Source organism: Hakea prostrata, chromosome 5 (assembly GCF_041222555.1).
Source record: "Hakea prostrata isolate BN-2017 chromosome 5, UWA_Hpros_2, whole genome shotgun sequence".
Taxonomy (NCBI): Eukaryota; Viridiplantae; Streptophyta; class Magnoliopsida; order Proteales; family Proteaceae; genus Hakea; species Hakea prostrata.
The window spans coordinates 16,812,440-16,864,553 of NC_142604.1; the positions used below are offsets into that span (position 1 = coordinate 16,812,440).

Here is a 52,114-nt window from a genome sequence, read left to right on the forward strand (position 1 = left end):
TGGTTTGGATCCCCTGTTGCTTTTAGTCTTCCTCAAAGAAATTCAGTATTTCTCTATGATTAATTAAGGGCCTGTTTGGTTACGTGAATCCAGAGATTTGAAATCTCTAGATTCACAAATGGAAGATTTTTACCTGTTTGGTTATGTGAATCTCTAGATTCATGAAATCTAGAGATTCACCTTTTTACACTAAAAATGTGAATCTGTAGATTTATGGGTATGAGGTGAAATCCAGAGATTTCACCCCCTACTATCAAAACGTTAAACATTTGAACTATACTTCAATAAATATTTTTTAAAGATAAATCTACAAATTTCATTCAAAAAATTCAAGCTAACCAAACAGCTAATTTTAAGAACCATGACTCTAGAGATTTGAAGTCTATAGATTTGAAATCTTTAAATTTTTGAAATCTACGGACTCAAGTAACCAAACAGACCCTAAAGGGTTGGGATCAAGGAACTATATATCACCATTCCGTGATATCGGGAGGGGGCGAAACGAAACCCTCTCCCTAAACGAGATATGCAAGATATCGCCGAGAAAAGACATGCAAGATATCGCCGAGAAAAGATATGCAAGATATCACCGAGAGATCGGCGATATCTCACGATATCTCGAAAAATCGATATTATATTATTATTATTTTGCGATTTTTATGTTATTTCTTGCATATTTTTAGACGATTTCTCTCACAATTCTATCCCAATCTTACCAATTCTATCCCGATGTTTCAAGACTCAAAAGTTAATGTACTAAATATAATTAGGAAGAGAATCTACATAGAATAATTTATAGATAGGAAGATATTTTATAGCAAAATCTTTAAGATTAATGAATAATCTTACCAATTATATTCTAGCAATTTAGTCCTCAAAAGTCAACATGCCAAATGTGGTTAGGGAAGAGTATATACATGAAATAATTTATGGAAACAATTTAAATTGTGAATGAATTTTGTAATGGAATAGTCCGTTAATCATTCAAATTATGTTTGAATGATTTAGGTCTTAGAAGGTAACATGTTAAATGTGGCTAAGCAGGAAATTTAAATAAAAATATTTATAGGAAATAATTTAAATTTATCACATTTTTACATCAAATTAGGATATAACATTAAATTTATCAAAATTATTAACCAAAATAGTCTCAAAATAGGGGCGAAATCAGTTTGTTGTAATTTGTTTGGTATTGATTGACTCCTTTGTTAAAAAAAGCAAAAAAAAGAGAAAAAAGAAAGAGTATCTCTTTTCATAAGTAAGAGTTTATATTCCTTTAATCAATTACTCCTAATGTTTTACTTTATTATCAGTCTTGATCTTCCCCCTTCCCCACAGAAGGGCATCCATAAATTGAACTATGATGGGTTGGGTCCGGTTCATTAAGCCCATGTGGGGCCCAGCACCCAGCATGTTGTAAGGGATGCAATAGGGGTTTTCTTTTGAAAAATCTATTGTTGCCTCACTATTGTCGTCCCACAACTGAAGCGGGAGAAGAAGAGGAAGGAGAGAGGAAAATGGGTATTTTTTGTTTCTCTAGCAAATCCGAAGGTGATACATTGTCGTAATGAAGTGAGATTTGAAAGGAATGGCACCTAGCTCTTCATATCCAACGGTCAGAATATCATTTTATCACAGTTCTCGGAAAGCCTCTCTAGTGACTTTTCTCTCCATTCTTACTAATTTCTATTTATTTGATGATGTGCTTGTGACTTTGAGTTCCTTTAGTTTTATTTAGAGATGAAATTTTGATTGTATACCCATTGTTATTATCATTTAATGATAGTGGAAGTTTTGGGTGGACTCCGGTCCGGTGATTTTTTTTCCTTGCGAGTTTTTCCACGTTAAAAATTCATGTATGTCTATTGTGGTTTGTGTGTTGAATGTTTGATCCATTACAGCTGTGTTTGTTTCTTTAATTTACACTAACATATTGTTTAGCCATCATGATTATGCATGGTGATTGATTCTCAAAAAGGAAGTATTAGCTCTATTACTCGAGATGAGGTTGGTAGATTAATTTTAGCCTTTTCTTGTGGAATTTCATGTGACTCGAATTTGATTGTTGAAACTGCTGCATTTATATCTGGTTTGATTCAATTCAAAGCTTGCAAAACCAATATTCTCTCAATCGTTGTGGAGTCAGACTGCTTAAATTTAATTAACCATCTGAATTCAAAGTCTAATCCTTGTATTGGGTCATTCTCACCTATTAAAGTATTTTAATCTAAAACAATCTTTTGATTTTTGTTGTTTCTTTTATTCCAACGACTACAAATTGTCTTATTCCCACCGGTAGATGTTATGCTTGTATGAACTCTTATTTTTAATGATCTTTTCTCTTATAAAAAATATAAAGGTAAAAAAAAAAAAAAAAAAAAAATCAAGAAAGAGAGTGGATCAGATTAAGAGTCACCACTCACCACCCAGCTAGATCATCCATTGGAGGGATTAACCCACCGGCCGCAACGACACATTAAACACATTTTCCAGCTTTTCATAAATTTATTTTTCTAAATTGGAATAAAGCTGGGATTAAAAAATTCAAACGTACATGAGGGATTCCATTAAATGATGCCTTTTGTGTATTAATTTAGCGATAAACCTTACCAAAAACTCCACGTTTTTTTCTTCTGTATCACTCACTGATTAAGTAATCATAAACGTCGCTTTACGAAAGATTCAACGTGTCTACATCATTCGTTTCGTGGGTTTTGCAGAATGGCAGGTGGTTTTACCAAAACATGGGGCGTTGATAATGACCGACCGACATATTGAAAATGCTTCTGTGGGCGCCATTGGAATCAGAACTGAACTCGATGCATTTATATATGAACTATGGCACAACTCACAAGCCCCATAAACAAACAAGATCACTCATAATCGTATCTTCGACATTCAGAATCTATCTTACTTACCATTTTCGCAAAGCCATTCACTCACCATTACATCTTGAATCAAAGAAAAGAAACAGAGGAGGGGATCGAAGATGAACAGCAATCCACAGGCCTGCAAATTTGAGGTGGCGCTTAAAACTCTGCAAGGGAGCAAGCTGGCGGAGCACAGCAAGTCCGGCAACCAAGTTGGGCGGTTTTCCAGTGGCTTTGATCAAGTGAAGTGGGAAATTAGCGAGGAGAAACGGAAGATTGAAGAAGAACAGAAAGCCGATACTATTATGCACTTAATCTTCTGGGGAATTAGATAAACGAAGCCTCTGCTCTCTGCTAATCTTTCATGGTTTCATTGAGAAACCATTTTATGTACTCTAAACAGTAATCTCATTCAGGTTCATTGAAACCCATCAAATATTCAATCACTATATCTTTTTCAATTCATGTTTTATGATCATATGGCGTAAAAATTTCTAAAATTGAAACCATATCAAGTGCTAGTTGCTTCAGACTCCTCTGCAACGAAAAAAAAAGACTAGAATCTAAGTGGAGAACCGTGTAGAGAATTTCGAATTCTAAAGGAGAGCACTGCCTTCAGTGATCTGTGATCCTGATTTGCACAATCTCAGCCACAAAGTGAGTAGGGAGACTGGCTGTTAAAATATTAATATCCCAAGACTTATTCGCGATTGCTTGGGAGACCACTTAATGTGATCTCTACTCTCTGGATTTTGCTTAGGAGCAGTGTCTACGTGGCACGACTCCCAGCAGCTCACGCTCAACATTGAAAGTTGAACGCTACATGGCCTGGATCAACCAATCATATGCCAAAAATAAAAAGACAAGAACAAGGCAAGAATGAAAAGGTGGTGAATTTTAGAAAATAAATTAGAAATGGAAAATAAGTTTGGGTCAAGATAAAAATTATTAAAAAGATAGTAAACAAGTGAGAAAAGAAGGAAAAGTATGGTTGTTATAAAAGAATGGATGACTATTTTACCCTCATCTTACTTATAGAACTTTAAGTAAACTACACAAATGAAGATAATGAATCATCATAATCCATAATGGACAAAAAGTTCATTATGGATTTTGGAGGTTTTTCTATTATTTTAAATAAAAATAAAATTCAGGATAGATGCCAAACAATTTAAAATAATGAAAATTTCTCATAATTGACAATGATAATTGATACCAAAAAGAGCCTAAATAACAACCATAGATTTAAGCCACATGCAGAAAATCAAATTTTAAGTGGGAGCAATGCCGGATTTTTTAGCTTTAACTCGAATCGCAACGGTTCGCTTGGAACCATGCGAACCAACTTGCTCTACCCTCTTCTTTGGAAATCCGTGTAATTTAGTATAACCGTTTCTATATTTCCATAAGAACACTGAAACGATAGGTTATTCCTGAGCATTTTTCCATGAAAAATGACCTATTTCCAATTCCAAGTAAAGAATCACCGAAAGCATTAGGCTTGATTTCAGCCGGTCGCGAGAAAAACCCTAGTTTCTAGTAAAGAAAATAACCTCAGAATACCAGAGAATTCATTAGGAAGATGATGAGATGTGTAATAAACCAATGTTAATCTATAAATATAATACCCGAATTCCCTTGTATGTTGGCTGTTGCCACATCCTCCCTCTTCACTTTTTTTTTTTTTTTTTTTTCCTTTTTTCCCTAATGTGCCAACAGATTCGTTTTTTCATTTTTCCCGTGAATCTCAACCTTGGTTGTCTCCTAAGAAAGAAAAGAATTTCTCTGCTAACTCCTTCCCCATTTCCAAATTTGCAGATTGCAGAAAGAAGGTAAAATGCGATAAAGAAAAACTAAAATGAGGACCAATGCTCCCTAACTCCTCTTGCCTTCTATCGATTTACCCTCCTCGTTTTCCGTCTATAACATACTGAGATTAACTCCAAAAAGCTGGTAACGTTTTGTCTGAAACTACGGGCGACTCTGTTTTTCTTTTTTTTTTTCTTCCTCTGTGTCAGTTTGAATTTAGAAATTCTTATACCAAGAGACCAAGAGTCACTCTCGTTATCGATTCAGTTATCCCTTTGTGCATTCGGTTCTTTATATCTTCATTCCGGCCGATCGAGTTTATCGATTCATGCCTAGTTGAAAAGCTACTGTGTGGGTAAAGGGGATTTTACTTGGGAGCGATCGGCGGCAGTCAGCGGCAATCAGCGGAGGAGGTTTCCAAAGAAGAGGGTAGAGCAGGTTGGTTCACATGGTTCCAAACAAATCGATTGCGATTCAAGTTAAAGCTAAAAAACCGGCATGCTCCCACTTAAAATTTGATTTTCTACATGTGGCTTAAACCTATGGTTGTTATTTAACATAGCATTCAACTTTCAATCCTGAGCGTGAGCTATCTCCCAAGCAAAATCCTTACTCTCTACCTTGGAAGAGATGTGAGGAGCCTGATTTCTCAAGAGAGGCCCAGGCCCACCCAAGGAAGTTCCTTGTTGGACATAAGGTATGATTTAGGGGTCAGATGGTGAGGTTTGAGGGAAATATTTCCCTTTTAGTACTCGAACCCATATTGACTCGGGTTCTGAGAGTAATCGCCAACATTGTTTGAATATTAACGCTTGGTTGTGGATGTTAGAGGGGCAAACTCCTAGGCCCCCTTCTTCTAAGGACTTGAAGAGTAGGATTTTTTGGGTTTGAGGGATTTCTTTGAGGGATGGGTATGGCCCAACAAAATCTATGCATAATGTCATCCAATGTATTGCAAATATTGGCAAGGAGTTTGAAGCAGCTCATAGTGAAGGTGGATAAGGAAGAAAGAACCGATTTAATTAAAACAAGTCTACCTACATAAGATAACATATTTGCTTTCCATCGGCTCAAGTGGGATGTCATTCTGTCAAGGAGAAAAGAGTAGTCTCTAGAGCGGGAGCGAGAATTGAGAAGATAGGTTCCCAAGTATTTGGATGATACATCCTTTGCTGGTATTCCAATTATCTGAGACAAAGACATACATGTGTCAGGAGAAATATTAGCACTGATGAACATTCCACTCTTTTTGTAATTAATGCTCTGTCCAAATAAAGATGAGAATGGATGTAGACCCCCTTTTAATAGAAAAGAAACACATCATCCGCAAAAAGGAGGTGGGTAATTTCAAGGGAATGTCTCCTTATTTGGATCCCTTTGACTAGTTAAGATCTCTATAGGAGGTGAGGATTCAAGTGAGAACTTCCATGACACAAATGAAGAGATATGGGCTCAATGGGCAACCTTAGCACAATCTTCTCGAGGGGGAAAATAAGTCAAATGGAGATCCATGAAGTTTAATGGAGAAGGAGGAAGTAGAGCAAGGGCTTGGATGAGGGAGGTGAAGTGAGTGCCTAATCCCAGGCATTTCAGAGTGTGGATTAAAAGTCCCCGTTCTACTCTATCGTAGGCCTTAGAGAGATCAAGTTGGATTGCTTAAAAGCCCATTTTCCCCCACTTTCTTTTGTTTCAGAAAATGGAAGACTTTGTGAGCTATGCTAATGTTGTCATAGATTTGTCTCCGTGGGACAAAGGCTCTTTAGAGTGGGGAGATGAACTTGGTGATAAGAAGGTAAGACGGTTTGCAAGAATTTTAGCAATAGTTTTGAAGCTTACATTGCACAAGTTAATAGGCCTAAATTGACTAATTGAACTCGCATTAGGTTCCTTGGGAATTAGGGCCAAGAGAGTATGGTTTAGACTATAAGGCAAGGTACCATGGGTGAAGAAATGAGTAATCATTTGTGTTGGAAAATGCTATGTCAGCATTTGCAACATCAACCTCCATTGGTTTTGATGATAACAAACATGAATTACTAATGACTATATTGAGTTGTGTTGTTTTAGTTCAATACTAGAACAAGTGGACCAACTCCAATTCAAAGCAATATGCTCAAGCCCAAGCCAAGATGAACATAAAGTCTAAGTCAATATGACCATGCCAAGATGGACATGAAGATGACCATCTGGCAAATGGAAATCCGTCTGGTTTCAACTAAGCCTCCAATGGGTAGTTTTTTAACAGATACCTCAAACGGACGACCGTCTAGTCAGACGGACGTCTGTCTAGACTAAAAATTGGACAAAAATTATGTCCGATTTCTATCCGTTGGGGATTGGGTTTAGACACTCAAATGTGCTCTATATAAGCCCAATTCACCCCATTTGAGAGGGTTGAACTCCACACTTAATCAACTACTCCCCAAGTGATCTCAAGCTCTCAAATCACAAGAAAGCATTTGTGCTTTGCCTCTCATCCTCACTCAACCTTGAAGAACAATACCAAGGTACTAAATAAGCTTGTGAAAGTCAAGCTTGAGGCGATTGAAGGCGTCGATGTTGCATGCATTTCATATATTAAGCATATAACTCTTATTGCATTACATTCACACAAGAGGTAAAGTGTCACACCTCTTGTTAAGGTAACATCCTTCTTTTGTAATTGTTCAATTCTAGTCTAAGTATATTAGAATTGGTTTTGGGTGCTCTTGCTCGTAAACAAAGATTGTAAATGGTACTCTTGCCCCGTAACAAAGATTGTAAGGTTTGATCTCTACCTATTGTATTGAAAGGAACGGAAAGAGAGAACCAACGGGAAACCCAAACGCGCAATAATCGGGCCACGACGACGGACGGGCCGGCCGAATGGGGCCCACAACGGAACGGGAAGGATGCCGACTTCACCCGCAACGACGCGAAGCAATCACCGAAGAGCGCCGGAGAATGGGACCAACGACAAGGGCAGATCCGAGGAGAAACATCAGCCCGCCTAATTACCAAATACATAAAGGTAACACCCACACTATAAAGCACGATCAACCCCCCGTAAGCAACCAAACACTGAGCAAATCTTGTGAGCTTGCACGAGACTTCATTCGGTTCATCATCTAATTAACTTGCCATCGGAGGCGGTCCGCACACGCGGCCCGAATCTAACCTTTCTTGGAGGACTCATCGTCCCGGATACGAGAGGAGGCTCAGTCGGATCCAGAAGCATAATTGATCCGCATCATAAAGAGAATCAATAGTGGAAATATTCTCTTGAGGCCAAAAGAAGAGTGGACGTAGACTTGCAAAGTCGAACCACTATAAATCATGTGTTGTGGTTGCTTGTTATTGTTCAAATTCAGTTGAAATTTCAATTTACCTTGCATTTCCCTACAAACCGCAAAAGTGGGATAATCCACTAGTTGCAACCGGTTCACCCCCTAGGTTGCACCAACAATTTGAATGACGTTTGATTGAATTAGTTCCCTATGCTTTATAAAAGCATACCTGGTATCCATTATCACCTAGTGCCTTCTTTTCTTTATAAAAAGAAAAGAAAGAAAAGAAGAAAGGTTTTGAATCTTCAGCAAATTAAGATGATAATTGAAAGATTACCTACGGATTTCCTCTAACGTCGAGGATAGGCTTAACATATTAGATTCCTCCTAAGAGACCCATGACATTGTGGACGCATTTACCACGAGACCCATCACTGCTCCTCCACCCGCCACAATAGAGGAAGACAACCACAAGAAGTTCCCTACGTATCTTCTTTGACACTCATGCCCCTCTTTGTGAATAACCCGTTGAGGTGGCCAACCTAAAGTATTGACTTCTTTGAGTTTACCTTCACCTCTAACTCAGATAAAGAGGATGAGCTGATAAGCATGCATTTATCATTATTTATTTGATTTAATTTCTCATACTTAGTTAATTAAAATAGAGTTAATTGAGTAATTTTGTGTCTTTTTTAGGAATAAGGTGATTTGGTTATTACGGATAATGTGGAGCAAAATCGGCAAATATATTAGAGGATTTTAATTAAAATAAAATCATAGGATTCAATCTTGCTACCCAAGAAATCATGAAAAGTGAGATCCAACTTAATTAATGCAAAGAGAACATGAATCTTAGCAAAATTGGAAACAGATGGAGGTCTAAGGAACAAAATTGGTAATAAGATCTAAAGATCGTATAAACAGACCCACCTTGAGTATTTTGGGCATATCTCTCTCGTATGAACTCGAATTGCGGTGATTCAAGATTCTATGGAAAGATAATGGAAATATCTACAACTCTATAGTTTTGAGTTTTTCCAGAATCTAAACGCATAAAGGTCGAATTGATGGGTAAAGAAGATGAATTCATTGTGTGTGGGATACATAAAAGAGAAGTCAGCCACAGAGAAGAGGAGAAGACGGCGAATGCGGATCTTGGCTCTAATATTTATCATTGCTCAAGAAAAAGACCTCATCTCTCTCTATCTCTCTCTAAATTTCATCTTTATTTGTTTGATGATATTTGTTATAATGAGTAGCTAATTCCTTTTCTTTGGGATGTAGATGAACCATTGCTTGTTTCATTAAGTTGATTGTTCTATGTCTTCTAGTTGATGTTTTTAATTGTGTTTGAGTCTGGCCAAAGATGTTCTATAGCTAAGCAAACTAAGCGTGTCAAGCTTTGGCGAAGGATGATAGTCTTGCAAAGATAGGGCATATCTAGGAAAGATCATCATTTGTTTTGAAGCGTAGAGTCATATTGGTTAGTGAAAAGCATTGGTGATTTGAAATCCCAAAGATCTTCAAGTATTCATAGTTTTTGCATTGATGAGTAGTTTTATTTCTTTGTGTTTTTTTAAGTAGAATAAAAACAATCTAGATTTACTTTAATTTAGGTTTTGTTGAATCCAATCTTAATAACTTAGCCTTTTAGTTCTCCGTAGTTCGACCCCGTACTTTCTACTAGCTAAATTAGTAAGGGATTTTATTTTTTATTGGTTAACGACACAATCATGACCCTTGATCATATCACCAATTCACGAGATACTAGCCTTCACTGAAGAAGATCTCCACACCCAATTTTCAAACAACCTACATGCTACTCTAGCTCCTCCTGCACTCTCGGAAATGGATATCCAATTCCAACCTGGGCACAGTCATGGTTATCAACCCATCAGTTCGACGCCTTACTCCAAGAGGTCACTCTGTCGGCCTTTACGAATGCTCTACCGCACCAACACCCATCTGAAGTTAACCCTAACCCCTCCGCACTTGCCTCCACCATTTATCAAAACATATCTATTGCAGAGGACTTTTGGGAACCCCTCTTACCCTCGCTTCGCCCCTCACTAGCGAATGCATCTTAGTTCAATGACCTATCAAATATGGGTGACACCTCCATGGCAACTCAGCCGCTCCCAATAGCCCTAGCAGGAGACGAAACTTCAGTGGCGATGAAAAAATGCAAAGTTGTATGCCCCTTTCCTCCCCCATCAGTTGGCTACCTGAACAACCTCTTTGGAGTTTATGTTCACTGCATGTTCTCTCAAACCGACAATCCCACTGCATTATACCAAGATATGGATTCTTGGCTCCTCTAGCAGAATGAAGATTCACTCATGTCTTCAGCTTTGACATCAGCATCTTGAACCAAGACCTCAAACCAAGCAGTGTCGTCGTCCAACGCCTCTGCCCAGGTACACCCTGACACTTGCTTGCTCCTTTTTCCCTGTCCTTTTAGTAATCATTTATCCCCTCCCCCATTTCATCTGTTGTTGCCTTGGTTGTTATTTTTCATTAACTAACTTGGTGAATTTGTGGCCATTGGATGTTTTATTTCTTTCCCTTCTTTCACTCTTATTGAATGTAATGCAACTCTATTCCACTTTGTACATATTTTTTTTAATTTTTTTTAATTTTTTTCTATGCAATGTCTCCTCTAAATATTTTATCGTAGAACATCAGAGGCATTGTTTCAAGAAAATCCCAACTTTGCCTCTGCAAGCATGTCTCTGAATTATCGATTGACCTTGTTTCTGTGTAATAACCCCCATATTTCAAACCCGGAGTTTGTATTGCAGGCCTGAGTACCTGAAGTTCCAACCGGAAGAAACTATGGGCTATCTGGATTGAAGCCCATGATCTAGACCCTAAGCACATGGGTTTGGATACTTCTGGTGAAGAACATATCTTACTGGGAACCCGAAGAAGATCCAGTGGAAACCAAAATGGACTGGGCAGATGAATTTTTAGCATGAGACAAGTCAGGTTTGAAGATGTTTGAGCTCAAGGTAAGAGCGCCCCACGTGTTGGTTTAAGTTAAATTGGTGTTGGGGATCAATCGGAAGAGCAAAGCACTCAAGTACTAAAGAGTACTAGGGGACGGTTGCTTCTTGCGGTTGATTGACGCAAGTGACCGGTCAGCCTGGTTGCGGGTTTTAAACTCTGTTTTGCTCAAGTCATCTATAAATAGTCATCCACAACCTAATTTTTCATTATTATATTCGTAAAGGCTGCTAGGGACTGAGAGTAGAGGGTGTACACGTGGTTGGTGGTGAAGAACCTTCGATTCGCAAAAAAAGCTTGGATCTTGCTTTGACTTTTAGATCTTTTAAAGGTTAGTTAAACATTCTCTTATTTTACTTGAATTATATATTGTTAGAAAGTAGTTGTTCTCTCTAAAATTATGTAGTGGTGAGTTGGAGTGATTAGAATCCTTCCCATCAATGACCTCTCGGATCAAGGGATAATTTTGTCGAATAAGATGAAGTGGATTTTAGATCTTTCCATTTGTGAATTGGTGTGTGGTGACCGCTCTAGAGTTCTATGAACAAAGTTCAAACTTGAATTAACTTAAAATCAGATCGAGGATGGGTGATCGAAAGTCTGAATTTCAGACTTAAAATTTTGGTCTAGAAGGGAGCGGTCGATTGACCCAAGCAACCGGCTGGGTCATAGTGACTATATCAATGTTGTTCTTGCCCCATTTGGATCTCAAACCTTAATGAAACGATCTATATGATCTCTGAGGTCTGTTGGAGTGGTTAATTGAGAGACTTAATGCATTTTTTCGTGATATTTCCGTTAAGACAGATAAGGTTACAATTGCATATATAATCGACATATGTTATAATAAATTGTCTATTACTTTGAACATATATGTAGTCTTATAACATGTTATAACAATAGCTAAATATGATACTTGATGATGACATGTTATGAATGATATTAGATGTATTTAATTTATTATTTGATATGAAATGATGTGTTTGGTGCAATTGTGCTTGAAGGTTATCATTGTTGGGTATTCCTAGCTTGGGATACATGGACTATGGTATGAGGCATTGTTCTCTAATGTCTCTGGCACTATCATGATTGTTAAATTATATATCTAGGAAGTTTAGATTGTATGGTTAGGTACCCTTAAATGCTACTATTCTTTCAACAGAGATATTGAAGTCGAATGACCCGTGATAATGGTGACATGACTTTGTTTCATTTTACAATGGTAATTAGTTCGTGCGGAGATTCATTGGTCCATTGTTGATCATGCAATAATAGGGTTGCATATGTTAGGGTTGGACTTATGAGCACCCAATAGGCCGCTTGGGAGTTGTGATGGGACATGAGAGCATAAGCCCCAATAATATGTGAATGACTATAAAGTTAGAAAATGAAATCAGCAGATGTAATTAGTCCATGACAAATTTCATTTTTAGGTAGAAAAAAATACTAAATTAAAGGTTGATGTCATAAAGGAGATATCTAGACCACATGTATATGTTACCGTAGAACCTAGCATCGAGTTCGAATCTCTTACAAGACATTAAACACATTTTTCAGCTTTTCATAAATTAATTTTTCCAATTTAGAATAAAGCTGGGATTAAAAAAATTCAAACGTACAGGACGGATTCCACTAAATGATCCATTTTCTGTATTAATTAACGATAAACCTTGACAAAAGTCCACGTTTTTGTAACACTCACTGATTAAGTAATGATAAACGTGGCTTTACCAAAAATTCCACGCGTCTTCAAGCTTTTTCGGGGTTTTGGCGTTTTGCAAATCGCAAGTGGTTTCACACTTTTACCAAAACATGGGGCCTTGATAATGACAGACATATCCGAAAGGCTTCTGTGGGCGCCATTGGAATCAGAACTCGATGCATTTATATATGAACTACGGCACAAGCCCCATAAATAAGATCACTCACAATCATATCTTCGACATTCAAAAATCTTTCTTACCATATTCGTAAAGCCATTCACTCACAGTCGCATCTTGAATCGAAGAAAAGAAACAGAGGAGGGGATCGAAGATGAATAGCAATCCACAGGCCTGCAAATTTGAGGTGGCGCTTAAAACTCTGCAAGCGAGCAAGCTGGCGGAGCACGGCATGTCCGGCAACCAAGTTGGGCGGTTTTCCAGTGGCTTTGGTCAAGTGAAGTGGGAAATTAGCGAGGAGAAACAGAGGATTGAAGAAGAACAGAAAGCCGATACTATTATGCACTTAATCTTCTGGGGACTTAGATAAACGAAGCTTCTGTTCTCTGCTACTCTTTCATGGTTTCAATGAGAAACCATTTTATGTACTTTAAACAGTAATCTCATTCAGGTTCATTGAAACCCATCAAATATTCATCACAATATCTTCATCAATTTATGTTTTATGATCATATGGCATGAAAATTTGTAGAATTGAAACCATTTCAAGTGCTAGTTTCTTCAGACTCCTCTGCAACGTAAAAACAGAGTAGAAACTATCGAAAGAAAATTAACATCAAGAATTGGCTTCAAGACCAAAATGCCCCCATCTTATTGCTCTATTTACAAAAAGAAATCCTCGTGTCGTCTCTACTTGGGAACCAAGCCGAGCTTACAAATCTCTGCCGCAGGGGGTACGTCCCAATTAACGGTCCGTCTCTTCATCTCTTCAAAATCATTGACGCATTCCGTTAAATTTAACGCCCATACTCGTTTTCTAGCTTCCGCTCGCTTCTCACCAGCAACCCGGTCGAAGATCTTCTGCCAACCGGTCTCCCAATCTCCCCGAGCGTCGCAAAGTTGAAGAGTCCCATTGGACCAGTTGGTCCAGCTCCAATCCTTATGAAGCTTTCCCGCTATATTGTCGACACACGGACCGGTACAAACCGGTGTGCACGGTCTGCATTTAGTCCCGCTGAGTGGACCGGGGCTTAGTAAAGAGGCGACCGGGACGCCGAACTGATCGGGTGGATAGGAATACTTTCTGTCGCTGAGGATACAGAAGGGATTCCGTCTCGTGAAGTGTCTCACTCGTCGATTAGAGAGCTGAGCTTTGAAGGCAGTTTCTGAATTGAGTTGGCGGTAACCGGCTGCGTCGAGTTTTGGAATAAGTGAGAGACGAGAGAGGGCAACGGTTGAGGTTTTGAAGTCTCCGATTCCGAGCCGGTCGTTGAGGCCACCGAAGCTTGAGCCAGGAGGAACCAGGTACCGACCGGGTTGGAAGTTTTCTGGCTCGAGTTGGTCGGACCAATAGGCGTCGACTCGGGTCCGTACGATCCAATCGTATGTAAAGTTGTTTTGAACCTGATATTTCTTGATCATTCTCAGGCATCCTTCTACTAGGTTGAAGTACTGTAACAATCCCTGTAAATCACGAGAAAAGTTCCATTAGAACCTGAAAGCTGTGTTGTTTGCAAAGGTGGGGTGAGAAAAAAAACATATAGGCCTCATGTGTAGTGGAATGAAAAAAAAAAAATAAAGAAAATCAAAATGTGAAAAAGTGTTAATTATGGTCCTACCTTTTTTTTCTTCTATGGAAGCAAATGATGGAACCCACAACCTCTCTACGATGGATTATTTCAAAATGTATTTCCATTACATAACAATGGTGGTGGAGTTTAAGCGACAGGGGAACAATTGTAAACCGTACAGCAATGGTGGGGCCCACTTAATGAATGCTAATAAAAGATATTTGGACATTCCATAGGTCACAAGTCAGCCATTGTAGGATCAAAGAAAAAGAAACACATGTTAACGGTTGGGATTAGACTATGTTAATAGTATATCTCTGTTTGATTAAATACCAATTCATGTAGGTGGACGGAGGGCGAATCTCTCCACCCATCTCCTTCGTTGACTCAAGCCAACTAAGTTTACTTGAATTTTGGCCCATTTTAAGTAACTTAGACCAAAAAAAGTTCTTAATAAAATAATTCTAAAGATTCTGAACTAATTCCCAACTCGCAAATGGAAAATTAAACAAAAAATAATCTCAAATGCAGATGAACAGAGATGCAGCATCACAATCTCATGGAGTTGGGAGAGATCGATCGTTACCTGAATGCCGTTTGGGGAGTTGAAGGCGGTGAGGACTCGGACTTCTTGCGGCGTCTCTGGAATGTGTTTGGGTTTAAAGATTCGAATCGAAGCTATCCGTGGAGCTACCTTCAATAGCGAAAGCTTGTATGAATTCTTATCCAAGGGACTATGCAAGAATAGATCTGAATTGTTGTACACCTTCAGAATCTTCTCCACTATCGACGGTCCAGTGAGTTCGAATCTCCTCGCTCCGCCCACCAGGCATACCGCGATTCTAGACCGATTCAACTCCTCCTTCTTCTCCGGCTCCGATGATTCTCTCGGAGCAGGTGATGGAGACGGAGAGAAAGACGATTGAGGAGCTTGAGCGATTGAAAGGGATATTGGAGGAATGGAAGAGAAGGAAGGCGATTGAGGAGCTTGAGCGATTGAAAGGGATATTGGAGAGATGGAAGAGGAGGAAGGCGATTGAGGAGCTTGAGCGATTGAAAGGGATATTGGAGAGATGGAAGAGGAGGAAGGCGATTGAGGAGCTTGAGCGATTGAAAGGGATATTGGAGAGATGGAAGGCGATTGAGGAGCTTGAGCGATTGAAAGGGATATTGGAGAGATGGAAGGCGATTGAGGAGCTTGAGCGATTGAAAGGGATATTGGAGAGATGGAAGAGGAGGAAGGCGATTGAGGAGCTTGAGAGATGAAAGAGGAGAAGAAGACGTAAGGATCAACAGCGAATGGGGAAAAAGAGAGCAAGACAAAGAGGGAAACAGGAATGAAGATGAGAAGGATGAGACGCCAAGTGAGATCTGAATACCATCTCTTGTGAAAAAAAACATACATTCTTTCTTTCAGAATCTCCAGTTTCATCTCTTCCTCCCTCCCTCCCTCCGTCTTGTTGAAGCTTTCTGTTTCTCACCTAAAGAACTCAGCCGAAAACGTTGACTAACCCCCCAAGAAAGACAAAGTTTTCGTTTTTCTGTTTCTTTCGCCCAAAATATCAAATGGGTCGAACTGGACGGGCAGAAACTGAACAGCAATTAACTGTTTTTTGTTTTTCTTTGGAGGTGGGAATGTGAGATCACCTGGAGCCTTTCCCTGAACTCCCAAACGGGTTAGAACATGTTTTTAATCCAAAATTAAAATAAAATACAGTTACAACATAAAAGTTAGAACATGTTAGCAACATCTCTGCCATGATGTCTGTTTTGGAAGACAATGTTTCTGGAAACTCCATTTGAATCTTACATTTTCATGATGGAGATTGGAAGAATCATATTCGTGAACATCATAGGATTTTTAGAGTAAAATAAAGGGGAGAACAAGACCTCCATCTTATTTATCTTTTTGGTAGTTGGACTTAGGGGACACGTGGACCTCTCAGGTTTGGCTTTTTTTTTTTTTAATTGCAAACACAACAACCTAATATGTACACATGTCCAAATGGATGTCCAAATGGATGGGCTACATCCAAGGATTCACATCCTTGTAATTCCTTTTTCTTACAATTCCTGTAATTCCCTTATAGGATTGTGCCATGTGGCATTTAAGCAATCCAATGGTTATCCAATTTAAACTAAATTTGAATACACCCATAATTTGATTTTTATTTAAACTCTACTTTGTTGAGTAACCTTTGGATTACTTAAATGCCATATGGCACAATCCTATAAGGGAATTGCAGGGAATTGTAGGAAAAGGAATTAGAGATGATGTGAATCTTACATCTAATCTACGGTGTGTGCAAGAATGAATGTATTTGACACAGATCGATAATCCTAGATAGTTTGATATTGATATATCCATACAAAGATCTGTGTAGTTTACAAACATAATCTGGATATTGAGAACGAACATAACCAATGGGCTTAACCATATAGATGTCTTCTGAAATAGTATAATGAAGAAATGCATTGGTTACATCAAGTTGATGAATAAGCCAATTATTGGAGACAACCAAAGAAAGCAACAACCGAATTGAGGTGGTCTTAACAACCGGGCTAAAAGTTTCAGAGTAATAAATCCCATACTCCTGAGCAAGACCTTTAGCTATAAGTCTCGCTTTATAATGCTCCACACTACCATCTGATTTCAGTGTAACCCGATATACTCATTTACATCCAATAGGATTACGCCCAGAAGGAAGAGGAGTTAAAGTCCATAATCCATTACCAAGAAAGGCATTAAATTCTAAGTCCATTGCAACACGCCACTCAGAATGTTTAACAGCTTGAGAATAACAATTCAATTCAATATCTAGAAAAGCTAACAAAGCCTTGGGCATAGGTTATTTAGTAGAAATCATGCTATAAGGCAAGCAAGAAATACAGAGAGCCATCCATTCTATGGATAACCATTGGATGAGTTATGAGAGGAAAAATATTTGTGGACGAAGAAATAGGTAAAGGCCCATCTAGAGAAGACAAAGGCCCAGTTGCAGAAGGGACATATGCTATAGGTTCACTAGTGGAAGGTGAAGAAGGATAGATCCATTGAAAGAAGGGATTATGGGCTCTTGAACATTCAGAGACCCATCTATGGGCGAAGATTCATTAGAAGGGGATGACCCAAAAAAAAGTAATATTCTCACAAAAAGATTGTTCATTGAAGTTCTGCTCAACAAAATTCTGTACATGAAAAGTCTGCTCAACCGAATCAAAAACACCAGAAACCAAAACATTCTCAAACAAAATACTAGATGTGTAAGAAGGAGAAAAATAGGGTACACAAGCTGGAAAAACAGGCCATATATCTGGAGTAGAAACAAAAGAAGGTTTGCTGAAAAAGAAATACTAAGAAATTGAAACTCATCAAATGTCACATGCCTAGAAATAAGAATATTCTTGGATGCAACATCATAAAATTGAAAACCCTTGTGATTAGGACTATAGCCAAGAAATAAGCATTTGGAAGAGCGAAAACTGAATTTATGAGAATTGAAAGAATGAAGTAGAGGATAACAAACACACCCAGAGATTTTGAACATCGAATAGTCAGACAAAACACCAAAAACACATACAAAGGGAGAAAGGCAATCTATTAATGATATTGAAGCACACTAGTGGGCAAGCTATTACTGATATAGATTGTTGTCATAAAAGCAACAACCAAGAATTTAAAAGGCAAGTTACTATGAGCTAACAAACTAAGACCCATATCAGTTATATGTCAATGTTTCCTCTCAACCGCTTCATTTTGAGCTGAGGTACGAGGTAATGTACAACTTTTCTTTGAAATTCGCCGAATTTCCGCCATTTCAATGAACACCGACCCGAAACAAGTGGCGATATGTGAGATTACAAAATATTGCTTAAATTTCGGCGATATTTGCGATATATCGCTGAATCAACCAATATATCAGCAAAATCTTGATTTTTTTTAGATATTTTGGCGATTTCTTTTGTGACTCTATAGTAGAATCTTCAAGGTCAATGAATAATCTTATCAATTTTGTGCCAATGATTCAATACTCAAAAAACAATGTGCCAAATGTGATTAAAGAGGAAAATCTACATAGAATAATTTCTACAAATAATTGAAATTAGGCAAACATTTTGTTGCAATGTCTTCAAGATTAATGAGCAATTTTATCAATTATACCATAGTGATGCAGGCATCTAAAGGCAACGTGCAAGTGTGGTTAGGGAAGAGTATACATGAAAAAAATTTGTAAACACAAGTTAAATTATGAATGGATTTTGTAAACCCAAGTTAATAGAATCTCTAAGGTCAACGAGTCATCTTTCAAATTATGTCCAAATGATTTAGGTCTCCGAAGGTAATATGTAACCTAAATACCCTTACCCCCATTTAATTCATTCAATGGGTAAAGGAATAATCCCTTCACTCATCATCTTCCTACTTTTTATTTATTGAAAGACACTTGACACAATTGGTTCCCTACCGGAAATCACCGTCTCTTTCTCTTTAAATTTAACTATGGGTTACTTGTAATTTTTCAAGTGAGTGCCATGTAATTTATAGGATAATAATAAGTAGTAAATAATTTCATCCCAACTCATTCTTTTATATTTTTTTCATGGGGATAAAAATTCATGGATGACAAAAAGACTGAGACTTGTATTGTATTAGTATTTATAAATTAACAAAATAAACAATTAGCCCGTCTAGCTCAGTTGGTAGAGCGCAAGGCTCTTAACCTTGTGGTCGTGGGTTCGAGCCCCACGGTGGGCGTCAATTTTTTTGTGAAAATTTAATTTTAGATTTGTTTTTTGAAAGTTAACGTCTAAATAAAATATTTAAATTTATTTTGATTAAGAAGTATATCTGGTCGATATGTCCGAGTGGTTAAGGAGACAGACTCGAAATCTGTTGGGCTTTGCCTGCGCAGGTTCGAATCCTGCTGTCGACGATTTTCCATTTTATTTTCCTAATAATTTTACTTTGTGTACTGCTAGGCTTTTGCATGGTTTTACCCACAAGTTTAGTTGAGTGATCTAGATCTAACGGCTCCTGCGATTCCACCTCAGTTTTTGAAGGAGAGTTCCCTTATACTCTTCTGATCGGTTCTGATTACAAATTTCCGGCCAAGCAAATATCGTCTCCAATTGGTAACAGCTTACGTGATTGCATCCTACACATAGGTGGATGAGCCTTGTAGGCGTGGAGACATTTTCTGGTTGAAGTAAGCAATGGGATGTCCTCCCTATGATAGAACCGCCCATATTCACCTTCCTTCAAATGGCATCGGCCGGCTCGCAACATCCTCCTATTAAAAAATGAAACCGCCCTCCACCCCTCAAATGGCACGCGGAGGCCAAAGGCCAATTTGCCTGTCGCAGGAGATCGGCCGGCTCGCAACATCCTCCTATTAAAAAAATGAAAAACCCATGTGAATGCTTGGTTTTTGCTGACAGTTTAGTCCAACGACAAACCAGCGGTACGTACATACACAATACATATTTACGAATTTTAAAAATCAAAACCGGACGGTTCATTTTCAATTTTCAAAATCTTTTGAAATACACAAAACCACAACTTTCACCGCGAGTCTCATTTTTTCGTTTGAACCTATTTGAGCTTTGAAAATCGAACGAGAGAAGAAGAAGAACAGCAAGCAGGAGGAGGTTGAGGGTTTTGACTGTTGATCGAAATCAGTTGCAGGTGATTAATCGGCTTTGCTACACGATCGAAGCCTCAAGCACTTGGAGAAGCTCGCATCTGATCTGTCTGGCTGAGGAAGAAGAAGAAGCAGAGGAGAAGAAGAAGAACCGAAACTTGCTTCCTCTTGAGAACGAACTCGACCTTTGATCCATAGAGAGATTAAATCTGGAGAAGAAGAAGAAAAGCAAGCTCGCATCTTGAGAACGAACTCGACATTTTTCCGATTGAAGGAGAGGAAGAATCTTGAAGCAGAAGAACCGAAGCCCTAGTTTGAGTTGTGTAAGGTTCCTGCGTTCTGGTTCTGCGCTTTGAAGAAGAAGAAACCTTCAAAATCCCTCAAATTCAAAACCTTCTTTGATAAACCCACAACAACACTTCGTTATTCTTCTCTGTCTCTCTTCTTCAGATAACTGACTTCAGTTAAGAGGTAACATTTCATCTGCATCACTTTAAAAGTTGCAGAGTGATTTGTTCCCAAAGTCTGTTGTACATGTTGGTTTTGTTGAACACAATAGCTTGACTCTGACTTTTTATTTTACTAAAATTAAATAAAAAGTGATTTATATAGGTTGGCTTTTTATCTTCAAAGACAAACTTCATTGTTACTTAAAACTAATTAGCCTTTTTCTTCCTTGTTCTAAAAAAAAAAAAAAAAAACCTACCTGTCGTATCTGAATTTCGTTTGTTTCTCAAATTCTATGGCATAGCCCATTTTGATTCATCTCTCAGACTTCTAGTCAGTAATCACCACCATTGTATGTTTATTAACATATTATACATCATTCGCCTGTTTCCATAACTTCCTAAAGCATCAATTTTATGCTAACCTAGTGCGAAACAAAACATAATCAACCTCAAACTGGCATGTATTTTATCACTGGTCCATATACTTGTTCAACATTTCAGGCTTTTGATTTATTATTTATTTTCCCATGATTAGTAGTTCTTTCAATGGTGATAGTAGTTGGTTGTAATTAGAAAGCATGATCTCTATTCTCAAAGTCATGGTTATATGCATAGTTTGTATAAACTTTGTGGAAGTAGTGGTGAAGAAACAATATGGTTGGTTCTGGGTTTGTCCTAATGGTGGTAAATAGTGTAATAACAGACATGCTCTTCCTCCTAGATATGTATTAAAATCTGAAATGAAAGCTTTGTTAGAGGAAGAGGCTAAGAAGATATTGATTGAGGGAGAGATAGAGAATCAAGTAGATGGAATTTTCTTTCTGCCACTAGTTGTAGTGTTCTATCCTAAAACTTGGATTTTAGTAAAGTAGTTCCAAACTAGTGTGATATTTTGGTAGCAGCGTTCAAAAGTATGCTTGACTAGTCCCTCTTGGAAACCTTACATATTTTTGGTGTCTTATTAAGCTCCAAGGGGTCCAGTTGAGAAACAATAGAAATATGTTGTTCAATACCTTTTGTTTTCTTCGATGCTATGAATCTTTAGGGCGGGACGAACAGAGATCAAACCGGACAGACGAGAAAACCCGTGGTGTAAAACGATCAGCGCACATAGGAAAGGGAATCAGATCAGGGAGGGGAACGAGTTCAAAAGCATACAATGACATCACAAATCAGCGATCAAAAAATTTTGAGATTCGATTTCATTCCACAACCAAACACTAATTTTATAAATTAAACCCAAGATTTGAAGTATAGATTGAATCTAGATATTTGAATCTCCGGACTCTGTACCACGGCCCTTAAAGTTGCAACTCCATACCAACCAAGGTTGAGTTGGATCCTGGCGGAGGTTCAATTTGATATTATAAAGGTTCAATACATTGAGTTTTGGCTCAAGTTTTGCCACCAATATTTATATGCCTTCAGTTCACTCTAACCATTTATGTATAAGCTAGTCATGTGAATGAAAAATTGAAATGCACTCTCAGATTCTAAGCTTGACATTGTACGTTGAAATTGGAAGTTGATTTCTACTTTGAAGTAAAATTTGTTGGAGAACAGGAGTATAATACTTGTGTTGCTGTGGCTATTTGCTCTATCATGAGTGCAGTATTATCTTACAGAAGCTTCACTCTTTTTACAATTGAAATATTTATCTGTTCTAATTTGTTGGTTTCCTATGACATGTTTTCTGCATTTAATATGGAGCTGTTTTAGCCTTGGCTTATTAAAACATTTCGTGTAACTTAATTTAGAAAACATCTCATTTTTATGGTATGTTGTAATTTTTCTTCAGCTGTCATTTTTATGGGTCTTAAAGGTGTTTGTTCCCCAGTTTTGCCTATTTGATTTCTTCCTTCTTTTTTTTCTATAATTTGTTTGCCGTAGTGGGTTGTTCTATTTTTGACCTTAGGAATATGACAATCCTTTCATGCTTAGAATGCTCGTCTTCTCTCTTTAATGTCGTCTCATCCTTAGAATTATAATTTGTTTTGTTATACTTTACTTTCATTGTCATAATATGTTGTTTATCTAATACGTTTTTTGATCTGTGTAGCAATTACAATTGTAGTGTTGAAATGGCTCCTAAGGCTGCAACAAAGGGAAGGGCTAACCTACTGCGAAACAAAACATAATCAACCTCAAATTGGCATGTATTTTATCACTGGTCCATATACTTGTTCAACATTTCAGGCTCTAATATGTTTTTTGATCGTGCCAGCAATTACAGTTTTAGTATTGAAATGGCTCCAAAGGCTACATCAAAACTATCTCTTATGGCGTTCCCAATTTTTACCTATACTTCGTGCCACAAAGATGTATGGATATCTCGACTGATCAATTGCCCGCCCAGCAGAGACGATTCCTCTTTCTTCTGATCCTGCTGTCTAAACTAGAAACCCAGCTTACGATTGGTGATCAGCTTCTTCTCAGCTGGATCAATGCAACATTGACGGAACCTATGCTGGCACAAGTAGTTGGCCTTCAGACCTCTGCTGCTGTTTGGAATGCCCTTGAGCAATTATTTTTGTCTCAGTCATGCGCTCGAATCATGCGCTATCAGTTACAAACACTCAGGAAATGATCTCTTTTTGTAACAGATTATTTCAGTCGTATAAAGAGCATCACAGACTCTCTTGTTGTTGCCTCCCATGCTGTTCCTGACAGCGACCTTGTTTTATATGTTCTTGGAGGACTTGGTGCTGGTTTTGAATCCTTCGTTACTGCCGTCATGACTCGAAACAGATCTTGTATCCTCAGATGAACTTCTCAATCTTCTCATCAGCCATGAGTTACATCAGGCCCAGTTTCATCCAATCTCTGAGCCCTCAACCATGGCTCTTCTTACCAACAAATCTGTCTCGCAGCATACTCAAGGTCAGCACTCTTATCATTCAAACAATCATACCAATGAAATGCGGGCTGCACCTTCATTCAATCGTGGTCGTAACCGTGGCAAGGGGCGCACACACCCCCAAGGAAGTAGACCACCTAATCAATCTAGTGGTCGAATTGCATGCCAAATATGCAACACTCCATGACATATTGCTATTGATTGTTACAATCGGTTGAACCTTGCATATCAAGGTTGTCAACCCTTTAAGCAACTTGCTGCCTACAATGTAGTAATGGTTGGTGATGGCACAAGTTTGAAAATTTTACACACTGATTCCCATCAGTTACCTAATTCTTTAAAGCTGCATAATATTTTGCATGTTCCAACCATTTCCAAAAATCTTTTATCTGTGTCTCAATTTAGTAAGGATAACAACTGTTTTTTTGAATTCTATCTTTCTTGTTTTCTTGTAAAGGATTTGCCCACAGAGAAGGTTCTATTTTAAGGGCCACCGCATAATGGTCTCTATAAAGTTCGCTTACCTAGTTCTCACTCAAAGCAACCATAGTCTATCTCCAAGCCCGTTGTCTGCCTTGGTGAACGAGTTTCCTCCAACATTTGGCATCATCGTCTAGGCCATCCTGCACCACCAATACTTCGTCATGTTCTCCGCCGTCACCGACTTCCTTGCATTTCGGCTTCACTTACTAAAATTTGTTCTTCTTGTCAATGTGGCAAGAGCAAGCAATTACCATTTTCTAGTTCGAATTTTGTTAGTCAAAAACCTTTTGATTTAATATTTATGGATGTTTGGGGTCCTACTCCGGTTATTTCTGCCTATGGTTATCATTATTATTTACTCATTGTTGATCATTTTTCTAAATATACATGGCTTTTTCCTTTATTTTCTAGGAATGAAGTTTCTTCAATTTTCTTCACTTTTGCGAAAATGGTTGAAACGCAATTTAATGCACGCATACAGAATATTCAAACTAATTGTGGAACTGAGTTTGTAAATATCACCCTGCGTCACTACCTTCAGTCTCATGGAATTTTATATCAAATTTCTTGTCCTCATACTCCTCAACAGGTGGGTCAAGTTGAGCGCAAACATCGGCATGCAGTCGAAACTGGATTGGCTTTACTCTCTTATGCAGGCGCTCCTAAAGAATTATGGGTCGATGCTTTTCAAACTGTTGTTTATCAATTCAATCGGCTCCCATCTCGCACTACAAAAATGTGTACTCCTTATGAAATTCTTTTGCAAGGTGGATGTTGAAAAGTTAGTTAGATGACAATGTTGGTGGTTCCCAAATTGCGTGTTTTCAGTGTTTGGTTTCCCGGACTCTGCAATTTGACTTGAAGATGTTCCATGACTGTTCCTTTGCATATCTATCACTGGAAGTGCACTATTCCCATGACATGGGTATGACTCTCTAGGGAAAGGATCTTCTAGAGCTGATTCAATAGTTCCACTGAAATATTCACAAATTCTGGCAAAATTTGAGAGTTTCGGCAAAAATTCATATCTTGATATTAGATACTAGGCGGAGCTAATGACTCTTAATTCAAAGCAAATTCAAACTTTGGTGTTCTACTTGGAGTGATACTCTTGTCCTTCACGTCTTAGTAGAGTCGTGGCTCATGAGGTTGGGACTTTTATATGTCCATATATGAATTTACTTTAAACATATTTTCGAAGTTGAATTTGGACGAGCTTAATGTTTTTAAGGATTAATTTATATTACCATTAAGTGTACTTTGATTATTAGTAATTGTTTTTATATTAGTCATCATATTTATTTTATTATTTTTTTGGTACTGATGCTTTTTTAATACTGGAAATGAAATGTCGCCGGATGGATGTGAACTCAAGACCTCCCCATGGGAATCGGGGCTTTTAACCGCTTTACTAACCCACCATTGACTGTCATCAGATTTATTTTATTCTAATGCAAAATTTCAACACCTTGCTAGATGTTGAAATTCTGGTGTGCATAACTGGATTCCTCTACATTGCTAGATCTCGAGGTTTTCCCGAAGAAAAAACGATTCAGAGAATTGATAGCTGGTAGATGACCATAAACTGTTATTTATAGAATTGATAGCTGGTAGATGACCATAAATTGTTATTTATTTATTATCTTTTCTCGAAAAAATTGATAGCCCCCATAAATTTTTTCAAATTTCGCGAATAAGATATTTTTTTGAATTTTGAATAAGATATTTTTTCGAATTTCGAATAAGATATTTTATCATTATTACATTTATTAAGCAGTATTCAAACGATGTTTAGATGCTTGATTTTGATTAATTTCTTCTTTTTCAATTAATTTTTCCTAGTTTTTAGGAGAAACTCTTCCTATTCCTTAGGCTTCTTGTTGTTAACGATTCACGTAAAATCGTAATTAATATAATATTATTAGAAGTATAAAATATGAATTTACAATTTTAGACGTAATTAATTATATCAATGTAGTTAGAGAAAAAGGCTATTTTGAGAAGTAAAAATGAACATGAGTTTGAGTTCGTGCTTTTATGAAAGAGTTGTCAACCGATCGAGAAAAAAGAGACCGAATCCGTCTTCCTATCTAAGCGCTTAGATCGGAACTCGGAAGTCTGTCGCCGCCATAGCATCGCTTCTGAAACTGTGTTTTTACTATTTATTTTTAATCTAAGGAGGCTTTCTTCTGTTGAGGTATTTGAGTCATACTCAACTTATGTTGAGATACTCAAATTATACCCAACTTATTGTTGAGGTATTTGAGTCATTCTTAATTTTGTAGGAGAGTCTAATTACCGATAGAATTCAATTTTTATCCTATAAATACTAACTGAAAACAGCCGTATATTCCAATCCATATACTCAGGTGTAATTCTCCTCGTGCTTAAACCCTAACATCTTCTTCCAGGATTGTGGATTTAGTGTTAGGTTTGGATTTCTGCTCCTACGGAAGACTAGAATAGTTTCATAGTCTTACCAGTCTAAAGCCCTGAAAACATGACGAAGCCTGACCGTAAAACTATTGATTTAGATCGAGGATGGGAGTTTTTGCAGAAGGGTATCACGAAGCTCAAGAACATTCTAGAGGGGCTACCTGAGCCACAGTTTAGCTCTGAGGATTACACGCTGCTCTACACAACCATCTACAACATGTGCACTCAGAAGCCCCCTCATGATTATTCTCAACAGCTTTATGACGAATACAAAGTGTCCTTTGAGCAGTACATTACTTCAACGGTGTTGCCTTCTTTAAGGGAGAAGCATGATGAATTTCTGTTGAGAGAGCTCGTGAAAAGATGGTCAAATCATAAGGTTATGCTTAAATGGCTTTCGCGTTTCTTCCATTACCTCGATCGATACTTTGTAGCTCGGAATTCGCTTCCTCCCCTTAATGAAGTTGGACTCACTTGCTTCAGAGATCTGATTTGCAAGGAGATAAACGGGAAAGTCAGAGATGCCGTGATCTCTTTGATTTATCAAGAGCGTGAAGGAGAACAGATTGACCGAGCGCTATTGAAGAATGTTCTAGATATCTTTATTGAAATTGGAATGGGAAAAATGGATTATTATGAGAATGACTTTGAAGTAACCATGCTTAAAGATACTGGTGCTTATTATTCTCGCAAGGCTTCAAATTGGATTCTGGACGATTCTTGTCCTGATTATATGCTCAAGGCTGAGTGCTGCTTAAAACAGGAGAAGGATCGGGTGTCTCATTACTTGCATTCTAGCAGTGAGCAGAAATTGATGGAGAAAGTGCAGCATGAGTTGTTGACCGTGTGTACAAACCAATTGCTTGAAAAAGAACACTCAGGATGCCATGCATTACTCACAGACGACAAGGTGGAGGATTTGTCAAGGATGTATAGACTCTTTTGCAGAATTCCTCATGGGTTGGAACCTGTTTCAAATATATTTAAAGAGCATGTTACTGCACAAGGTACAGCCTTGGTCAAACAAGCAGAGGATGCTGCAAGTAATAAGAGGGCAGAGAAGAGGGATGTGGTTGGTTTGCAAGAACATGTTTTTGTGAGGAAAGTAATTGATCTACACGACAAGTACTTGGCATATGTTAATGGCTGCTTTTTGAACCACTCTCTATTTCACAAGGCACTCAAAGAGGCCTTTGAGGTTTTCTGCAACAAGGGTGTTGCTGACAGCTCGAGTGCAGAACTACTGTCTACTTTCTGTGATAATATTCTAAAGAAGGGTGGGAGTCAGAAGCTAAGTGATGAAGCAGTTGAGGAGACACTTGAGAAGGTGGCAAAGCTGCTTGCATACATCAGTGATAAGGACCTCTTTGCAGAATTTTCTAGGAAAAAACTTGCTCGAAGGCTGCTTTTTGACAAGAGTTCAAATGATGATCATGAAAGGAGTATTCTGACTAAACTGAAGCAGCAATGCGGTGGACAATTTACTTCAAAGATGGAGGGAATGGTTACAGATTTAACGTTGGCAAGGGAAAATCAGGTAAACTTTGAGGAATATCTGAGTAGTAATTCAACTGCAAATCCAGGGATAGATTTGACAGTAACAGTCTTAACTACTGGATTCTGGCCCAGCTATAAATCTTTTGATCTCAATCTCCCGGCAGAGATGGTTAAGTGTGTTGAGGTATTTAAGGAATTCTATCAAACAAAAACTAGACATAGAAAACTTTCCTGGATATACTCATTGGGTAATTGTAACATCAATGGGAAATTTGAACAAAAAACCATAGAGCTAATTGTGACAACTTATCAAGCCTCTGCATTGCTGCTGTTTAATGCTTCGGATAGATTGAGTTATTCAGAAATCATGGCTCAGTTGAACTTAACAGATGATGATGTAATTCGACTTCTACATTCCTTGTCTTGTGCCAAGTACAAAATACTTAAGAAAGAGCCAAGCACTAGAATAATCACCTCAACTGACATTTTTGAGTTCAACGGCAAGTTCACTGACAAAATGAGGAGGATAAAGATTCCACTCCCTCCTGTGGATGAGAAGAAGAAAGTGATTCAGGATGTTGACAAGGATAGGCGATATGCAATTGATGCTTCTATTGTCCGCATCATGAAGAGTAGGAAGGTTTTGGGTCATCAGCAGTTGGTGATGGAGTGTGTGGAGCAGCTTGGGCATATGTTCAAGCCCGACATCAAAGCAATCAAGAAGAGGATCGAAGACCTAATCACCCGTGATTATCTGGAAAGAGACAAGGACAATCCCAACACATTCAGATATTTGGCCTAAATCAGTGTGGTGATATTACCTCTCAGGCTTCTGGCAATGCAATGGCAGATGCTGAGTACTGGGTCTCTAATGCTGAGTACTGGGTCTCTAAGTCCAACCTTATTCAGTCTTTTTGGGTTAGGCTGACTCAAATCTCTCTTGATCAGTACTATTTCATCCAATTAATTACCTTGTAACTAGTCTCCAATAGAGTTAATTTTTTTTTTTTTTTGGTTGAGTTAAAACTCTTTCTCTCTGTATAGGTTGTGTTTATAACTTGAAAGTATTCAAGTGAATAACTTCAATAATAGAAGTCTTTTAATTTTTTTCTTTATTTTTAATTATTGTTTTATCATTCATAAAAGTTTAACAAAACCAGCCCGGTCCAGCCGGGTGTACTCACCGTCCGACTTACGTTTCAATGAGCACTGCGCATCGTAGTAAATCAGTAAATTTAGATCGAAGGCGTGAGACTTCGACACAAAAAGAGAGCTGGATCCCCGGACTGTTAACGGTTCACTGCTGACAGCAATGCAAGGAGGATCAACTGGCGTCGGCTATGGTCTCAAGTACCAGGTTCCCCAAATTCAAGAACATTGATTGTTGCACTGCAAATCAATTGCATTCTGATCCCCCTAACCTCACAATTCTTCTCGTTTCTGTTCATTTGCAGGCTCGATGCATTGCAGATGTCAAGGCAGATACAGACAACACCAGCTTCATCGCTGGTACCCTTAGTCTCAAGGAAGAAAACGAGGTTATCTTCCAAGATCCCATGGAACCTATTTGTCTTCAGCAGTTTTAGCTTGGTCCCCATGAACTCAGTACTCTTTGTCTTGGTTTTTGGGATAAAATTTCAGGTCCATTTGATACGGCTTTCTTCGTCTGGGACGGAACTCATCTGCGAGGGTTTGTTTTCCCATCCTAATGAGATCTGGGATCTCTCTTCCTGCCCCTTCGATCAACGGATATTCTCCACTGTTTTCTCTTCTGGTGAGTCATGGATTTAGTTTTGTCTGTTGCAGCTGTGGTAGCCACCTGTGCTTAACTAGCCATTAATGGGAGCGAATGGCCCAACCTGTGAATACAGAATTAAGTACATGATATACTCTAGTCTAGGAATAGATCCCCTAACCGGTCAGAATTTGCCATAATCAAATAAGAGCAATATAACATCACTTACCCAAATATAAGTTGGTAAAATCTCCAACGACTGTTGATATTAAATCACTGTTAACGCATCATGAGGCACCTTAAATGAGTTAGATCTTTTCAATGCAAGCGATGCTGTAGGCATCAGTTTCGGTCCCAGAATCCTCCTCCTGTGTTTCTGGCAAATTGTTGTGTCAATTCAGGTTGATCAGTGTCAGATGTTAGTTTGACAAGTTATCAATACAATCTGATGTTCCTATATTACTTATTATGATTCTAGTGGCACTTCAAAGCAAAACCCGAGTAAGACCATTACATCCATTTTGGCAGATCTGCTATTTTAGAAATCTCTATAACTGGTATGGAAGTGTAATCTTAACTATTTCACTATTTACATATCTTAACTCGCCGTTATCCCATTTAAGAAGAGGAGCAACATATCATTATTTATATGTCTGGAATAGGTGTATGTTAGTCCTTAATGTGGGTGTCCAATGGATTGAAATTTTTATTTGGGTTTCCAAATGCTTTGAGTGTGCATGATTTTGGGAGAAATCATGGACCTTAAGGTTGATTCAATCATGAATTCTTCTCTTAAAAGATCCAAATGCTTCAACTGTCTGATCTGGTTCATTTAATAAGAATACTTAAGAAGAATACTGGTGGTGTTTTATATGAACACGCAAGAAAAGGTTAAATGATCAACGTTGTGCATGTGTAACAGTAACAAGGCTAACATTTTATAAGTGTTGTAATATACATAGACTTTTCCAATCAAGGACACTACCATGGTGGTCTGATGGCACTCCTTGATGTCATAGGTGAATTATTTGGAGCAGCTGTTTGGAGAATACCTGAGCTATATGGCCAATCAAATTCTCCACAACTGGAACAACTATTTTCCTTGGATGGACATGCTGGGAAGATCAAAAGGTGAGTTACTTGTATTTGGATTCACACTTCTGTTCTTTGCTTTTGTGGCAACATAGACCAGTTATGATAAACTGTTCGCACTAGAAAATGAGTTAGATCTCTTCTGCGTGCCTCTGCAGTTATTTAACAAAATTGTGTTCATGCATAGCTTTGTATTTTAGTCTTCTATTCTAAGTTCATTTTTTTTCCATAACCCCATCTAGAAATGTAGATGAGTGGGTTTCAACTTAAAATTTTGAAAGGTCTGAACATGGTGCAAGTTCATCATCATTGAATATCTTGTTTGAAGAAGTTTGGACATGTCTGCTCATAGAAGCATTCTTATAGTGGTTATAAATACATATGCTCGAGAATTTTTCTCCAAATTAAATGAACTTTTTTGAAGCAATAGGGGGAAAGTATTCTGTTGATGACCATCTTATGGATTTGTTTACGGGGCTTGGCTGTTTGTTGTTGGTAATTAAGTGGGTTCAAATTTCTTGAAATTTTTTTATATCCCCAAGTCAAGCAGCACTTCTTTTCTTTGATTATTTATCTTGCTCTTTTCCTAATCATTCTATCATTGACAGCATTCTTTGGTGGCCATCTGGAAGGCATGATAAGTTGATTAGCATTGATGAAGGAAATATTTTCTTATGGAGTCTGGATTATTCGAAAAAGACCGCACAGGTGTGGTCAACAAGGAACTCCTTGGAGTGGTCCAATGTCAATTATCTATGATATGTATCACACAAAATGCGTTGGTGAATTTAAGGTTTTCGTTTTCTCTCTGTTCTGTGGGAGTATAATAGCCCTTTCAATTGAAAATTTAATATCCTGATGCTGCTAGCTGCTCTTTGCCTAATTTATTTCAATCTCATGTCATTTGTGGTCATATTTTCTTTCTAGATTTTGAATGATTATTTGATCTTTTCTTATTTTGAGCATAAGGTCCTGACAGAGGTTGTGGATGTATATTCTTATGTCTCACCTTTTCCTGCTGTTGTAGTAATTTAAATTTACCACTGTCAGTCATCCAAAAGAAAATTTACTGCTGTCTGTGCTGAAGTCTGAAGAAAGCTGGATCCTTGAAAATTCTTGTGTGAATGGATTACAGGGAATGGATGTGTGAGTCTGTGACTACAATCAAAACTAAGAGTTATGGTATTAAGGAATTAAGTTCTGGAAAGAAACTTTGAAATAAATGACTGTATCTATTATTCAATGGTTAGGCTTTTAGATGGGTTAGGTTGCTTGATGTATTAGTAAGGTAAGCATTTTCAGATGTCACACACACATATATAAGTGAAATTGATTTATTCAACAAGATTTACTCCAACAGAAGGTTGCTTAAATAACTTTCTTGCCTGTTTTGTGAAGGGTTGGGTTGGAATGGACCATCATTTTATTTTTCTTTTCGGGTGGTTTTGTGGTTTGTAGGATGGGGAACGTTGGATTGATAATAATATGGTGATATTTCTTTAGCCAAATAACATGTGAACATGAAATCATATGGTTTGAGTGATTCAATTACAAATAGCACAACATAGCCTTATCCCAATTTAACGTGATGTAAAACAGAGAGGGTAAGAAAGCCAAAAAATTGATCATGGAGGAGGTTAGGGTAGGTATACTGAAGATGGGATTATAATAGATGTAGATGAAGACAACTAGGTAGAAGCTAGAGTCCCATTGAGGTCACTTGTTCTCACCATAGAAATTGCACCTAAGCATACTTGATTTCCACACGATATGTTATATCTTTTTCTTTCAGAATTGTGGGTTCTGAGACAATGCCACATGATTCCACCACAGCTTCGGAGGAGGCTTAATAACCTCTTGGATTACATCAAATTGAATTTAAAAAACTACTGAATTTGAAGACTATTTAGAATATACCTCCTAGGAACTTCAGAATCTTATTAACTCTGCCTAGGAAAGTAAAACCCACCACATTAATTAACCTAGGAATGAAAATAAGCTACTAAAAGCCTAATCCAATATTCCTTCCTTGTTCCCACAGTTTAGGCCCATCAAACTAGCCCATTACAAAGAAAACACATAGATTCGAAGGCCCAATTTATGGATAGATTTGGTGACAGTCTCAGAGAATAACAGAACTAGTGTTAGGTGTTTGTCTTTTGTTCTTGAAGGACAAACTTGTGAGAAAAATGGTCCGAAGAACGGCTCCGCAGACTTGGTCTTTTAGGGAAACAAAAACTTGATAAAATGGTCTAGACATTGAAGGTCTCCCAAGACCACCCCCACTACCTGTTCACAAACCCCATTGACCTTGCCATCCTTTGTGCCCTTGCTCAAAAACTAGATTTTCAGGTTGTGTGTCCAATTGGAAAGTATTTCTAGAACAGGTTTATTGGACACCCATTTCCAAACAAAAAAGGTCTGCCGTCGCAGAATCTAGTGAAAGCGGTTTTACACAAAAAATGGTCTCCTAGAACAGAAATATTACCGAAAGCATACTACATAACGTCAATGAAGTTTATTTCTAACGCAGATGTGACTTATCTTCCTCACAGCGGGTCTGCCTCATGGACCCTTGCTCTCCAATCAGCTCTAAGTGTGGCCTAAATTAAGCATCTCCTATGGTTAATTGATGTCTGCCCCTGGATCTTGTAGTTTCCTCAGTTTAAATCAGATAGTCCAAACTGGAGCATCCCAGGATACCTCACCACTTCACCTGTTAATTATGTCTGCTCCTGGCTGTTTGAGGTTCCAATTAAATCAGATAGTCCAAACTGGAGCATCCCAGGATACTCACCACTTCACCTGTTAATTTATGTCTGCTCCTGGCTCTTTGAGGTCCCAACCTAAATTAAACTCTTTTCCCCTGGGACATCCCTTGGTTTAACTTATTTCTCTAGTGCAATATGGAGGTTGGTCACCATTTGAGCACAGTGGCTTTCCTTCACATCACTGGTGAATTGATTCCCTTGCACATGCCAGTTTTTCTTCTACTGTTGGGGGGAGATTGTATAAGCATTTGCTTTTACCATGTTCTTTTTGTTTGGTGAGAAATTTTGTTTTAATCTTTGGATCCTTTTCCAGCCCCTTGGAAGGGGAGAAAAAGAAGAGAGAAGGGAAAAAGTTATTATTATACACACTTGTGCATAATTTTCTTAAATCTTCAATGGTTCACCACTTGAGGGGTTGCTAAGAAATTTTTTAAAATGGATTTACTTTGGGCATCACTGCTTTCCACACCGAAACCACCTCTAATCTGATAGATATATTGGACAGCATTATTGATGAAGGTGCTGTAAAGTTTCATTGCTTGACCTGCCTAATAATACACTTGCAAGCCTTGAAGTTTACATTATTACTAACTAGGCCTGTGTATGCATGTAATTTTAAAGTTCTTGAACCTTGCCAACTTTTGTGGTGCCACTGGTGATGCAGCTTAATGTAAAAGAATTTCTTCCTACTATTTTGATGTCTTCTTTGGATTTCATCTGTGATGGGCTGAATTATAAACCCCAAAACTGGGCGGCCTAAAGTCGTCTATGAAAATAAATATTGTCATGTCCATTGGGTACTGTAATTGGCTTTAGTTTAGTCCTTAAAGAGTCCACTTGTGATTAGTTGTCAGGGGCTCAAGTTATCTACAAGTTATATAGAAGATGCAGGCTTTAACAATTATAATTAATTATTTAGAGTCATTGTGTCTTTTGTTAAATTGATGAGCCATACTATGAAATTATGGGAGAGAGTAATTGAAACTCGTTTGAGACACTTAACTACAATTACGGAGAACTAGTTTGAGTTTATGCTGGGAAGATCTACAACAGAGGCTATTTACCTAATTAGGGGACTTATGGAAATGTATAGAGAATGGAGGAAAGACCTTCATATGGTATTTATTGACCTAGAAAAAGCTTATGATAGAGTTCCTAGAGCGTTAATTTGGCAAGTACTAGAGAAAAGAAGTGTTGCAAGTAAATATGTAGACATAGTTAAGGATATATATGATGGTTCAGTGACAACTGTAAGAACAGTGGAGGGGGGGGGGACAAAGTAATGAATTCCCAATTACATGTGGGCTACATCAAGGATCAACTTTAAGCCCATATCTTTTTGCACTTGTAATGGATGAATTAGCCAAAGACATTCAAGATGATGTCCCCTGGTGTATGCTTTTTGTTGATGATATTGTGTTGATTGATGAGACTCAAGTGGGGATTAATACCAAATTCGTATCAAGGAGAACAACTTTGGAACAAAAGGCTTTAAATTAAATAGAATGAAGACAAAATATCTAGTTTGTAACTTTAGTCATGATCGGGTAGACAATGAGGTGGTGATACTTGACGATAAGGAGATTCCTTAGAGTTATTGTTTTAGGTACTTAGGTTCAATCATAAATAAAAGAGGTGATATAGAGGATGATGTTTCCCAAATAATTAAAATAGGGTGGATGAAGTGGAGAGGTGCGTCCGGGGTCTTGTGTGATCGACGTACTCTAGTAAAGTTTAAAGGAAAATTTTGTAAGACCTTTGTTCGACCAGCTGTGATGTATAGTGCAGAGTGTTGGGCTGTTACAAAGAATCATATAGATAAACTCAATGTAGCAGAAATGATGATGATGCTAAGATGGATGAGTGGCAAAACTAAAAAGGATAAAATAAGGAATGGTTAGATTAGAGTTGGTTTGGGAGTTGCTTCCATAAGTGATAAGCTTTGAGCAAGTTGTTTGAGGAGGCACGACCACATTCAACGGAGACCTATAAATGACCCTGTACGGAGAAGTGATATAATCCAGATTAAAGGGACTAGAAGAGCTAGGGGTAGACCTAAGATAACCTTAAGAGAAGCGGTTAGAAAGGATCTGCATAGCTTAGGCCTTGTATCTAGCATGACTTCAAACAAAACTGATTGGAAGGCAAGAATCCATGTAGCCGACCCCATTTAGTTGGTACAAGGCTTATTGTTGTTGTTGTGTCTTATGTTAGTCTAGTCACCTAAAGGCTTATACTTGTGAAACTTGCTTTTGTTTCCGTAGAAATGCCGAATGCGTAAAGAAAACCCTTGTTGTAACCAAAATCTGTGAAATAAACTGTAGCTATATTCCGCTGCACTTTGTCAAACTAACCGTTTGGCTTTGACCATACGATGGGCTAAAGCAGTCATTGTTCAATTACCACTCAAATGTGTTTGGAAAAGGTTTATTTGAATCAGCATCTTGTCTTTATGGGCATAACAGTAAATGTCCATACATCAGATCCTGCTACTGAAATAGCGCAAAGTTGGTGCTGTGCTATAGAACAGTCTGGCCTAGTCTCCAAAAAATCCTTCTATTGAAATGCCACCAAGTTGTTCATATTGTTGCTCTATATTTTGACAAAGTGAAGCAGCTAAGGGAACAGGACATGCACTGCACAACGAGAGAAGTGACAGGTTTTTTTTAAAAAACAAACATTTCCCTTAACCTGCAATCCAGCTCGAATGATGGCACAATCAGCTTTAGATATGGAAAACACGAATTTGTAAATGATCAATAAAGCTTTGACATGATTTTCTTAGAAAAATGAGTCTTGGTTGGCGATTTGGAAGAGAAGATAATGAGCCACAAATGGAGGAAGAGGGAGATTTGGAGGCTGAAGAAGAGTTGGGAGAATGTGCTTGGAGCTTGGTAGGAGAGGCCATAGTCAGTTTAAAGGCTTTTATTAGAGGGTTTGCCATAGTGAGTATCTGTCCAGGGATGTTTCGGGGTAACTCCGGGGATGGCCTAATATCCATTACTAATTCTGGAACCTGACTAGCGAAGCTTAAGCACAAGAGTCCAGTCCACTGCTCAAGACCATTAGTTGTATTCTGCCTTGAAGGCATTTCTGATCAATTTTATTGGCCAGAGGATGTATCTTGATACATTTGTTAGTGCTGCTGATTTCTGAAATTCATTGTTGTGTTCTACAACAAGGAGAATACTGTACAAAATAACAAATCTAGGTCCAGGTAGGTGGCATTGACCTTCCCATTTTCAGTTATCTGGAGCCTTCAGATATTTTCACTTTCATGACTCTTTCAAAATTATTTACCTTTGTCCTTTCATAGCCAAGTAGACTGTCAGTTCACAGCATTCATTTTTGGGGGATTTCCACCAATTCAGGAAACCTGAAAATTGTCTTCTCTTTCCTGCTGCCATTTCTTGGACTCTGACTTCTTCATGTTTGGTGTTTCCCCCTAATAATCATTGAGCCTAGACAAGTAGCATCAGTGACATTGCAAGAACTGTTCATTCTTCCCCAACTGATCTAGAAATTCTATATGCTTTGTCATTTAACTGTGGTAGCCTAGGTAATCAGTCCTCCTGCTGTTTCCAGCTCATGCCCTATTTTGCTTCTTCAACTCTACAAACCTCTGCAACTCATTCACCAACATTCTGTAGTTAGGCACCAAAATCTCTCCTTGGCACTTTCTTCACCAATGAATATGATGCTTGTTCTCACAAACTTGAAGAGAAACAAGGATAGAGGAAGAGGACCAAGTGGGAAATTAGATTGCTTCTTGCGACTCATGTTTTAGAGTATTTCATAAAGCTGTCTCTTTGTGGGACAAGTGAATCCATAATGCGGGAAAATTTTTGTATAAATGCCCTCTTGTCCACGTTTTCAAAATTTTAAATATTATAGAAGGGTAAAAAGAATTGGTGCAACTAGTTTAGACTTTGGAATTGCGAGTGAGAGAATGATATGGATTCTTGAGAATGGCAGAGGCCTTTCTTATTTATAATGTGGATTTGGGATAACTACTGATTACAACTAATGAATGTTAGGTGAAGACTAAATCGTAACCCTTCTTATCCTAGCATTTAACCAATCTAGGGAATTCCAAGTCATCTCCTTTATCCTTAACACTCGCCTTCAAGGTGGTTTTCTCGATGTCTCTCATTACCAACTTGCGTACAATACGATGAAACACCTTACAATTTTAACTCTTGGTAGAAACATCAACTAATTGAATTCCTGAAGTTACTAATGGAATGCAGATAAAGCCTTGTTTAAGCTTCTCTTTGATGAATTGTCTATAAAATAATCAATCTCAATATGCTTAGTTGGTTAGTCCTGTCATGCTATGCTGGATTATCAGCTATATTGATTGCTTCAATCACAATAGAGCCTCATTGGTTTCTCATACGTTACCCCTAGATCACCAAGTAACACCTTAGGCCATATAAGTTCAGTTACACCTTGAGCCATTGTTTGGTACTCTACTTTCTGCACTGGATCTGGAGACACTGGTTACTTCTTGCATATCCAGGTGATCAGATTTTTCCAGTATACAATATCCAGAAGTTGATTGTTGAGCATCTAGACCAGCCTAGTCTGCATTAGCAAAGGCTTCCAACTTCAATTTATCATGATTGGATGATAGAATTTCCTTTCTAGCAAGATTTTAAATATTGTGGGATTTGGTTTACCGCCTCGATGTGTGTACTGGAACATGTGGAAACCTGCTAACCTCCCCCACAACATATATTATATCTTTGTATGGGAAGAATATATCAATCTACCAATAAGCCTCTGATATCTCACTATCCACTGGATCAACACCTTCACTGCTGAGTTGATTGTTAACCTCACTAAGGGGATCAACAATTTGCACCCATCAATACTAGTCTACCTGAGAATATCTAGGACACAATTCCTCTGTGAGATAAAGATGCCGCCGATCGTTCTTTGCTACCTATTTTCTTAAGAAGTATTTTAGAGGTCTTAGATACTTGAACTCATTGACTAATTCAACTTCGAGATTTAAATGTCATCATTGGAAGGTACTAATGTATCATCAACATATACAATAAGAATGGTAACTATACTGTACTATAACAAAGAATGTATGATTGACATGGCTTGTCTGGAGATTCCAATATCATCATTGGAAAGTACTAATGTATCATCAATGTATACAATAAGAACACTAGCTATACAGCCTATACTCTACTCTAGAGTATGATTAACATGACTTGTTTGCATCCGAACTTCTCCATTGCTGTTTGAAAAGGTCAAGCCTTTGGGAACTGCTTTGAGGCCATAGAGTGACTTCAATTTGTACACTTCACCTTTTGTAAATGGAAATGTGAAGCCTAGATGAATATAATGTGAGCCTCTTCCTCATTTGCATGGACAAGGGGTTTTCTAACATCCTGTTGTTGAAGGTTCCATTAAGGAATCACACCTGATAGAAGCATAATTTTGACAGTGCCTAGGTGAGAACCAAGGTGATGGGGAGGACAAAAATCCAGGGAGACACCATTTAGGTGAGTAAGGTGTTCAGGGTGAACAAAATGCCTGGATGCCAAGGAATCGCCTAGACAATAATGGATATGAGAGATTGAACTGATTTATCTTGGCAATAGGAGCAAATGTATCCTGATGGCTGATACCATAGGTCTAGGTGAAGGCCTTTGCTATCATCTAAGCTTTGCGATTTCAAGTTGTTTGTCACTCTCATTTTCCATGGTGATCCTGTGTTTTTTCCAGTCTAGGAAGGTTGAACCATGATATTATATATATACAAGGAGAATTGAATTCGAGGCTTCTTGTATATAGTTTTCAGCAGCTCACTTTAGTTAGTGAATCAACTTTTTATTACTTGAGTTTGGTTTAAGGTGTGCTTGCTTTGTACCCATGTAGTTATGGTGTCCTGCCATGAGGATATTAACTGCCGGCTTATGTTATTTTTCTGTCACTGATTCTTTTTTTGTGAAAATCTCCACTTATTAAAAGCATTTTCTTTAAAATACAGGTACAATCTCAGGAATCTGTTGGTATGCTACATAGCTTATCAGGTGGAGCATGGGACCCACACAACCAGAATGCTGTTGCTGCTATTTGTGACTCATCAATACAATTTTGGGATATACGAACAATGAAGTATGGTTTCCTTTAATATTGCATCCTTCTGTCATTTCATAAAGAAGTGTTTGCTTGTTTGACCACTTCACCAGTAAATAAATTTTAAGGAATCATCCTTTAATCTCCACTACCTTATATTATGGCAAATAGGCTCCCCTATCTTGCGATTCCATGTTGATAGGTGAAAAATCCAGTACCACCAACCTATGTTGATTGGTTAGGCTCTTCCCAGGTATAACCTTACAATCCTTGACAACCTGTTGGACCTTCTTGTCGGAAGAGATCTATTTGGCTGATATGCTATGATAGTTTTGTAGGTAACTAAGAGCTCTTTTCTGAAAAGGTGTTCATAGTGGGTAATTCATAGAGTACTGCAAAGCCAAAAATTGAAATTCCCTCCTCAACCCTCTCCCCACCCCAAGAAAAGAAAAAAGAAATCTTTATCTACTATGAATGCCTTGATGTACTCCACGATCTCTTCCAATATGTCCATTAAGTCACTACATAATAATATTTTCTCCTTGACTAATACATGCATTAATCCCCATGTGTTCCCAATTGTGACTCGCTACATTCATCCAATTGCATCTCTGGTCCTTAGTTGCTAATAATTTATGACAAGCTTGCCAAATGAAATCATATTTCGTTGCTAATAATTTACAACCTAGTTCACAAGGACAAGCTTGCCAAATGAAATCACATTTCCGATATTTTAATATCCACCATATCATTCTTTAGATCCTTTTGGGTAATATTGCCACTCTATCTCTATTACGTTGAACTCTCATATATCAAAGTTTTAACTTCGCCCAACACCTTAGCTTTTTCACCCTTCTGTCTAATTCTTTGAATTTGAGGCAATATCAATCCTCCTTCTCCTCATAGCATCTATCACCTCTAGACTTTTAACCATTAGGGATCCAATGTTCCAAGATGCTAATCTAATCCAATGCTTCTAAATTTTTACTATCATTTTAGTAAAATATGTCCTTTAGCCTTATTGAGGGCTAGTTCTTCCAAGATCTTATCAAAACCAGCCTTAGCTTGAATTTCAAATTAGGGTTTGATGTTTGTAGGGTTTGGCTGGTTGGAATGGCTGAAACTTGGAGGGAAACTAGATGATGATATAGGGATATGATCCTCCAAGTTTGGTTGGTTTTGGTTGGCTAAATTGGAGCATTTGAATGACTTGAGTGAAGGCTGAATCTAAAGCTGTAGAGGAATCCTTGCTTTGCTTCACAAGAGACCCTAATCTCATGCACTTGGAGGATCCTTACTGATACTGAGAACATGATACTCAATGGAACAGCAAAGCAAACACAAGCCTGGTCTTAAAAGCTGAATTTTATTAATCAGAATTCGGTTAATTATGATTCACAGTGGGTGGCTTTTATAGCCTTACAATAAAGAAATCATATTGAAAATAGAAATCCTAAGTAGACTGTTTGCTCAAACTGAAAAGAAACTAACTTGAATTGAAATTAGCTAGATGGACTTGGGTTTTGTAATTCAACCCTTAGAAGGACTCCCCATTAACTCTAATAAGGATTAATTAAGCATCTGCCTCAATATGGACTAATTAAATAACATGCATCAACTTTAATAAGGACTAGACAAAACAGACTTAAGTTGTGAGAATTTTCATGCTTAACGCATGTACCATTTTTTAGGTCTATTAAGTTGGCTGATTACAAAGGAACCCATCCAATGAAGGCCTGGTGACCTGGTGACCTATCTGACCCAACTTATACGCCTATTCCTAGGGGAAATAGCCTAATTCAGAGTTGAATCTGCAGCAGTATGTTCTTGCTTTTTCTACATAATTTTCTTTTCAATTTTGGATCAATTCTGTGAAATATTTCCCATTTGAATAAAACATATACTTGGTAAAATGACCATTGTTGCAGTTTGTCTTGTCACTTGTTTTTCCCAATAAGATATCTGGTGTGAAGTTTGAGTTAATCTTTATTTAATATTCATCTTGTTAATTATATTGCAATGATAGTAAACTAACTTATGATACTGCTCACATTTGGACACATCAATTTCATATGTCGACTTATATCTAAGTTCAGGTTAGTGTTGATGACTAAGATATATTTTCATATTCTTATCTCCAGGAAGACAAATTCAATTGAGCATGCCCATGGTCGCAGTGTCGATTATAATCCTAAAAAACAACATATAATTGTAAGTTTCTTCCAGTTATGGGTTTTGAAGCCTAAATCTACAAGTAACAGAACTCCTGGGTGCAGTTGCTCCAGACAAGCACCCTGGGGATGCTTTTATCTGCCAAATGATAGCTTAGTTGAACTTTATATATAGTGAATTACTGTCCTGATCATTTGGTGATTGATTTGGTAAGTTTTGGCTCAAAAGCATTATACAGATTGTCAGTAACCGGTCCCTTGATCAGAAACAGTCCAACACGTGAAGGGCCTTATAGTTCTTGGCTTTCAAGTTAGACAGAAAATCTACAAGTCTTCTAGCCAATGTTTAGAATTGCTACATCGTCCTCCACTGATTTGATGGCCTTGAATAGAAAGGAAAACATCAATACTAGTGGAATATCGGTTGGATAACCTGTACAGTTTACATTTAAAATAATGATAAAATAATTTGAATGTATTTTAATGAATAGTCTAGTCTAATATGCTTCTCAGTTTAAACCAATAGTTTGTATTATGTGGCAGCAGAATTAAGCTTGAAATGTTCAATGAAATGCCTAAGAGAGTCAAGAATGTTTCATTACCTAATCAAATTACTTCTTCTTTTTTTTTTTTTTTGGGGGGGGGGGTGTTTTAGGCTTGCTACATGGATTTTGATCTCTAATCATCTTTATTCAAAGTCCACAAGATATGCATGTCTTTCCTCACTACTTCTCTTAGGGATACTTTAGGGCTGACCTTGGCTCTTTTGGTTCCTTGAATTTGATTATTCAAATCGCTTCTCCATACTGGAGCATCCAGAGGCTTCTACTGAACACGACTCTTTCATAGCATTTATTGGAGCTACTCCTAGCTCAGCTCTAATATGATCATTTCTTACAGTATCCTTCCTAGTTTTTCTATATGTCCATCTCAACATCCACATTCCCTTCTTTGAAGAATTTCAGACAAATACCTAAAATCGTAAAAAAGTTTAGCCAAATTTCACTTAGATACAAAGTAGCTATGGTTTCAAACTTTAAACTGGCTGAGTTAGAGAGCTTCAAGAGGATAAAACTGGGTTGGGTTGAAATTGGCATTCAAGGCTGCTAATAGAGCTGGATTCATCTTTAAGCTCGGACTAGGGTTGGGATAGTAGTCTAGTATAGTTGTAGACCTTTCATTGTTTCTTTTGCTCTTTCAATGTATGTAGAAAACTCTTACCTCAGTTGCCCCACTGCCCGCTTATAAATTCATATATACCATTTAATCTTTTGGCCGAACTTTCTCTGCCAGAGGTGGAACTATATGAATCGGGAATCGGCTTTCCTGGTCATGCTTCTAAGAATACTTTATCAGTGATATGACTTTGCCATGATGTACTAGACTTAATGTTGTATGCGGCGTACAGAAAACTAATCCAAAAACATAAAATAAAAAATCCAGTTAGATTATTGATTCAACAGTGTATGTCTGTCTGTCCATTACACTAGAATGTTTGATGGAAAAGACTTTCTGCTTTCTGTTACTCTATAACAAGGTTCATGTGGTAGTTGTGAATGTTTCCATTGAATTGCATCCAGATACTCAATACAAAAACTGCAGCAGTTGAAAATTCCATCAGGAAAATCTCCTTGGTGGAAATGGGAAAAGCTCCAAAAAGTGAAAAGACTCCTGTGGTCCTGGGATCTGGGAATAACTGGTTCAAATTCTACCATATTTCTGTTGAATTAAGACTGGTTCTTCATAGTGTCAGCAAAGGTGCTTGCATTTCAAAGATCCCATTTACCTTAATTCAATTGGAACAAGGATTATCAGAATATTAAGTTGCTGATAGTTTGGCTGGAATAATTCTTCTGCTATGAGAATTAATTCTTTATAGAAAATGTAGCCCTTGACCTCAGGTCCTTTACGTGATTATGCTTCAAGGTGCAGATGTCACCTTCTAATTAGGTCTTTCTGTTGCTTTATAAACTTTTTCCTTGTTGACAGAAAAGGATTTGAATATTAGATCCAGCATTTGTCTCAGTTAAATCATTCTATGTTCAATAAAAAAGGCCTGGGTTCACAGTAGGATATTAACGCAGTGTGTTCTAGATTCATCATTGTAGCATCCTAACGCAATTTTCATTCAGAAGTGGTCTTTGCCAAGCGATTGAATAGCTGTTTGTCTGTGCTAGTCATTCACCGGCGTGCTACTCTAAGAGTAGGAGAGGATTAGATATTGATCCACTTGTTATTGAAGAACAGATTATGAGGCTAGAACACCGGGGGAGCTTTTGAGTATCAGCCTTAACTCGTTTGCCCTTCTCTCCTTCATGTCAAATTACAGAGATTTCAACAATAACGATGCTGGACTCATCATTGATCAGGGCACTTCTTAGAGAAAGATACGGATATGATTCTAATGCATTTTTATGTTACATTAATTTCATATGGACATTGATGTGTAAGTTTAGACTGGCCACCAAGAGCAGTTGGCAGGCCAATTGCTTGAGATTGGCCTTTGGTAGTTGTATTATAAATTGGACCTTTCATAATTTCATTGTAGTGGGCCTAATTTATAAGTGCATAAAGTGGGATAAAATTGGTGCACGGGATAAGAGTTTGAGTTAGATTAGAATTTAATAGCTCTTAATGGATGGAATTCTGTTTTGAGTTTATTTACTTTACTAGTGTATGGGTGTGGTTAGGAGTCGTTTATGAGGAAGCGTATGCTTAGATATACATACACTCCCATCTAATGGAGTTGATTTGATCAAAGAAGTAGTGTTTTTTTTTTTACTTCAAAAGGGTTTTGGGTTGTATTGAGCAGATAGCGGATTAGTGATCTCAAATCTTTTCCTTTCCATTCCATTGCTTAGATTTCTTCTCTTGACAATCCAGGTGTTTTTTTCTGTTTTATTCTTTTGGTTGAATAGAAAATATATCATGGAAAAAGAGTTGAGAACAAAATATAGAATCCAAAAAAGGTAAGACTAGGGAGATCTCCATCAAGACAAAAACAAGGATGATGCATCAATTCCAAGGGAGAGAAAAACAACCAAGGATTATACTTGTCTCAGATCTGAATAACTTTGTTTATTGGGCTTGCTTGCATCTGAGTTCCATAATCTGGATTTTTAGATTACATTAGACTCTTTGGCAGTTTCAAAATCTACTTTTGTAAAAAAGGTAAGAAAAAGATGAAAAAGGAAAAATCAAGAATAAGTTTGTCTTGGAAATGACAAACCATCCTATGACTGGGAAGTGGGACCCTTATTCAGAAATTGTTTGCACATCCTAGTGGTAAGATATGAATAGGTTATTTCAGGCTGATATCCTCATATGGCCCCTTCGGCCATGTGCAAGTTGGAGTCAGCTATCTTAAATCATTCTTCTAGTAGTTCTTGTACTTGGCAGTAGATGTGGGCTTATAGTCTTAATCAAGAATCATGGTACTCCAGAAGATTTAGATTCCTAATCTCTTTGCAACCTACCTAGTTGGAGTTCTACTTTTCTGATTGTTCATATTGATTACATTTTTTACTTGAACATAAAACTCGTGCAAACCATTTTCGCCCTTTATATTGTATGGGGTGCAGTTTGGTTAGTGCATTTAAACATTGTGCGCCCGATAAGTGATTGCTGTGGAGGAACAAATAAGTTTCTTGGTCAGTCTGTCCAGTTGTAATTAAATACTATGTTGGAGAGGGAAGTATTCTAAAGGATGCATTCTCTAGAAGGGGGCTGTCTTTTCCTCTTTAGCAGTATACATTATCGGTTTCTTGGAGGGATTATGTCACAGTTCGATATAAATTTAGAATCTAAGTTTTTGGATAATGATCAGTATTAAAAAATGAATAGTAAACAAAAATACAACATCAGGTGCACTTTAGAATTTACTGGAATACTTCAGTAGTGGAACAAAAATATGAGAATCTGGAAGCAACCAAACTGTCAGGTTCAAAGCTGTAGAAGAATAGTACTTGGACTAGGACTATTCTAACCAAGAATCTGTAACTGAAATTGGCTGTTCTTTGAACAGCATGAATAAATAATTAGGTAACAACAGCAGTAGCAAAAGTTAGGATAAAAACATAACAATGCGGGTTTGAGTTGAAAACAATGATTAAAATCAGTACCTGAAACCTAGTTTCAGGTATCGAGTACTTGGGAGTCCAAGTGGTTGAGGAACTCGAATGATCTGATGTAAAGAACAGTTTTTTGAACCATAAAAGTATGACCAAAACAGAATACAGTTACCCAGTTTGAAATTGGGTCTCCAGTTAAGACCTAATACCATGTTGAATTCAGAATCTTGAAGCAGAAGTATCATCAAAACAGAATCTGGTTGCAATGTTTGAAATCAGATTGGATGAAGAATTTGATGCCTTCAGTAGGAAACAGAAAATCTAACAACTGTAAGCCGAATAAAACATGTACGCAAACAATATAGTACTGACCTAATAGTTATTAATCTAGTAACTGGGAAAGATGGAAGATATGAACCAAGCATCTCACGTGGAAATAGACTAAAATCCCATCCCATGCCATTATGCTGAATCTCACAGAACTTATGGAAGTACTGAACTACTGATCTAATTGATGATAGATAGGTTGAAGATTGAAGAAGTATAGAGAATATGAAACAAGCATCTCACCCGGAAATAGACTAAAATCTCAGCCTTGACTTTATCATCTCACCAAGGGCTGCACTGCATCCCATGCCATTACTCTGAATCTCACAGAACATATAGTAGCAAACTGAAATGCGAAAGAATAAGGTAAAACAAACATAGGTAACTCTTTCCAAAGTAAGAAAGTGTCCTACATGACTAAAACCATATACAATGTAGGAACAGTTTTAGTGAATCAAGACTCTGCTCAAATACCTGAAAAAGAGGTTGAGAATTACTGAAAGATTCCAGTTTTTATGAGGGAAATAAGTAGGAAAACAGAATGATCAAGCTCCTTGGAAGAAAAATTATTAGAAAACAAAGTATAAACTATTAGTTTGTTCTGGGTTTGGCCCTGCATTGTTACTTGTTGAAGTATGCATCAATAGACCTGAATATTGAACTTGAGCAATATTAATGAGACAGCAGGGACTGCTTGTTAACAAGAACTTCTTCCTTTTTCTTCGGCTGCTTTTAGGCGTATTGAAAGGTTTTAAGCCAACTAAGCTTCTCTTCCGCCTTAGCTTTGAGGGGTTGGGTGGGGGGAGGAGGTGTTGCCCTATTTTTGGATGCTTTATATTCATGGAAATTGCATCCATGGTGTACCCAACTGGATTGAAATAATTGATTCTCTTTTCTGTTTGTGGTGCTTGATTTGGTATTAATATTATCTCTTTTCTGTTGTCCCCAAAAAATAAAAAATTGGATCAATAGTGAATCCAACTGGATTGAAATAATTGATTCTCATTTCCACCATCTATCTGAGATAAATACAAAAAATAAATTTCTGATCTCACAGTAGTAGTGAATTAGCCCCCCCCCCCCCCTCTATTTTTTCTTCTTCACATTGAGTTACAAAATGCCACCAACTTACACAGGTTACTGCAGAGGATGAGTATGGGATACGCATATGGGATCATAGAATGCCAAAGGTTCCTATCAATGAACTTCCAGGGCATGCACACTGGTACATCTCATTCTTTTCTTTTCTTTTTTCCCTTTTTGTCAGTTTAATTTCCTTCTCTGTCTTTAACTTGATGTTTCACTGCTGTTTCACCAAGCTTATGCATCACCACTGCACTTGTATATTGATGCCATATCAGTCTTCGATTGCATGATTTGTTTTAGTTGCGCATGTTTAGATTTGTCTTTTGTATACACTTGCATTTTTTCTTTCATCTGATTTCTGATTGGTCATGTTGGCAGGACCTGGGCTGTACGATTCAACCCTGAATATGATGAACTGATTTTGGTCTCTCTCTCTCTCTCGCTCTCTCTCTCTCTCCCCCCCGCCTTCCACCCTCACCCACCCACCCACACGCACCCCACACTGACACAGTGGCCATCCTTGTTTCTCAATTTGGTTAACGAACTGGTTAATTGACTCTCTGGATTAGATTATTGTTTGGTTCTTTTCTACAAGCTGCATAGCTGGCATGCATTTGGATATTTCCTCTCTGAACACCCCTTTGGAAAGGATTATTTTGTGTTTGATACTGGGTGAAGTTTTCAACATATGAAACTTTCTGGGTAGACAACTATTCTTCCATGTAGAAGATTCTTGGAAACTATGTATTTTATGCATGAATCATGCTCCTAACCAGTCCCATACATACGCTTGGGCTAATGAGTAAAGACATGAAGCTATCATGCCTATTTTTCATATAGAACTTAAAGGGAGAAAAAGAGGGGGTTGTTTGCAAGAGATGCTGGTCATGAATCCTAATTTTCTTATCATGATTTTTTTCCCTGTCTCTATCTTTTAAGTGTCTATTAACTGTATGATTAAAACCATCTGATTGGGTCTCTGTTATTAATTTTGTAGACCATGATGATATACTCTGTTCAATATCCTACCCATGCATGGTGTGTGCACTTTTGAGTGGCATATATGTAGGAAGGATGTCCTCCCTTACTCTGGTGATATAGGAAAAATCTCTCTTGGTTCTTGAGCCATTATTCTTAATGACTAGGGTTGTAAAAATTTTCAGAGTGCTGGAACAGATTCTGCAGTCAATTTATGGTCAGTTTCATATGGGAGCAGTGATGGTTCAACATTGGAAAGGTCTGCCATTTGCATTCTTTCAAATGTTCAAATGTCATCTTTCCTATATAGGTTCTTATTCTCACAGTTTACAAATGTTTTTTGGTGATAGTCATTCACCTTCTCGGCATGTTGATCCATTACTCAACTCATACAGTGACTATGAAGATAGTGTTTATGGTGATGCTCATATCTTCCACAAATTCAGGCTGATCTTTGCACTAAATTAATGTGGTCTAATATATGAGTTTTATTTCAGGTCTTGCTTGGAGCTTTCGGGAACCTTGGATTTTTGCATCATTGTCATATGATGGGAGGGTAAGCCAATGCATGATATTACACCTAAACAAGAACAATCTACTTTATTTGTTGCATGACGAAGCTCTTTTTTGAGGGACAAGTGGTAATATTATTTTTTCTGGACATACACTATGATAGAACTTTTCCCATCATAATATGTGGCATTTTTCTAATGCACACTGCTTCACCTAGGTCTAGTATTAACCTATTTAGAGACCTGATGCGGCTGTTCGACCTTTTATGACAAGGCATATTGTTTGAATTGTTCTCCTGTTGCATTCTGTTTGCTAGACTAGATCTGATAAGAGTTGATAAAGGATTTTTAAATTTAAATTTTGAAAATTGAAATTTGTATTTTGAAATCTGAATTTTAAAAATCAGTTTGTATCAATCCCCATCCTGTCATAAAAATCCATTGACTCTTATCATGAGCAGACATCATGCTGCAATATGTGTATCCTTTTTCCATTATGGTGCTGGTTTTTGCATCCGGGTCTGGGGGCATCATGTCTGGATTGTGAGTCCCATGTGCTCCATTCTGTATTTTTTATTCCAGGTCTGGGGGCATCATGTCCTATAGTGGCACAATGCTAATGGTCAAAGAAACTGGAATAATTTATTTCTATAAGTTATTTTAAATTGATTATAGATAGTCAATCTTTAAGACTTTCACCATTCCAATTAAATGTGATTTGAATATTCTGAGAGTCTGATCTTGAATGTCAAATTTTTGGTGAAAAGCAGGTTGTTGTAGAATCAGTCAAGTCGTATCTCCAAAAAAATTGAAAGGTTAACAATTTGGCGTCCCACTCTGAGCACAACATTATGGTGAGTTTAAGTTGAGTCTTCATGTGTTTTACTAGTTAGGGAAACATTCTTCTGAACCCTAGTGGCACTTGTTTTGCTGCAGAACTACCTGATGTGAACTCAGTACTGCAGAAGTCGGAGCTTTATTGTTATTTTTATCCTTGATTTTACCTTTGAAACTTGCTGCCACATCACAATGATCACCTGGCCACATTTTTGTTTCTTATTACAGGAAGTGTGTTTAGATTTTGTCCAGACTGGATTTTTTTGAATATGAAGGTTTTCTTGAAGAGAGATGGTTATAGCATGCATGCCATAAAAGTAAAATATTTTTGATATAGTTTTTTTTTTTGGGGGTATAAGAATCAGATTGTTAGCTATTAAATAATTTATAGATAAACTCAGTGTAGCAGAAATGAAGATGCTAAGATGGATGAGTGGCAAAACTAGGAAGGATAAGATAAGGAATGATCATATTAGAATTGGTTTGGGAGTTGTTCCCATAAATGATAAGCTTAAGGAAAGTCCTTTGAGGTGGCACATTCATGTTCAATGGAGACCTATAGATGCCCCTATATAGAGAAGTGATATAATCCAGATTGAAGGAACTAGAAGAGCTAGGGGTAGACCTAAGATAACCTTAAAAGAAGTGGTGAGAAAGGATATGCATATCTTAGGCGTTGTATCTAGCATGACCTCAAACAAAACTAATTGGAAGGCAAGAATCCATGTAACCAACCCATTTAGTTGGGACAAGGCTTATTGAGTTATTTGTTGTAAATAATTGTTAGATTATGTCTTTGCTTCTAAGAATTTTAGAAAGTGAGGTGCATCATGTACAAAAAGGGGGGATCTCAATGATCAGGTATGAAAAGCTAAGAATTTGCTCGATCACTTCTAAAGCATTCTGACTCCACTAAATATAATTTCATTTATCACTTCTAAGCAGTTCTACTCCAGTAAAATTTTCTGGATACCCAGAGGCTGCCTTAACAAGGATTGCTCTTGTTGGCATTGGATATCCTATGTTAAAGCAGAGAGAAGACAGACTATTCTGATCTCAAAAAACAACCCCCATCTTACTCAGATTTTGATGAATCTCTCCAAGTAGCATCACAACTCATTAATAAATCCATGAGGATGGGGAGTCCATGTAGAGAGAGACCTATCATGAAGGATCAACAGAAGTTTTTCCTTTTGCAGCAGCAGAAAATTGTTCAAAAGCTTCAAGTGCCAAGTTCCAAGTTACAAAGACTTGGTTTTTACAAGTCTTAACTCTTTCGAGCATTCCATAAATTACCAAAGAATTGAAGAGGGAACAATCTTGTGCCTGATTCTTATCCTTTTTAAATGTAGGATCCCAAAGTTTGAGCTAATTCTTCAAAGAACCAAGATCATGCTTTATGATGATCTAGGTCCCTAAGTTGCCAAAAAGGGAATGTTTTTCCCTCTCTTTGCTCTTGCTTTTCTTTTTTGGTTATCTGATTACTGCATTTTTGTTCTCTTCTCTAGTTTCTCTCACTCTGCATAGATGAGTTTTCCTTGATTGTTTTGTAATGGGGCATTTAGCCAATCCCATTTAGTTGGTTTCTTTACTTTGTTAGTGGTGAAAATTATGTTTCGGGGCCACTCGCGTCTACATACGCCTGGATCATGAAAGAAACAACAAGGATGCTTTCGGGGAGGGGTTTTTCAGTAAATTAATTGGCTGAGGGTTTCTTTCTATTTCGTTATGAATAATTGTATTATCGTTTTGAGAGTGTCGTCACTACCAAAATCACATCCCCTTGTAGCTTCTTGAATTTTTAGTCACCAAATCAGCCATTGCTTCCTCAGTCCTCCATTTTGGCAATCTTCAATGCTCAAATTTTACCCAAAAAAGGGGAAAATCTTCAATGCTCAAATTAGGGAGTTGCCAGCCTAAATCAAACGGTCCTATTCAAACCCAAATTGGCCCACATTCATATTGATAACTAGGGTTTTTTTCTAGCCAATCCTCTTCAAAGTCGAGCAAAACTGAATACCCCAGGGGTAGAGTTTCTGGGCCTAATCATGATGGGAGTTCATTCTTCAATACATGGGTCAACATGTGTTCTTCTGAGGCCCTACAAACCTATTTTCAATTATGAAGCGATGGAGTGTGGATCATCTCTCTTGACGGGGAGCACTCGATGGCGTTACAACCACAAATTATGTGGAGTTCACAATTAAAAAATAATAAAACATTAAAAAAAAAAAATTCCATCACCCTAACCTTGTGGACCCCCTATAATTCTTGGTCAATAGCCTTCGGAGACTATCAGGACTCGAAGCGATAGGTTGCAAATTTGATGGGCTAAGAATAAGATTTTGTATGAAATGATAGACAAATCATTCCAAAGACAAGGAACAAGCTTATCGTAAGTATTCATATTCCTCTTAAGTATAGTCATCTAACTGGTTTTCGAATTTGATTTTCTAGGATTTATATTTTCTCAGTTAAGTTATTAGCTACTAAATTGTATTTAAGGCTCATCAGGTACTAATTGTGATTCTTCATTCTAGGACGGTAAAGAATTTTATTTGGCATTTGAAATTTCATTTAAGGTTTTGATTCTTCCACAGCGAATCCTCTTCTTACCTTTTGTAATAACGAACTTGAAACTAGATGTCATATATTTCTTTCTTGTGATCT

General features: G+C 37.6%; 2 protein-coding genes, 2 non-coding genes and 1 pseudogene across 5 annotated transcripts; 4 read left to right on the plus strand and 1 right to left on the minus strand.

The window, feature by feature from the left end:
- Positions 1-13,356: 13,356 nt before the first annotated feature.
- Positions 13,357-15,939, minus strand: LOC149015485 (uncharacterized). Its single transcript, XM_089156117.1, has 2 exons — positions 14,989-15,939; positions 13,357-14,295 (listed from the first exon to the last, which is right to left on the minus strand). Exons 1-2 carry the CDS (start codon positions 15,832-15,834, stop codon positions 13,522-13,524), a joined length of 1,620 nt encoding a protein of 539 aa, XP_089012243.1. The 5' UTR covers positions 15,835-15,939; the 3' UTR covers positions 13,357-13,521.
- A 3,146-nt stretch (positions 15,940-19,085) lies between these two features.
- TRNAK-CUU (transfer RNA lysine (anticodon CUU)) lies at positions 19,086-19,158 on the plus strand. The gene has a single exon. It is a non-coding gene; the product is annotated as a tRNA-Lys (tRNA).
- A 96-nt stretch (positions 19,159-19,254) lies between these two features.
- On the plus strand, positions 19,255-19,336 carry TRNAS-CGA (transfer RNA serine (anticodon CGA)). Its single transcript has one exon. It is a non-coding gene; the product is annotated as a tRNA-Ser (tRNA).
- A 6,883-nt stretch (positions 19,337-26,219) lies between these two features.
- On the plus strand, positions 26,220-28,738 carry LOC149015488 (cullin-1 pseudogene; annotated as a pseudogene).
- Positions 28,739-29,006: 268 nt separating this feature from the next.
- LOC149015489 (WD repeat-containing protein DWA2-like) lies at positions 29,007-51,394 on the plus strand. Of its 2 annotated transcripts, XM_089154525.1 has the most exons (14): positions 29,007-29,123; positions 29,221-29,304; positions 29,408-29,540; positions 30,521-30,632; positions 31,202-31,301; positions 39,375-39,502; positions 41,605-41,674; positions 47,168-47,256; positions 47,496-47,541; positions 48,281-48,354; positions 48,446-48,513; positions 48,593-48,651; positions 49,378-49,461; positions 49,544-51,394. In XM_089154525.1, exons 1-13 carry the CDS (start codon positions 29,079-29,081, stop codon positions 49,417-49,419), a joined length of 1,050 nt encoding a protein of 349 aa, XP_089010651.1. In that variant the 5' UTR covers positions 29,007-29,078; the 3' UTR covers positions 49,420-49,461; positions 49,544-51,394. The 2 variants fall into 2 exon arrangements, with proteins under 2 accessions (XP_089010651.1, XP_089010652.1); XM_089154526.1 differs by lacking the exons at positions 48,281-48,354; positions 48,446-48,513; positions 48,593-48,651; positions 49,378-49,461; positions 49,544-51,394 and adding an exon at positions 48,115-48,261.
- Positions 51,395-52,114: the final 720 nt, after the last annotated feature.

Coding starts and splice junctions, on each gene's coding strand:
- LOC149015489 (XM_089154525.1), top strand. CDS start 29,079: ATGCAAGGAGGATCAACTGGCGTCGGCTATGGTCTCAAGTACCAG. Junction 30,633..31,201: donor CATGCTGGGAAGATCAAAAG/GTGAGTTACTTG, acceptor TATCATTGACAG/CATTCTTTGGTGGCCATCTG. Junction 41,675..47,167: donor CTAAAAAACAACATATAATT/GTAAGTTTCTTC, acceptor CAACTTACACAG/GTTACTGCAGAGGATGAGTA.
- LOC149015485 (XM_089156117.1), bottom strand. CDS start 15,834: ATGAAACTGGAGATTCTGAAAGAAAGAATGTATGTTTTTTTTCACAAG. Junction 14,296..14,988: donor ACTCCCCAAACGGCATTCAG/GTAACGATCGAT, acceptor CGTGATTTACAG/GGATTGTTACAGTACTTCAA.